This window comes from Hemitrygon akajei, chromosome 7 (genome assembly GCF_048418815.1).
Source record: "Hemitrygon akajei chromosome 7, sHemAka1.3, whole genome shotgun sequence".
NCBI classification, from domain to species: Eukaryota; Metazoa; Chordata; class Chondrichthyes; order Myliobatiformes; family Dasyatidae; genus Hemitrygon; species Hemitrygon akajei.
Genome location: NC_133130.1, coordinates 144,845,167 through 144,917,255, shown reverse-complemented (window position 1 = coordinate 144,917,255; position 72,089 = coordinate 144,845,167).

Sequence of the window (72,089 nt, the reverse complement as noted above, 5' to 3'; positions counted from 1 at the left end):
AGCATACAGTTACGGCTCCTTTAAGTGGACAAAGGTATTTCACCATAGTCAGAAGAAAAGGAGGACTAAAACGAAGGTGTATGAAACTTCCTCTACCCAGTATCTTGCTAGCAAATGTACAGTTGTTAGAGAACAGGATTGTGGACCAAAGGTCAAGATTGCTGTATTGGAGGGAAATGAGGAATTGCTACAGTCTGTGTTTCATGGAGATATGGCTCACCTCAGACAGACTGGACATGTCAGCAAGATCCAAAGGCTTCTCAATACACAGGATGGATAAAACTGCTGATTCAGAGAAGGCAAAAAGATGGGGGAGCGTGTTTCGTGATAAACTCTTCATGGTGCTCGGATGTAGCAGTCTTATCGCACTCTTGTTCTCCTGAGCTGGGACATCTAATAATTAAGTGCTGAACAATCTACTTACCTAGAAAGTTCCCCTCCATGATCCTGACCACAGCTTACATACCTCCAAACCCCGACATTAATCAGGCACTCAGGATATCGAATGCTGCTGTCACCAAACAAGAAACAGCCCACAAGATGCATTTCAAATCATAGTCAGGGACTTCAGTCAGGCTTGTTTGAAAAAAATTCTGCCCAATTATCATCGGCATATAACCTGCAGCACCAGGGGTACCAACCCACTCAACCACTGCTATTCTCCAATTAGAAATGCCTACTGTTCCATCCCTAGACGACATTTCAGTAATTCTGATCACTTGACTGTTCTTCTCCTACCTGCATACCTGCATAGAGGCTAAAGAGCAAGGCTCCAGAACTAAGGACAAAAAGCCAGTGGCCTTGGGAGACAGAGCAGTGGCTACAGGAGCAGTTTCGAGTCAGCGTACTAGGCCACGTTCAAGGACTCATCAGAAGGTTTGAACGCATACACCACAGTTGTCACAGAGTTTTTAAAAAAAAGTCATAGATGAATATGTCCCCATGAAATTATTCAGTCTTCCTGACCTGGATGAACCAAGAGATCCACAATCTGCTGTGGGCCATATCAGTGGCATTCAGGAAAGGCGCAAGAGATCCAGGTATGATCTCTGAAAAGCCATCTCATGTGTGAAGTCACAACTCCTTAGCAAACATGAATCACTGAAGGATGTTTAGTAGTTGTGGCAGGGCCTGAATGCTATTTCCTTTTGCAAAGTGAAACCAAGTGACACCTGACAATAAGGCTTCACTCCCAGATGAGCTCAATGCCTTTGACCATCAGTCTTGGAGGAACCTTCACGAATTCCTACCCTGTGATTCCAGTCTCTAAGGCCAAAGTGAGAGCACCTTTTAGGAATGTGAACCCATTCGGCCCAGGTGGAGTCCGTAGCCAAGCACTAAGCACCTGTGCTGATCAGCTGGCTGGAGTGTTCACCGATATCTTTAAATCCTTGCTTCGGCAATCTCAGGTACCCACTTGCTTCAAACAGGCTTCAATGATACCAGTGCCTAAGAAGAACTTGGTAACCTGCCTCAAAGACAATTGTAATAAAGTGCTCTGAGAGGTTGATGATGAAACATATCAACTTCTGCCTGAGAAGTTCAAAATGTGTATATTTTATACAACCTAGAAATGCGTCTCCTTACAGGCAGCCACAAAACAAAGAAACCCACTAGAACCCATTTTAAAAAAGACCATCATACACCCAATGAGCAGAAAAAGAAACACATTGTGTAAACAATAGAGTAAGCAAACAACCTTCAGAACTAAATTAGTTCATGTGAGTCCACAACTATGAAGCCAGTCATAGCTCTTCCAGGATCCGATTAGTTGTAGGCCACCGTCTCTGATCAGCGCAGAGACGAGTAAACCTTGCGGTGCAGGAAGCTGAGCTGACCCGTCCCTCTCCTTTGGCCCCGAACCTCGACCTTTTCAATCCGGCCTAGCACTTAAATCGGCCAGACAACGGGTCATTCCTCACTCTTGAAGCTGAGCCTTGCCTCTTCAATACACTCTCGGGCCCAGGCAACACCGCCTCGCTTCATTTCGCCTCCAAGTCCGTTCCAACGTTGGATCATTCCCCGCTCTCGGGCCTGGGCCCTGCAGCATCAATTTGGCCCAAATGTCCTATGCCATAACTGTCTTGCACCTTCCAGAGTTCAGTTCACTCTATAAATATGCCGTGTTCAAATGCTCAACTCCGAAAGGGAAGTTACAACTATTGATTGCAGTGATCATTTTCAAGAAAATGTGTTATCAACTCAGTACTGTACTTGGTACTTCTTTCACTGCCAGCAAGTCGTTACTGTGGTTCACCAGTGCCAATTTAAACTGGAACTGACTTGGATCCACATCAATGTGCTTACCGTCACAATAGGTCTACAGTAGATGCCATTTCATTGGCTCTTCACTCAACCCTAGGACATTTGGACAGGAAAGATGCATACATCAGAATTCTCATTATCGACTACAGTCAGCTTTCAATACTGTTATGGGAAAGCAGCAGCATCCATCGCCAGGGACTCCCACCGCCCAGGCCATGCTCTCTTCTCACTGCTGCCATCAGAAAGAAGGCACAGGAACCTCAGGACCCACAGCACCAGGTTCAGGAACATCAGGCTATTGAACCAGTGGGGACAACTTCACTCAATTTCACTTGACTCATCAGTGAAATGCTCCCACAACCTTTAGACTCATTTTCAAGGATTTTTCATCTCACCTTCTTGATATTTATTATTTATTTATTATTTTTATTTCTTTTCCTTATATTTGCACTGTTTGTTGTCTTTGCACATTGGTTGGTGGACCATCCTGTTGGTGCAGTCTTTCACTGACTCTATTGTATTTCTTTTACTTACAGTGCAGGCCACAAGAAAATGAATCTCGGGGTTGGATATGGTGACGTAAACGTACTTTGGTAATAAATTTACTTTGAACTTTTGGACAGAAGCAGGAATAGGCTATTTTGCCACTTATGTCTCTTTCACCATTCAAAATGATGATGACTTATTTTTTACTTCAGTACCCCTTTACTTCACTGGCCCCAGTTACCTTTGATCCAAAATCTACCAATTTCTTTCTTGAACATGTTCAGCAAGTGAGCTTTCTTGGGGTGGAAATTCCTTAAGTTCAAAGAGCTGAGGAAGATGGACAACTTTCTGGTTTGAGAGGGTGGGGGGGGGGGGGTCGTTCAATGATGTTCGGAGGCAATTAGCATCTCAGTGAATAATCAAACAATCCAGAGCTTTTGTCATGACCTTTCTACCTGAAAAATTCCCACAGAATCCCTTGAAGCATCCTGAAGCGGTAATAGTTTGCTGCTATTGAACAAAGATGTTCTCTTCTTTACCAGCTCTGACGTTGGGTCTCCGAGTATGCAATATACATCGAGTACATGTGACTGTATTACCATAAACCGTAAGAGATAGGCATATCAACAAATACACTCATAAACTTCTATAGTTGTACCATGGAGAGCATTCTGACAGGCTGCATCACTGGAGAGGCTACTGCACAGGACCGAAAGAAGCTGCAGAAGGTAGTAAATCTAGTCAGCTCCATCTTGGGCACCAGACTACAAAGTACCCAGGACATCTTCAGGAAGCAGTGTCTCAGAACGGCAGTGTTCATTATTAAAGACCTCCAGCACCCAGGGCATGCCCTCTTCTCATTGTTACCATCAGGTAGGAGGTACAGAAGCCTGAAGGCACACACTCAGCGATTCAGGAACAGCTTCTTCCCCTCTCCCATCTGATTCCTAAATGGACATTGAACCCTTGGACACTGCCTCACTTTTTTAACATACAGTATTTCTGTTATTGCACAGTTTTTAATAATCTGTTCAATATATGTAATTGATTTACTTGTTTATTTATTATTATGTTTTATTTTATTTTTTTCTCTCTAGGCTAGATTGGGTATTGCATTGAACTGCTGCTGCGAAGTTAACAAATTCCACATCGCATGCCGATGATAATAAACTTGATACTGATTCTGATTGGAGAAGAGTTAGGCCACTGGCCCATCGAGTGTGCACTGCCATGGAATCACAGCAGTTTTTTTGAGCCCCATTCTTCCGCCTTCTTCCCAAGGAAATACTCAAATGGCAAAGTAGTACAACTATTGCTGACAAGTGAAGTTAAAGCTAATGTGAAAGCGAAAGGGAGGGCATACAACAAAGCAACATTTAGTGGGAAGGTAGAGGACTGGGAAGCTTTTAAAAACCTCCAGAAAGCAACAAAAAAAAATTAGGAGGGAAAAGATGAAATATGAAAGCAAGCTAGAAAACAATATCAAGGTGGATAGTGAAAGCTGTTTCAAGCATATTAAGAATAAAAGAGAGATGAGAGTGGATATAAGAAAAAGAAGAATAGCCCTTAACTCAGCAGTGGAGTTATCAGGGCACCGTCTTTTGACGGTGTTTCCGTAGCAAGCTATTGTTGTTTTTACGAGGCTGAGTTGCTAGCTCAACGCTCAACCCGGCTTGGATTCGAACTCGGGAACCTTCGCTCCAGAGTCCGGTGCTGATATTATTGCGCCACCAAGAGGGACAGAGGGGATATAAGACCTCTAGAAAACAAGGTCGGGGAAATCATAATGAGGGGCAAGGAGATGGCAAATGAACTAAGTGAGTATTTTGCATCAGTCTTCACTGTGGCAGTGTACCAGATATTGAAGTGTGTGAGGGAAGAGAAGTGGGTGCAGTTACTATTACAAGGGAGAAGGTGCTCAAAAAAGCTGAAAGACCTAAAAGTACATAAGTCACCTGGGCCAGATGAACTGCACCCTAGGGTTCTGAAAGAGTTGGTGGTAGAGATTGTGGAGGCATTAGTAATGATCTTGTGGTGTTCCGCAGGGGTCGGTGTTGAGACCACTTCTTTTTATGCTGTATATCAATGATTTAGATGATGGAATAGATGGCTTTGTTCCCAAGTTTGCAGATGATATGAAGATTGGTAGAGGGGCAGGTAATGCTAAGGAAACAGCAAGGCTACAGAAGGACATATCAATTAGGAGAATGGGCAAGTAAGTGGCAAATGAAATACAAAGTTGGAAAATGCATGGTCATGCACTTTGGTAGAAGAAATAAATGTGCAGACTATTTTCTAAACAGGGAAAAAAATCCAAAAATCTCAGATGCAAAGGGACTTGAGAGTCCTTGTGCAGAACACCCTAAGGGTTAACTTGCAGGTTGAGTTGGGGTAAAGAAGACAAATACAATGTTAGCATTCATTTCAAGGGGTCTAAAATATCAGGGCAGGGATGTGATGCTGAAGCTTTGTAAGACACTGGTGAGGCCGCATCTTGATCATTGTGCACAGTTTTGGGTTCCTCATCTAAGAAGCGGTGTGCTGGCATTGGAGAGGGTTCAGAGAAAATTCTCAAGGATGATTCTGGGAATGAAAGGGTTATCATATAAAGAACATTTGATGACCCTGAGCCTGTACTTGCTGGAATTTAGAAGGACAAGGGGGGATTGCATTGAAACTTTTTGAATGTTGAAAGGCCAAGACAGAGTAGATGTGAAAAGGATGTTTCCCATGGTGGGGGAGTCTAGGACAACAGGGCACAGCCTCACAATAGAGGAGCTTCAATTTAAAACAGATGTAGAGAAATTTCCTTAGCTAAAGGGTGGTAAATTTGTGGAATTTGTTACCACAGGCAGCTGAAGAGGCCAGGTCATTGGGTAGAGACTGCATCAAAGGTTACAAAGAGAAGGCCGGGGTGTGGGGCTGGGCAGGGGAATAAAAGGGATCAGCCATGATTGAATGGCGGAGAAAACTGAATGGGCTGAATGGCCTAATTCTGCTCTTCTATCATATGGTCTTATTGTCTTATAGCACTTAACCCCCCCCTTACTGATCAAAAACTGTTGACCCCTGACTTAAATACACTCAATGGCTTGGCCTCCACAGTTCCTTTAATATGACAGCCAGGTATCTGGATCACAGTGTAACGCAAAGTGACAGGACGACAGATGTGCGATATGCATCCAGCTGTTCCACCTTACAAATATGATGGACAATTTAATATCCATCTCTGTCAACTGCTGAGCATACAATATGTCAGATGTGAAGATACTGTAGAGCACTTGGCAGCAACACCTACCTATCTATCCCAGCACAACATGAAAGTGAATCATTACTGCTTCCTTGATGCCTGTTGTATGAACAAATGACAGTAATTTGTTCTGACAGATCATTTACAGTAGGCACTGAAACCCTGAGGACATAGAGAAGAATATATGATACTTCTCCCAGAGCAATAAATAACTGAGATAAAATTCCATGATGTCTGGGCAATACTAGAACTGACAGTCATTCGACCTGATTACAGTACTCAACAAACACCTCCTCCACTTGATAAAGTATAGAATCTGAACCATTATTTATTAAATATGAGCATCTCCGATCATGTACCAAGGCCGTCCAAGGCAAATGCCAGAAACCCCCATGTCAGAAGGGATTTAGGTAATCTCCTGAAGGAAACAGCTAAAGAATACACCTGAATTGCAGCACATAAGTGCAATTGCAAAGAAAGCACGGCAATGCCTCTACTTCCTTCGGAGCCTGTGGAGATTTTGTATAATATCTCAAACTTTGACAAACTTGTATAGATGTGCAGTGGAGAGTATATTGACCGGCTGCATCACAGCCTGGTATGGAATTACCAATACCCTTGAACAAAAGGTAGTGGATTCAGACCAGTACATCACGGGTAAAGCTCTCCCAAACATTGAGCATGTTTACATGAAATGCTGTTGTAGGAAAGCAGCACCCATCATAGAAACATAGAAAACCTACAGCACAATACAGGCTCTTCGGCCCACAAAGCTGTGCCAAATGTGCCCCTACCTAGGCTTTACCCACAGCCTTCTATTTTTCTAAGCTCCACGTAGCCATCCAGGAGTCTCTTAAAAGACCCTATCATTTCTGCCTCCATCACTGCCACCAGCAGCCTATTCCACACACTCACCGCTCTCTGAAAACTTACCCCTCGCGTCTCCTCTGTACCTATTTACAAGCACCTTAAAACTATGCCCTTTCCTGCTAGCCGATTCAGCCCTGGGGAAAAGCCTCTGACTATCCACATGATCAATGCCTCTCATTATCTTGTACACCTCTATCAGGTCACCTCTCATCCTCCATCGCTCCAAGGAGGAAAGGCCAAGTTCACTCAACCTATTCTCATAAGGCATGCTCCCCAATCCAGGCAACCACCCAGGTGATGCTCTCTTCTCACTGCTACCATCAAGTAAAAGGTATGGGAGTCTATGAACTTGCACCACTAGGTTCAGGAACAGTTACCACCCTCAACCACCAGGCTCTGTAACAAAAGGGGATAACTACACTCACTTGCCCATCCATTGAGATGTTCCCACAGCGAATAATCCTTCTTTAAGGGATGTTTTATCTTGTTATTTCATTTTCTCATAATTTATTGTGATTTATTCATATTTGCATTTGCACAGTTTGTTGTTTTCTGCTCTCTAGTTGATCTTTCGTCGATCCTGCTATGGTTACTATCCTATAGATTTGCTGAGTATGCCCACAGGAAAATGAATCTCAGGGTTGTATATGATAAGTACTCAGATAATAACATTTACTTTGAACTTTTGAACTTTGAATATTGCTCTGCCTGGATTTAGCAAAGACTGAATGGGCCATTTGGCCCTGGGTGCTGTAATGAATCTATAATCCTTCTGTCTAAATGTGCTTCTCCGGCCTCTGGAGAGAGACTGGAGCCAGTAACCTTCCAGCTCAGAGGTAAGACTATAGAGCTCAACTTTCTCTGTTCTTGATGGGAATCAGGCAGTCTCTTGGGCATAATCTTTTCTTAAATGGGAGCTTCCCATCCACAAGTGAGATAAATCAGTGTCTCACTCTTCAAAAACACCGGGAGGAATGGATTTTATGATCGGTAATTTACTGCCTGAAAAGTTGGTTGGACCAACTTGATGGAAACTATCAAAAAGTGAAAAACAGAGTCGGGAGTGATGTGGAAAGGAAATGTGACAGATTGGATTGCTCTTTCAAAGTGTTGGCGCAGCCCCAAAGAGATGAATGACCTCTCAATACTATAGGATTCCAAGGTCCATCAATTCAATTATTTAGACATTTTCAGAAGGTTACGATAAAAAAGGGGCAAGGGTTCTGACAATTTTCATCAGTTAAAATTGCCCTGATGGTGAATAGAAAGAGAATAAAAAGACTTTGAAATGTCACAGTTAATTAGAGATAGTGGCATGGTTTCAGTGGTGATTAAGTTAATGACTGAAACTTCGCACCAGCAGTTCCATTGATGACCTTGATATTGACTGCTGGCTGCTTGTAGAACTTTAACACCTCGGCTGGACTGTGAGTTTTCAAGACAGTATTCAATCAGCAACCTTATGCTCATGTTTCTTCACAACATAGATGGGGATCGTTTGGCCCATCTAGGCTAGCTCTCAGAGCACAGTAATCAATCTCACTTTCCTTTCATATAATGTAATCTATTCCGTCTCACACATCTACAATTTTTCCTCTTGTTGTCCTGGGAGTCAGTAAAGTCAAAGAGACTTAGAGCATAGAAACAGGTCTTTCAGCTCACTGACTCCATGGCAATTGTTATAAACACATTTTATGCCTACCACACAGATCCCATTTTATTCACTCCAGAAATTCCTCCCAGACCCTACCACTCATTTACACATTAGGAACAATATGCAGTGGCCAATTAATCTATCAGTCTGCATATTTTAGGATGTGGAAGGAAACCAGAGGGCCCAGAAGAAACCCATGAGGTTACAGAGAGAATTTGCAAACAGAGTGTGCAGTGATACCACATCAGTGTGTGAAATGGGAGATGGCACAGCCTCTGACCAACCTCCATTCCGGGGAAATCATAGTTTTCGCAACAACCACAAGGGGTAAACAGGATGTTTGATACATTCTAGCTCAGGACCATTTTCTGAAGAAATTGTTAATGAAAACTCTGGGGGGAACTGACAATCCTTCGGTTTTACCTCGTGGCCTCCAAGTATCAGTGCACCATCTTTAGGACATTTTTATGAACTGTCCAAGAAAAAAATTCATTCTAAGCATAAGACAAGAAATTTGTCTTTGGTCATTACCTCCAGATACATGTGAGAGTATTGGGATTCGGTTGTCCACTTCTACTGATCAAAGTTCAATTCCATTAAAGACAGGGGCCTAGTGATAGAGAAATCTGGACCATTCACCCAGAGGCATAGGTGTAATCCCAAACTGAATAAAAAGCTATTACCAACAATAATGGCCATCAAATTATTGGATTATTTTTAAAACTCACCAGCTTCACATCAAACAAATAAAATCCGCCATCTTTCTGTAGTCTGGCCTTTACATGAACATGAATCTAACTCCTGAAGTACCCTTTGAACTGTCCTCTGAAATGGTTTAGCAAAGCTATAATGTTGGGTGCCAAATGGAGCGAAGCAATAACTTCTTAATTGGCACCTGCTTACTGCAAGGGGTTTTGCTGAGGCAGAAACTATTAGGCATATTCAGCAAAGATTCCCGGTCCAAAAAGTGGATAGGCCGGCTCAAGGGGAAGCCATATTGGATCTAGTACTAGGCAATGAACCTGGTCTAGTGACAGATCTCTCGGTGGGTGAAGACATTGACCACAACTTCCTGAAATTTAGCATAGCCTTGGACAAGGGTAGGAGCAGACATTATGGGAGGGGAAGGGCTAATTATGTTGCTATTAGGCAGGAACTTGGGAGCATAAATTGAGAACAGATGTTCTCAGGGAAATATGGAAGTTGTTGCAGGAACACTTACATGTGCTCTTGATAGGTTTGTCTATTGAGGTAAGGAAAAGATGGTAGAGTGAAGAATCCATGGTTGACAAGAGATATGCAATATCTGGTCAAGAGGAAAAAAGAAGTTTACTGAAGATTCAGGAAGTAAATTTCAGAGAAGGTTCTTGAGAATTGCAAGGTAGACAGGAAGAGCTGAAGAACAAACTTAGGAGAGCTAGAAGGGAACATGAGAAGGCCTTGGCATACAGGACTAACGAAAGTTCCAAGGTGTTCTATGCACATGTGAAGAACAGGAGGATAACTAGATTGATGGTAGGACTGATCAGGGATAAAAGAGGAGTTAGGGAAGGTCCTTAATGAATATTTTGCTTCAGCATTCATCGGCGGAGAGGAACCTTGACGAGTGTGCAGTCAGTGTAGAACAGGCCAATACTGTATGCTGAAAGATGTTGTTGTTATGAAAGTGGATATTTTGCAACTTTTGAAAAACATTGCAATAGCTAAGTCCCTGGGTCCAGACGGGATTTGCCCCAGGTTAATACAGGTAATGAGAGAAGAGATTGCTGCACTATTTAAAATGATCTTTGCATCCTCACTGGCCACTGGAGCAGTACCAGGGGATTGGAGATTGGCAAACGTTGGTCCTTTGTTCAAGAAAGGGAGTAGGAATGACCCTGGGAATAGAGACCAGTCAGTGGTGGGCATGTTACAGGAGAGGATTCTTAGAGACAGGATTTATAAGCATTTAGAGAAGCATAGTCTGATTAGAGCAGTCAACATGGCTTGTGAGGGGTAGGTCATGCCTCACGGAGCTGACTGAATTCTTTGTGGAAGTGACAAAACAAATTGATGAAGGTACAATTGTGGATATTGTGTATATGGATTTTAATAAGGTGCTGGACAAGGTTCCCTGTGGGAGCCTCATTTAGAAAGTCAGGAAACCTGTGATCCAGGAAAACTTGGCCACAGAGATTCAAAGTTGGCTTGCCCATGTAAGGCAGAAGGTGGGAGCAGATGGAGCACATTCTGCCTGGAGGTCTGTGATGAATGGTATTCCACAGGGATCTGATTTGTGACCCCTGCTCTTTGTGAATTTTTATAAATGACTTACCTGAGGAAGTGAAAGGGTGGGTTACAGTTGACATGAAGATGGGTGGTGTTGTGACTAGTATGGAAGATTACCATAAGTTACAACAGGGTGTTCAGTTTAGGAGGACGATGGCGCCTATTTCTATCTTTCTTTCTTTCTATTTCTGTCTTTAATATCTCTTATTTTCTTTTTCAGGATTCTTTTGAAGACCCTGACTTGGAGTTACACGCTGACTTCGGTTCTTTGCAGAAATGGTGTCCCGCTCTTGAGGTCTCACGACCGGCAGCTTTTCGATATGCCAAGGAAGCGGCCTGGAAGACTAGCGTGCCTTCAGGGTGTCGGTTTTTCGTGGCTCTGGGGGCAGGCAGTCTCGAGGTCTGTGCCACTGCCTGGTGCATTGTGGGAGACGGAGAATCGAAAGCAGTGAGCTGGCTGCTGGTTGCGTGTGCCCAAAGGCCCGAGTTCTTTGGGCACAGAGCTCAGAAAAGGAGACGCAACAGACTTTTAACACCATAAATCGGAAAGTTGTTATGATATGTCCCCCTCTTGCTGTGAAACGGAGCCACCTCTTTTTTCCTTATTAGGGAGGGAGAGCGAGAGAGAGCCGGTGGTATGTCAAATTACTGGGTGAACGAGTAGTTTTTGAGGTACTGCAAGTCTGTGTATTTATTGATGCTTTGCTGCACACTTGAGAGCTCGGTGAGGGGGGGGCACTGATGCTTTTTTGCTGGTGGGAGGGTCATTGCTTTGCTGCTGCTTACATGTGGGAGGGGGAGTTGGGGCTTTAGGATTCTAACATTTAACTGTCATTCATTCTTTGGGGCACTCCTCTGTTTTTGTGGATGTTTGTGAAGAAAAAGAATCTCAGGATGTATATTGTATACATTTCTCTGACATTAAATATACCTATTGAAACCTATTGATAGGATGAAGAGCTGGGTTGTGAAGTGGCAGATTGAGTTCAATCTGGAGAAGTTCACAGCGATATACTTTGGAAGGACAAACTGGAAGGCAGATTATTAGCAGGATTCTTTGCAGTATGGAGGAACAGAAGGATCTTTGATTCCATGTTTGTAGATCCCTGAAAGTTGCTGTGCAAGTTGATAAGAAGGCATAATGGTGCGTTGGCCTTCATTACTCTGGGGACTCAGTCCAAGACCTGAGAGGTAATGTTACAGCTCTGTAAAAATCTGGTCAGACCATGCTTGGAGTATCGTGTTTAGTTGTGGTTCATTCAATGCAGGAAGGATATGGAAGCTTTAGACAGGAAGCAGAGAAGATTTACTAGAATACTTTCTGGATTAGAGAACATGCCTCATGCGGAAAGGTTGAGCAAGCTAGGGCTCTTCTCTTTGGAGCAAAGAAGGATGAGAGAAAACTTGATAGAAGTGTATAAGATGATAGGAGGGCATTCTGTGCTTTGAAAGTGATTGGAGGGAAATATAAGGGAGGTGTCAGAAGTAGCCTTTTTGCACAGAATGGTAAGGGCATGGAGCTACCTGACTTTGGTTCTTTGTGGAAATGGGACCCACTCTCAGGGCCTCACGACCGGCCGCTTTTTGATATCCCAAGGACGCGGCCTGGAAGACTAGCGCGTCTTCAGAGTGCCAGATTTCCGTTGCTCTGGAGGCAGGCTGATTCAGAGCTGCTCCCCCCGGCGCAGGCATCGCGGGAGAACACGGAACATCGGAAGCAGCGGGCTTGCTGCTGGCTGTGTGTTCAGAGATCCGAGTCCTTTGGGCGCAGAGCTCAGAAAAAGCGACGCAATAGACTTTTAACACCATAATTCAGCGAGTTGTGAAACGGGGACACCTCTTTTTCCTTTATTAAGGAGAGGGAGAGCCTGTGGTGTGTCGAATTACCAGGCGAACGAGTAGTCTTCAGGGTTCTGCAAGTCTGTGTCTTTATTGATGCTTTGCTGCACGCTTAAATGTTCGGAGGGGGGCACCGATGTTTTTTTGCTGGTGGGGGTGGGGGGGGTCATTGCCTTGCTGTTGCTTGTACTTGGGGGGGGACTTTGGAGTTCTAACTGTCATTCAATCTTTGAGGCACTCTTCTATTTTCGTGGATGTTTGTGAAGAAAAAGAATTTCGGGATGTATATTGTATACATTTCTCTGACATTAAATGTACCTATTGAACCCTGGCAGGGGTTGTAGATGCAGAAACATAAGGGCCATCTAAGGGACTCTTAGGTAAACCCATGGCTGAAAGAAAGATAGATGTCTATGTGGGAGGGAAGGGTTAAATTGATCTTGGCGTAGGTTAAAAGGTCAGCACAACTTTGTGGGCTGAAAGGCCTGCACTCTGCTATACATTGCTATGTACTAGTTTGCTGATGGCGTCTACATTCCATAAACAAATTAATGAAAAGAACGCGGTTTTTATGTGACAAAACCACCAGGAGTAAATCCAGCCAGACCTGGCAACTCTGAATAGAATGGAATTGTGACAGCCCACAACTGTAGCCTATGTACAGTTTAGGTTCATAACTCAAGCAGTGAAAGTAACTTCCACTGTGCCACAGATGTTTCTCATGAGCAACTGAACACAACATTTGATAGGGTTACTTCCATAAAATGTGCTATTAAAAAAAGAAATGTAATTAGAATATCTATGTACAAGAGCAGCATATGAATTTCTGAAGGCAAAAATTTGTTGGTTATTCAACTGTAACACAGTAATATATCATTGAAATTGGGGTTTAGAGAGTTAAAACATGCCTTATACCACAGAAACTGGGGTGTTAGTTAAAGCACAGGGTTATACCGCTTGGTCTAGGAGTTAGTTAAAATATAAAATTACTCTGCAGGAAATAGGTTTAAAACTTATGACAGCCTTACGATACTGACATTAGGGATGTAAACAGTTAAAACATGGCATTTTACCACTCGGAATGAGGGCTACATAGTTAAGGTATTGTGCTATGCAAATAGGACAGTTAAAAATGCTGTTATGGATTCTAATGGGGTTAGGGAAGTAAAATGTGTTCTCAGACCACTCTGGATGGGGGTCAGATTTAAATGCTGGTCTCCTTTCACCATCTTATTGTTTCAATACACTGCTTCCTGCTTTCCAAGTTCCACAATCTGCACTCGTCTCAAACCCTGCACCTGAGTTCCTACTTCAATTCTTCCTCATTTACCATCCAAACATGGTCTCGGGGCTCCTAATGCCTCAAATTTGGAATTCCTATCGTTATCCTTAAATCCCTCCATGACACTGTGCCTCCCAATTTACAGCAACCTCCAAACCTAAAGACTATGTTTTGGATGCCGGCCATGAACTTGCCCTTGGACTTCCATAGAGCAGAAACTACAAACCCTGAAAGTCCATACCAGCTGGCTCAACAACAGTCTCTATCCCACAGTGTACTGTATTTAATATTTCAGTGACATTTCAGTAAACTTGTAAGTACATTGTTTCATTAGGCATTTTTTGTTTATTACGGGTTATGTGTAAAAAGTACGAGAATAGCAAACATCATTATGTCACCCTGTCATTTTCGAGCACTAAAAAGAAGAAACTAAGCACAGGCATTCTAGCTCTGTGTTTTTCTTTTGATTAGTGTCTGGAATTACATCAGTGGTGATGAGGAAATTTTAAAATTAACTCAAGATGAAGCACACCATGTATTTCTTTGGAAAGAGAAAGAGATGGTTGAGTTAAAAAAAAGGCAGGAAGCGGATGAAATTAACGAGCAATGAATATGTATACACTGTGAGTAATAATCATATATTTAAAAAAAACTAAATGGCTGTCTACGTCAGAAAGAAGACGTGCTCGATTGCACAACAGATAACTGGATGATTTATAATGAATTGAGCAGAATTTTGAAGCGAATGAAGTAGACAATGTGCCAACAGGTGGAAAAGCATACAGTTTGCACTACGAGCAAATTCAGCAGACAACACTGCACTAACACTGAATCAGAAGTTCTCCAATTTCCTCCTTGCATACCGAAATGCAGCACACATCACAACCAACAATTCACCAGTTATGTTGTTCCTGGGTCATCGCTTGCACTCATGCTCAGATCTCATCAAATCCAACCTCAGAAGGCGCATGTTGGACAAACAGCTGAGACAAATTGAGGGCTCCTCAAACAAGGAGATTCAATGTTTCACTCCTGGACAGTCAGTCCTGGTGAGGGTCTACAGAGATGACCAAAAGTGCGTCCTTGGAAAGATTAAGGACAGAACTGGACCACTCTCCTACACAGTTATATTGCATCTGGAAACAACACATTGACCAGTTGAGGAGGGCAGAGTCAATTGTTAGAGGAGAAAGGTGTCCGGAGCTGTCAGAACCACTTCCTGCAGTCCCAGACTCAACTCCTACAACCACTATGAAGGAGGTCCCAGCAGCTGAGAACTTTTTCACATCCAGAAATCTCATCTGCCAAGCTAAGTGAACCCCCTTGTCAGCAAAGACATTATCCCACAAGAATAAGAAATCCTCCACACCAATTAAATCTTTAGGTCTGAATGGGACAATTTAAAATTTACTATGCTCTGGATGCATATCTAGTAGTTGTATTAAATAGTATTCTGTATATATAAGATGACTAGAAAGCAATTTGTTACATATTTGAGTTGAGAAGCATTCAATATTGAATTGGAGATATAGCTAAGCAGGGAGGAGTGCTGTGTGTTTAATATTTCAGTAATATTGTAAATATGCTGTTTGATTATGAATTCTTTGTTTGTTTCCATAATTTGTTACGAGTTCTGTGTAAGAAGTACGTGAATGGCATACGTCATTTTGCCACTGCGTTTTCTCTGAGTGCCTCACTAAGAAGAAGAAGCTAAGTGCATGCGTCCCAGCTCCCGTGTTTTTCTTTCAATTAGTTGGTGGAGTTACAAATCAAAACACACTGTTATAAGACTATCAAATATTTCCCACGTATAATAAATTGGAATCTTGACCTTACAATCTACATGATCCTGCATCTTATTGTTGCCTTGCATTGCATTTTCACAGCAGCTGTATCTGCATTCTACTATTGTTACAGTTTGTTCTTCCTCAATGTCTGAGTTATGATCTGATCTGTATGAACATTTTGTAAGAAAAGCTTTTCGATGTATATGGGCCGATGAAAATCCATTTTCAATTCCATGCTGAAATGACACAATAAACTGTAGATCAACCCAAATGTATACAGACATTCCTAAAATTTACCAGACAGACTTGAATTCTAACCAACCCAAGAATGATAGATGAAATTCCAATGGTTTATAATCTGGATTTTCTTTTCACTGCTGTTCCAGTAATTGTTTTGCAACATTGAGCATAAGTTTTTGACCATTTCCCGGTCAAAGGATTCAAAGTTGGCCAACATGAGGACTTCTGGAAGATTAGTTTTCCCACTGGTTCTTGAGAAGTGCTATTTTAGAAGGACCCCTTTTGAAAGAGCCGATAGGCATAGTCATTTCCTGGCAGAGCGGAATTATTAAAGGTTGGGAATGAGTTCAGAAACTTGAGTTTGTCAGACGCGTACACAGATGGAATCCAGCACATGAGAATCATTAATGACAGCTATGTAGCCATTCAGACATTAGGGTCCTTCTTAACTCAACCTGCTCTGCCATCCCAAACCTACTGGCTGAGTCCTCCAAATGTGTGACAGGATTTTCAGTACTGGCCACTGGTATTGTGTGGTGGTGTATCTACCTTGACAAGTAACAGAAAAGAACACACATACTGAGTCCAAGATGATGAGTCTCGACGCAAAGCATTTCTCTTCATACCTTCACTACTTAGTTACTTCCAGTTCGTTTGTCTACTGCTGGGTCCAAGGCACATCATCAAATAAAACATAAGAATTAAGAATAGGACTTGGCCATTCAACCCTTTGATTCTGTTTGCTGTCCCTCAGGATCAAAGTTTATTTCCTATCTCAGCAGTATTTTCCTGCACTAAAGTTCAGAAGTTCAAAGTTCAAAGTGCATTTATTATCAAAGTATGTATACATTATACAACCTTGAGATTCGTCTCCTCACAGACAGCCACCAAACAAAGAACTCCCGAAAGAACCTATTAAGAAAAGAGACCGTCAAAAACCCGATGAACAGAAAAAAAACAAATCATGCAAACAATAAAAGTAAGCAAATAGCATTCAGAACTGAAGTTTGACAGAAGGCACGGAGCCAGGCATCACTGCAGTTGGAGCAGGCCACAGTCTCAGTTCAGTGCAGAGCCGAGCAAATGTTGCAGAGCCACGAGCAGAACCGGGCAGAACCAGCCCATCCCTCGCCTCCAGTCCTGACACCCTGACCTTTTCAATCTGGCCTGACATTTAAACCATCCAAACATCAGGTCATCCCTCACTCTCAAACCGCCCTGGGGCCTGGACCACACCACCGTGATTCAGCCTGTTCTCGAGGTTTTCAGTTCAGCCTGGCACTTCAGTTGATCAGACCTCGGGTTGTTCCTAGCTCTTGAGGAAGCCTCGACTCTGCTTCAATCCCACTCCACCTCAACTTGCCTCAACCATGCTTCTCCTCTGCCCCTGCCCACCTCTCCATTGTTAGTGGTGATCATTATTAATAAAGTGTTCAGTATTTTTCTTTGTCTTGTTTGCTGCCAATAAGTAGTCACCAGGCATCACCAGCGCCATCTTAAACCATAACCCTTGATTCCTTTAATGTCAAGGAATGTGAGGATATCTATTAATCTGTGCTCAAACAAACACAATAGCTAAGTCTCCAAGGGAGAAAAATCCAAAGGTCCACTGCTTTTTGAGAGAACAAATTCCTTCCCATTTAAAAGGCACTTGGACAGGTACATGGTTAAGAAAGGTTTAGAGGGATATGGGACAAAATAAGGCAAATGGGACCGGCTTGAATGGTCCTCTTGGTCAGCATGGACCAGATGGGCTGAAGGGCCAACCTCTATGCGTTATGATTCTATGACTCCATGGCTTGTCTCAGTCCTGTATAGCCTAGCCTTTATTCTCCAACTGATCTTTCTCAACCAGGAGGTGCATTTTGCTACACCAAGCCTATCAAGCTCATTATGAACTTCGATGAATGAAAACTTTCATATGTTGCATCTGCACTGAGAGACCTGGGAGTAGTGAGAGTCACTACAAAGTAGAGAGAGTATAGAGGAGATTTACTAGAATGTTACCTGGGTTTCAGCACCTAAGTTACAGAGAAAGGTTGAACAAGTTAGGTCTTTATTCTTTGGAGCGTAGAAGGTTGAGGGGGACTTGATGAGGTATTTAAAATTATTTGGGGGTTAGATAGAGTTGACGTGGATAGGCTTTTTCCATTGAGAGTAGGGGAGATTCAAACAAGAGGACATGAGTTGAGAGTTAAGGGGTAAAAGTTTAGGGGTAACACGAGGGGGAACTTCCTTACTCAGAGAGTGATAGCTGTGTGGAACGAGCTTCCAGTAGAAGTGGTAGAGGCAGGTTCGATTTTGTCATTTAAAAAAAAATTGGATAGGTATATGGACGGGAAAGGAATGGAGGGTTATGGGCTGAGTGCAGGTAGGTGGGACTAGGGAGAGTAAGCGTTCGGCATGGACTAGGAGGGCCGAGATGGCCTGTTTCTGTGCTGTAGTTGTTATATGGTTATATGGTTTATATAAATCTCTTGGTTCTTTGACAGGCAACTAAGTGCTGGGTCAGCCTATAAGGTTCACATCCCCTAATCGAATAAAAAGAACAAGGATCTTACCCTGTTTCTAAGATATATTCATGTCATGAGTGAGACAATAGTGTGGCACTCAGAGATTTGCACAGCTCCAATGGGTCACATTCAGTCCCGACTCCTAGTCCCATCTGTGCAGGTCGGCACGGACCTGTTGACCTCTGGCTGTGCCTGTGAGTGGATAGGGTTCTCCTTGGTGCTCCAGTTTCCTTCTACATCCCAAGGACACCCCGGAGAAAGATCAATTGCCAATCATGCATGTGAGTGATTGAAAGTACAGCAGGATATTGATGGTTATAGGAGAGAGATTCAAAGATTCAAAGCACATTTATTATCAAAGAATGTATGCAGTATACAACTCTGGGATTTGTCTTCCCCACAGACAGCCACGAAACAAAGAACCCTGGAGCCAGCCCGTTCAAAGAAAAGCCCTCTTCCCCCCACTGTGCACAAAAAAATCACACAAACAGCAACAAAAAAAATCAAAAACACAGACTATAAAACGCAAAATCAAAAGGCATCTTTCAGTACAGTTCAGCTCAGTGTTCAACATCTGCAGGCTGCCCGATTCACAAAAAATCGCCCAAAAGTAGCAACAAGAAAGAACGGCCAGAACTAGGACACATTATAAACCTGAATTAGAGTCCAAATCTACAATCCATGTGGATTAAACCTTGCTCCGCAGACACCATCGAGGGAGAGAGCGATCACTTGAACACAAAGGAGCAGTGAGCGAAAGAGACTGAGACACTGCCACATGCAGAGACCTTTTCCGGCAGTGGCACACGAGAGGCTGGTAGATGGCACTGAGCACTCACTCGCTGTCCGCGCGTGCCCCAATGATTTCAATCTTCCCCAGCACTCTGATCAGCGAGATCGGCACGAGATGGAGTCGGCCATGGGCTCACGCCCAGTCTCCTGGCCTCCTGGCCTCCATGTCGCACGCTTTGGTCACGGCCTCGTGGAACACTCTTGAGAACCGCGAAGCGCCAGATTGCCCGATCAGCCTGAAATCACACCGCCAGAAAGCAGATAACAGGCTCTAACAGTAGCAGAATTATAGCTGAGATAAAAAGAAGATGTAAAAGTATTGAAAGGAATAGCTTCATGACCTATCCTGAGCATATCACCTTTGGCACCATTGTTTGCTGCTGGTAAAATAAGCAGGGGCACAGGAAATGCCCAGCAAACTGGCATATACTTGCTAGAATGAATGGCCTCCTTTGTAATAAAAAAACTATCAAAGAAATATGAAAGTTGTTTGCAGTATCACTATCTATATTGAATAAACTATGCTGTTTGACATTGTTTTGTTTTATCTGGAAAAGCTGTACAGTTCAAGGTCACGGAATAATCCTGAATTCCTTCCATTTCAACATATTTTATCTGCTGAATTTCAGACAAAACAAACAATGTTGTTCTCTTTCCCACAATGCCTGCCGAGGCAACAACCTGGAATTCATTGATAAAATACTTTAAAAACTGTAGCAGTGAGGTGGGGTGCGGTCAGGCTATCTACCCAAAGGACATCTCGGTGAAGCCAAGGCCAAATCAACTGTACTTAATGCAAGGAGTCAAATCAGTCCTGACTGTGTAGATTCCAGGACAGTTATAAATAGCATCAAAATAAAAACAAGTTGGCTTGAAATTCTAACCATCCAAAAGGGTGCCAAGCACTGCTTTGCTCTCTATTTTTTGAAGCCAAATTTAACTGGGCCTTGATTGTGTCACATCAGAGCTTGTGTCTGAAGGTGGAGGAGGTGGGTTGAAGGGCAGCATGCTAGCTTTATGGCAGCTGGACCAGCTTCTAATGAATACAGCAAGGAATTTGGGAAGGATGGCCAGGAACAAGAGAGTGGAGCTGGTAGGGTCCGAAGTTGGAACTGGCCGGATTAGGGCCAGGTCGAGGCTCTGGAACAGCATACATGTCAGAGTGGTTGGCCAGAAGAAATAGGGGAACCATTTGTAAAGGGAAAGGAGGACGCAAAGATGAAGGGAGACCATTTACCTACCTGCTGGAGGCCCAAGTAAGCACATGTCCCTGAAGGATTCATGGACAGCCATCTTCAATATTCCTGGTCCAGTATCACTGGTCACATCACTGGGGTGTAGACTACCCAAGCAGAATATGAGTAGAAGAACTCATATAGTCTACAGCTCAGCATTGAACATTGAGTTTCCAACTTCAGGTAGCCATAATTATTTTGCTCTTTTCTCTCTCCTTCTGGTTCCCATGAAGCCTCTATCAGCCTCCTCTACCTGTCAGCCGCACACAACACCTCCATCTGCCTGTCAGCCACACACAACACCTCCTCTACCTGTCAGCCACACACAACACCTCCATCTGCCTGTCAGCCACACACAACACCTCCATCTGCCTGTCAGCCACACACAACACCTCCAGGTTCTCCTGTTCCTTCCCAATCTGGTCCCATCTTCCCCTCGTCCCTCCCTTATCTGAATCCACTTACCATCCAGATTCCATCGGATTCCAGAATCTCCAGGCTTTTGTTTCCGCTTACAACTTTCCAACCTCTGTGTCTACCTCTAACCTCACTACCCTCATTTGGCTATCTGCCCCCAATTTTACCTCTTTCCATATTGTCTCTGCCTATCAGCAACCAGCCACTCTCCTGACTCCAGCTTCCTCCATTGGCTCCGTCTGACCGTCATATTCCTCCTCACCTGGTTCCACTGATCAGCTGCCAGCCCTGGCCTCACCCCTCCCTCTCAACTCTTTCTTCTGGCTCTCTCTCCTCTACATTCTCACAGGGCCTAGACCCACCATTTTCAGCAGGGAAACACAAACAACAAGAACAAAACAAAACAACAACGGCAAAACAACCCCCTGTCCCACCCTCCCACTTTGGGTCTCTGGCCACCAGTCTTTGGCATCACACTTAGACTTGCAAAGGTCAGACATCCAATCTCTAGTCCCTCACCTCCGACTTCTGGACACACCAACCCAGGGGCTTCAACCTTTGCGCCTCAGCCTCCAGACTCACCAATCCCTAGATTTTGACCATTGGCCTTGACCTCCAGACCTTTGCCGACCTCTGGATATCGACCCCAGGACTCGATCGCAGGACTTTGTACTTCAAGCCTCAACTTCCACATTCATATGGGACTTGATCTCTGAACTCACATGGGCCTCAGCCCCGGATTTGCCAACTCTTGAGTCCGCACCAGCCTTCATGTAACCTGCCTGTGTAGACCTCTTCCCCTCTCACCAACCTCGGGGGACTTGTTGACCTAGGGGATCACCATCTTGTCTACAAGGCCCACTTGCCTCTGTTATTTACCACAGAAAACAATGCTCTTCATCCTCTGCAGCTGCCAACCCGACATCCATCCACAGGGATCACCGGTCTTTGACCGTAGAGTACACCAACTATTGGCTCCTGCCCCTGACCACTAACACCCCATCATCACTGCCCCTAAACCTTAACCTGTCCCCAAAAACATCCTTACGAGCCTAACAAAGCAACTGCCTGAGCTACGACCTCGATGGACACCACAGTTAGGCACCATTGTTCAATGGCTGGTTTTTGCTGGCTATTTACAGTCATATCTGTTGCACGAGACCCTGCCAACTCAAAACAAACCACAGCAATATGACATTTTAATTTAACACATAGTTCTTACAGATTTTGTTCTACCATAGAACAGCTTCTGATCCTGTGGGCAGGGCTTAGACAGAAGGCCCACTGACTCAGCCAACCGTCAATGATCCAAAAACTTCATGGCTCCCAGCTCGTATTGGTTTCCAAGCCAACCCCAGCAGAACTGCTACGACTTCATTTTCAAATCAACAGGGATGTAGCCACCTCATAAAGAGCACAGGGCAACTTTGTGTCTGCTTTCAGAATGAGCTGCCAAGTGTCAGGCTCATTTTAAAAGGCTCAGCTCCCGTATTGGACAGAGGTCTCAATACTTACGCATGTCTGGCGATTAGGGGCACGATTACCAACATGGATTTGTGCTGTACAGCAGCAGATGGCAACAAATTGTTTCCTGTTGCCCATTCTGATTGCACATGGGCAAAGTGTCTGTGTGTACACTGCTCAATATTTCCAGCATCCACAGACAGTCTTGTGTCTCTGTTTTGCTGCTCCACTGCGAAGCCTCTTCAAGCTATGCTTACCCTGGACAAGTTTGCCCCTGTTCAACAGAAGTTCTGAGAGGTCCTCTCTCATTGCTTCCCCCCCCACCCCCCGTGTAATCTCTGCTGCTCTCCAGCTCTCTTCAAAGCTTGTGTCAACCCCTCCCGCCTCCTTTTTATTCTGGCTTCTGCCCTCTTCCTTTCCAGTCCTAATGAAGGGTGTGTAATCAATCCTCCTTGGATGCTGCTTGACCTGCTGAGTCTCCGAGCATTTTGTGTGTGTTGAACATAGAACATTACAGGAGAGTACAGGCCCTTTGGACCATGTTTGTGCTAAACTTTTAACCTACTCTGAAATCAATCTAACCTTTCCCTTCCATTTTCTATCATCCAATAGTTTCTTAAATGCCCCTAAAGGCTGGATTTTTAATCATGCACTCTCAGCTGATTTGAGGCAGGTTAGAGTTTGATTCAATCCTTATCTGCTTAAAAGGGCAATTGAACTGAACCAAAATAACCCAATCTTACTGATTACAAATCCATGCGTCAGATACTCAGAAAAATCATAAAATGCTGGAAACACTCAGCAAGCCAGGCAGCATCTGTGGAAAAAAAGCAATCAATATCTCAGGGCTGGTGATCTGCACTTTTTTGACCTGAGATGTTAACTCTGCGCCTCGCTCTCTCTCCACAGGTGCTGCCTGACCAGCTGCTTCCAGCTCGCTATTGCTTTATTGCAGATTTTCAGTGTCTGCAGTTTGGTTTGGATTTTCATTGGAAGAAGGGCAACCTTGTTTCTAGAGTGTATTATTCATACCTGTTCAGAGAGATTATTTGCACCAAGGACCATTGCCGATGGTTTCCTCAGCAGGACAAAATGGGGCTCCAATCTTACACCCAAACAGCATTCTGGTGTCACCACAGGCCCTTATGTCTCCTCCAACCCTGTCATTACTCTTCAAATATTTCAGAAAGATCTTGGTGTCACAGGTAGATAGGATTGTAAAGAAAGCTTTTGGCACTTTGGCCTTCATGAATCAATGTATTGAGTACAGGAGATGGGATATTATGTTGAAGTTGTATAAGACATTGGTGAGGCCTAATTTGGAGGATTCTGCGCAGTTCTGATCACCTACCTACAGGAAAGATAAGGTTGAAACAGTACAGAGAAAATTTGTGGACCTGAGCTATATGGAAAGATCAAATAGGTTAGGACTTTATTCCTTGGAATGAAGAAGATTGAAGGAGATTTGATAGACGGATATGGATAGGATAATTGCAAGCAGGCTTTTTCTGCTGAGGTTGGCTGGGATGACAACCGGAGGTCATGAGTTAAGGCTGAAAGGGGAACATGATGGGAAACTTCTTCACTCAGAGGGCTGGGAGAGCGTGGAATGAGCTGCCAGCATAAGTGGTGTATGCGAGCTCGTTTTCAACATTTAAGACAAGTTTGATCGGTACACGGATAGCAGGGATATGGGGGGGTGGGGAGGCATGGTCCCGCTGAAGGTCAACGGGGTTAGACAGTTGAAATGGTTCGACACAGAGTAGACAGCCTGTTTCTGTGCTGAGTCTATGACTCTGAAGATCCTCATAGTAAAGCCAGGCTTCTCAACCATTATGTTCCACACCATCATTCTCATCTGCCTGCACCATGCAATGACAGCAGATGTACTCACGGATATGCAAAGCAAGTGGCAGGCACTAGAGATGTGCCTTGGTCACAGATGAACAGTTCATGGTCATCGCTACCTTATTTGTGTACTCGGCATTTACTGTACATGAACAGAAATTGCATCACGTTTTAAGCATACAAGTGGTTTAACAGCACGCATACACACCACTACACAAAGCAATGTTTGCATTCTTATGAATTTCCAAGGACATTTAATACTGTAACTGTATAGATAGACTTGACAGGTTACCAATATCCCCGCAGGCAGGTTTGCTAGAGCTGTTGGAGAGGGTTTTGAACTAATTTGGCAGGGGAATGGGAGCCAGAGTGATAGGGCAGAGGATGGGTCAGTTGGTTTACGAGTAGGTGCAGCATGTAGTGAGACTGCGAGGAAGAATAGGGCGAAATTGCAGTCAGTGGGATGGGTTGAAGAGTGTCCTTAAACTAAATAGTCGTTGGCATCACAAGCCTGGGTGGAAGGTATGGAGATCCTGAGATGCTCAGATGTCATGATCCCCCTCTCAGCCTCGCCAGTGTAGTCCAAAGGAAAGCTTATGGAGCGATACATTTGGCACCGGCTTGGCTGCAGGAGCCACTGGACATTCAATGATGTCCAGTCACCTTAGGGGCTCCACTCCGGATTTGCTTTCTGGGTTTCCGCCCAGAGCCTTCGTCTCTCACCTGAGGCTACCCACAAAGCAGCGGGGCTATTCACCCATACCTGGAGATCTGGTTCATAAGCACCAGGGTGTGTCCACACAGCGGTGGACCTGTGTGCTACGTGTGCAAGGGCCAGACCTCCTCCCTGTCATCTTTAGTTCATAGAAACATAGAAAACCTACAGCACAATACAGGCCCTTCGGCCCACAATGCTGTGCTGAACATGTACTTACTTAAGAAATTACCTAGGGTTACACATAGCCCTCTATTTTTCTAAGCTCCATGTACCTTTCCAGGAGTCTCTTAAAAGACACTTCACCACCATCACTGGCAGCCCATTCCATGCACTCACCACTCTCTGCATAAAAAATTTACCCCTGACATCTCCTCTGTATCTACATCCAAGCACCTTCAAACTGTGCCCTCTCGTACTAGCCATTTCAGCCCTGGGAAAAAGTCTCTGACTATCCACACAATCAATGCCTCTCATCATCTTATACATCTCTATCAGGTCACCTCTCATCCTCCGTCACTCCAAGAAGAAAAGGCCAAGTTCACTCAACCTATTCTCATAAGGCATGCTCCCCAATCCAGTCAACATCCTTGTAAATCTCCTCTGCACACTTTCTATAGTTTCCACATCCTTCCTGTAGTGAGGTGACCAGAACTGAGCACAGTACTCCAAGTGGGGTCTGATCAGGGTCCTATATAGCTGTAACATTACCTCTCAGCTCTTAAACTCAATCCTATGGCTGATGAAAGCCAATGCACCGTATGCCTTCTTAACCACAGAGTCATCCCACGCAGCAGTTTTGAGTGTCCTATGCACTTGGACCTCAAGATCACTCTGATCCTCCACACTGCCAAGAGTCTTACCATTAATACTATATTCTGCCATCATATTTGACCTACCAAAATGAACCTCCTCACACTTATCTGGGTTGAACTCCATCTGCCACTTCTCAGCCCAGTTTGCATCCTATCAATGTCCAACTGTAACCTTTGACAGCCCTCCACACTATTCACAACACCCCCAACCTTTGTGTCATCAGCAAACTTACTAACCCATCCCTCCATTTCCTCATCCATGTCATTTATAAAAACCACAAAGAGAAGGGGTCCCAGAACAGATCCCTGAGGCACACCACTGGTCACTGAGCTCCATGCAAAATATAACCCATCTACAACCACTCTTTGCCTTCTGTGGGCAAGCCAGTTCTGGATCCACAAATCAATGTCCCCTTGGATCCCATGCCTGCTTACTTTCTCAATAAGCCTTGCCTGGGGTACCTTATCAAATGCCTTGCTGAAATCCATATACACGATGCAGAGTACTAACCATGGCCAAGATCCATATACACTACATCTACTGCTCTACCTTTATCAATGTGTTTAGTCACATCTTCAAAAAATTCAATCAGGTTTGTAAGGCATGACGTGTCTTTGACAAAGCCATGCTGACAATTCCAAATCATATTATGTCTGTCCAAATGTTCATGAGTCCTGCCTCTCATAATCTTCTCCATCAACTTATCAATCAAGCTGAGTCCGAAAAGAGTTCAGTATCCGTGTGTCGCCAGTGAGGAGGCACTATATGAGGCTTGCTTGCTGTTGGAGAGGCTTTGTACTGACAGGGAGAGACTTACACATTCAGCTCTCATTTTTGCAAGAGTGCTAGCCAGCAGTGGAAGCTGACAGTCAAAGTGACAAGCACTACCTACTACACCACCACGTAACAACCGTTTTGACACCGAACTAAATAGTAGGTTCAACATTTCACCAGCTTGAAAAGGTGAGGATAAAGTAAAAGGGAAGGAGAATGCAGGTGAAATTATGAATGTCTCTGGAATAAATAAAAAAGACAAAAATGTTAGAAAGGAATAAGAATTTAACATGAAAGCATGGGGAAAAATTTTAAAGGGTAATGAATATATTGCTAAAGCTGTTATACTTAAGTGCATGCAGTATGGGGAACAAGGTAGATGAACTCACAGCACAGATAGAAAATGGCAGGTACAATGTTGTGGGCATCACTGAGTTGTGGCTGAAAGGAGATCATAATTGGGAGCTTAACGTCAAAAGGTTAGGCATGTAGGCAGAGGGGTGGGTGGGGTGGCTCTCTTGGTATTAAAAGTTAAATCAAATTCTTAGAAAGAGGTGACCTAGAATCAGAAGATGTAGAATCCTTGTAGACAGAGTTAAGAAACTGCAAGGGTAAAAAGACATTGGTGGAAGTTATATACAGGCCTTTGAACAGTAACCAGGACGTAGGGTCCAAAATACAACAGGAGATAGAAAACGCATGTAAAAAGGGCAAAGTCACAATAGTCATGGGGATTTCAATATGAAGGTAGACTGGGAAGAGTAGGTTGGTGCTGGATCCCAAGAGAAGGAAATTGAAGAGTGCCTACAAGATGGCTTTTTAGAGCAGCTTGTGGTTGAGCCCACTGGGGAGATGAACAATGATGGCATCAATGAGAGACTGCACCAACAGGGCAGACAAAATACAACAAACCATGCAAATACAAAAAGATATAAAAACTAAACAAATACCAATGATAATAAACCATTACACAACAGTCAGATAAAACTTCTAAGGATATATTTGCATCAACGTAAACAGGATTCAGTACTCCATGCAAACATATGCAATTCTGATGATGAACACACCATTAAACTTAAATGAAAGCTCAACCCTGAAAATGAAATAATTATCACTATAGAAGAAAGTTAACCAATGGAAGAGCATGACTCTCCATAGAAGACCTCCATGATCTGAACAGACTAGGTGTCAACAAGGAAGTGTTGAATGCCTTGCTCAGAGTTGGAGACCTCTTCCCAGAAACAGGGGAGTTCCTTTTGGCAATATAGGACCAGGAGGTTAACACAAAAATTTATCAAAAATACGTCATAAAATACCAACAAATTCAACACAATAAATGCAGAAAATGCCAAGAGAAACTGGAAACAATCCAGAACTTTACAAGATCCTGTAGCAATTTAACTCAATCTGATTACTTACACAGGCACAATCAAATGGCAAACATCATTCACCAAAATCTTGCTTTAAAATACCAACTCATAAAAGACACCCCATACCTTACTATACCCTGATCCAGTTTTAGAGTCAGAGTCCTACAAATTACATTATGGCCCATCCATTCTTATAGATAGGACAATCCATAATAACCATCCAGATATAATATTACAGGATAAACAAGCAAAGCAACTTTCTTAATTGATATAGCGATTCCAAACTCTCATAACATACAGAAATCATAAAAGAGGGAAGTAAAAGACTGTAGAACATGAACAGTGTATACATTGTCCTAATACTAATATCTACAACTGGTATTGTCCCAAAATCACTACACAATAGCATTGAACAATTAGGCCTACACAACAATATTTATGTAAATCTCCAAAAAGCCACAATACTAAACACCACTATAATAGTCCAAAGGTTTCTAGCAATTGAGAAATGAGAATGCTTGGCTATGCCCATACCTCAGGTTTTGCCAGCTTGAGCTGAGAAAATAAATAAACAAACAAAAAACAAGCAAACAAATAATTAAACAAGCAATAAATATCGAGAACATGAGATGAAGAGTCCTTGAAAGTATATCACTTCGCACTTCCGGATTGAACTCCATCTGCCACTTCTTGGCCCAGATCTGCATTGTGTCGATGTTCTGTTGTAACCCATGACAACCTTCGACATTATTCACAACACCACCAAACTTTGTGTCATCTGCAAACTTACTAACCCACCATTCCACTTCCTCATCTAAGTCATTTATAAAAAACACAAAGAGCAGGGATCCCAAAACATATCCCTACAGAAAAAACACTAGTCACCAACCCCCAGGCAGAATTTACTCCATCTGCTACCACAATTCCAAATCCATACTGGCAGGTTTCCATGGATCCTGTACCTTTTTACTTTTTAGGTGAGTCTTTCATGTATCAATATCACTTTCTGTGCTTCCATATGAAAGGATGGTGATAAGTTAGCAAACAAACTTTTTAAAAAGATTTGAGCACCATTGTGTCTGCAGAGAGAGCCATTCTAGAACTTCCCCCTGAACACTATTGGTTACAGAGTGCAGTTCATCATAAAGAACAATTCTTTATGGTTAATTGTGGTTTAATAAAAGTCATTAATTGTTTAGAGTTCCTTGAGTGACTCAGTCTTTGTAATGTGGTTTCCTGATGCTTTCTGTTTAAACTTAAGTTTATTTTGAAAGGCTCAGGGATTCCGTGTTACTTGTATTATTTAAGTGGACGCCTTATTAGCGATAATCGTGGGGTCCTAGTTTTAAGAATGCTATGTTTCATGGTATCGCTTGGCTGAGCCACAGAAGTTCTGTTGAAATTATTAGCAAGTCAAGTCAAGTCACTTTTATTGTCATTTCGACCATAACTGCTGGTACAGTACATAGTAAAAATGAGACAACGTTTTTTCAGGACCATGGTGTTACACAATACAAAAACTAGACTGAACTATGTAAAAAAACAACACAGAAAAAAACCACACTAGACTATAGACCTACCCAGGACTGTATAAAATGCACAAAACAGTGCAGGCATTACAATAAATAATAAACAAGACAATAGGGCAGTAAGGTGTCAGTCCAGGCTCTGGATATTGAGGAGTCTGATAGCTTGGGGGAAGAAACTGTTACATAGTATGGTCGTGAGAGCCTGAATGCTTCGGTGCCTTTTCCCAGACAACAGGAGGGAGAAGAGTTTATATGAGGGGTGCATGGGGTCCTTCATAATGCTGTTTGCTTTGTGGATGCAGCGTGTAGTGTAAATGTCCGTAATGGCAGGAAGAGAGACCCCAATGATCTTCTCAGCTGACCTCACTATCCGCTGCAGGGTCTTGCGATCCGAGATGGTGCAATTTCCAAACCAGGCAGTGATGCAGCTGCTCAGGACGCTCTCAATACAACCCCTGTAGAATGTGATGAGGAATGTGAATAAACTTTGGTTGCTATCTGTCTTTCCTCCGCACTTGTGTTCCAACATTACCAGTGCACATTGTGACTGCACAGGTCTAGTACCCCTACAACAGAGAAGGCTATACTAGCAGGGTGTACAGTGAAGGCTCACTACATTGATTACTGGGATGAGGAGAGACCAAACCCAGAATGGGCCCCCCATGAAAGGTGATTTCATTAAACATACAGAATGCTGAGAAGGACTGACAGGGTAAATGCAAAGATGACGTTTCCCAAGCTGGACACATCGGGAACCAAGGTCAAGTCTCAACTCAAGGGGTGGGTCATTCAGGAGAGAGAAAAGACAGAAGTTCTTAACCGTGAGCCTCATGAATGTTTGGAATTCCCTACTCAAAGTGGATGTGGGGACATCAGTCGCTGAGGTTCCAGGTCAGGGTTTTAAAGGGAATTGAAGTATGTAGAGTGAGTGGAGGGGAATGCTGCCAAGGTTAAAGATCAGCCATGGTCTTATTGAATGTGGAGGGAGCACGAGGGGTCACACTTTGATTCCTGTTCGCACCCCTCTAGCCAGGCATGGCCTCCACTTCTATCAGGAGCAGTGACGGGCACACGGAATCAGAATATGCAACAGTGAGATCCGAGACACAGGGACACAATGCAGTGCTGGTGGGGAGTGGGGAATGCACTGTGTTGAGTTACTCAGTCTTGGTGGAAGGGTGACAGACATGGAAAATCAATGAGGAAACATTTGGGGGGGAGGGGCGAGCTGCTTAAGGCTTACTCTACCATGGGAAGTATTAATGGTACACTGCAGAAGACTTGTACAGTAATGGGCTGGAGTGAACAGTCTCCTATTTTTAACATGCTATGCCCTTTACATACGCAGGGCGAGACACCGGAGCTACACAGCAGACAGGAATCAGCTGTTCTCCTTTACCCTGTAAGTACCTCCTGTACCCCATAAAGTGGCCACTGGGTGTATGTTCATGGTACGAGAGTTCAGATTGCGACACTGACCACTCCCTTGAGTGCAGCAAGGTAAAACTTCAGTTGAGAAAACTTCATCATTCCAGAAGGGAGGGGAGGCCGCGCATTGACACCAGCAATACCTGTGACGCTGAAAAGATAGCCGAGATCGTGCAAGCCTTCGAGGAAGCTCTGCCTGGCTCTCCCGACACCAATGTCAGCAAGAGACGGGAGAACCTGCGGGACACCATCTACAACACTGCGATATCCACCTTCGGGAAAAAGGCAGTCACGCCTGCTGACTGGTTTGATGCCCACTCTGATTGAGGAGAAGAGAAAAGCACTGATGGCGTGCAAGTCCTCTCCTGGCGAGAAGAACCTGCAAGTGCTCTGGTCTGCCCGGAACAAAGTTCAACAGGCTGCCAGGCGGTGTGCCAATGACTACAGGCTCCAGCTCTGCTCCAGGATCTAGGAGGCTGGCAACATCAGAGGAATACATGATGAAAACAAGCAAGCCATTGGTCCATTACAGAGCAAGACTGCCCTGCTCAAGTCATGAATGGGAGAGGTCATCAAGGACGGAACACAAGAGATGGAACACGGGGAAGAATATTACTCGGAGCTGTATGCCAGAAAGACTGTCGTTACAGAAAAAGCTCTGATCACCATTGAACCTCTGCCCACCATGATCAAACTTGATGTAGACCCCACGCCAGAGGAACGCAGCGAGGCACTGGAAGAACTTTTTTCTGGTAAAGTACCAGGAAAAGATAGCATCCCGAGGTTCCCAAACGTGCCAAGGGCACCGTCATCCCAGAGCGGCACCAAATCCTCTGCCAGTGTTGGAGAGAAGGCAGCATACCCCAAGACATGAGGGGCGCAAACATCGTCACTCTCTACAAGAACAAGGGCAACAGGAGCGACTGTAACGACTATCATGGCATCTCTCTTCTCAGCGTTGTGGGGAAGCTTCTTGCTCGAGTTGCCCTGAAGAAGGATAGACCCTGCCACTCGCAGAAAGGGTTTATCCCGAGTCTCAGTGCGGGGTCAGAGCTGAGCGGTCCACCATCAACATGATCTTCTCCCTCAGGCAACTGCAAGAGAAGTGCAGAGAACAGCAGAAACCACTCTACATCGCCTCCATCAACCTTACTGAGGCGTTCAACCCTGTGAGCAGAAAGGAGATACTTGCCAAGATTGGCTGCTCCCTAATCCTACTCATATCATCAGGTCGTTTCATGATGACATGAAGGGGACCATAGTGTTCGGCTCCACATCAGAATCCTTTAACATTCTCAGTGAGGTAAAACTGTGTCCACGCTCCAATGCTGTTCGGCATCATCTTTGCAGTCCTGCTCTAGTCCGTCTTTGGGGAAGCCACTGAGGGCATTTGTCTCCGTTCAAGATCAGACTGAAACCTCTTCAGACTGTCAAGACTCTCAGAGCGAGGACCAAAGTACAGACAACGCTCCTCAGAGACTGCCGGTGATGCAGCTGTCGCAACTCAGTCGCAGCAGAAGAGGAAGACACAAGTGATGGGGCAAGATGTTGATGACAAGTCATCTATTAATATTGTCAACTATGAGCTGGAAGTTGTCCGCAAATTCACATACCTGGGCTCCATGATCTCGGATAACCAGTCACTCGAAAGCTAGATCAACAAGCACATTGGAAAAGCAGCCGAAACCTTCTCAAGGTTGACTAAGAGAGTCTGGGCCAACAATAGACCCACCATGAACACCAAAGTCCAGGTGCACACAGCCTGTGTGCTGAGGATTTTTCTCTACGACAGTGAAACTTGGCTCCTGCGCACAAAACAAGAGCAGCGACTCAACGCTTTCCATATGCACTGCCTCAGACGCAGACTTGGTATCACCTGGGAAGACAAGGTTACCAACAACACAGTGCTCAAGAGAGCAGGCACCACCTCCATGCTCATCTTCCTCAAACAGAGGCATATGCGCTAGCTGGGCCACGTCTTGCATACGGCAGATGGGCGCATACCGAAGGACCTTCTCTTTGGGGAGCTTGAGTCGGGAAAGTGACCAACAGGTAGACCCCAGCTGCACTGCAAGGACCTGCAAGTGTGACCTCAAGGCCTTTGGTATTAGCACCAGCACGTGGCAGTCACTCACCTCAGACAGGTGTGCCTGGAAGCAGGTGAAAAAAAGGCCTCTCGAGGTATAAAACTACTCTGATGCAGCGAGCAGAGGGAAAGAGAGCCCACCAAAAGCTCCGTACCCAAGCTGCACAAGACATCAGAGCTTCCTCAGCATTCTGCTGTACACAGTGTGGCAAGGACTATGACTTCTGTATTGGACTCCACATTCACAGCAGACGCTGCTTAACCCAGTCCGTCGGAGGCACAAACCCATGATCACCTGGGATCGACAGCTGCCTATAATGGGTACACGTTCATGGTCTTCTACTGCTTCAAGGTTCGAAGTGTTGTACTTTCAGAGATGCTCTTCTGAACATCACTGTTGCAACGTGCAGTTTTTTGAGTTACTGTCACCTTCCTGTCAGCTTGAACCAGTCTGGCCATTCTCCTCTGATCTCTCTCATTGACAAGGTGTTTTTGCCCACTAAGCTCACACTCACTAGATTTTTTTTGTCTGTTTTTCACATCATTATCTGTAAACTCTAGAGACTATTGTGTGTGAAAACCCCAGGAGACCAGCAGTTTCTGAGATACTCAAACCACTTCATCTCGCACCAACAATCATTCCACGGTCAAAGTCACTCGTATCACATTTCTTCCCCGTTCAGATGTTCAGTCTGAATGAAAACTGACTCACTTGATTATATCTGCATGCTTTAATGTATTGAGTTGCTGGCACATGATTGGCTGATTAGATATTTGCATTAACGAGCAGGTGTACAGGTATACCTAACAAAGCGGCCACTGAATGTATGTACAGGAAGTAACAATGAGACTTAACTGAAACGTACAATATGAGATAGAATTAATCATTCCCTTTTCCCCTGTCTGAGAGCACATGGAAGAACTGACATCGATATACATTAACCTTCCTGACCTGGACTCAAAGAGAGAGCCGAAACTGCCTCACGTTCAGGGCTAATTTCTAACATTTCCCTGCCCTGGGTATGTTTCAGAGGGTGACAGGGAAATGATCTTTTATTGGAACAGGATGTGATGCCATGTTTGATTAGTGGAAGGCATGAACAAAACTAACATCGCTCAACCAGGGGTTCAGAGTTCAGAATGCAAAGGAAGGAATGATCCTTCTGTTGCTTTAGGTGACGTCTTAGTTTAATAAACACATCAAGATTAATGATCCAATTAATAAAGCACAGATGGCAGTTCAGCAAGTGTGCCAACAGATTTAAATTACTAAACTCCACAATGATGGATCCAGCAATGCTGCTGTCGGAATGTCTAGACCTGCACGACAAAATACCCCACAAATGTAACACCTTTGGGCTCAACTGCAGCATGTTAATGGTTTTATTTTAAAGCTCTTTGTGCCCAGTTAGTTTTTGTCTCTAAAATGAGTATCATATTTGCCTTCTCAGTAGGCTTTCTTCATCAGGAGCCATCACTGCCCTCCAAATAACTGAGCAGCTAACATCAGTGAGCAGAGGGGATTGTGACTGCCATCTGTGTGAATGGAAAAGACTTTCCTTTACCCGACATGCAGGAGTGGGGCGATTGGGAAGGAATGCAAGCTGTAAATTCTGACTCTCGGCCTGGATAAAACAAAATACAGATGGAGGCAACATATGTGTTGTAGAAAGCATTGTTCAATGTTCAAAGTAAATTTATCGTCAAAGTGTGCATCCATCACCAAATACTACACAGAGATTTGCTTTCTTGCAAGCACTCACAGTAGAACAAAAAAAATACAATAGGATCATTGAAAAACTGCACAGAAAGACTGACAAACAACCAACGTGCAACAGAAGATGAACTGTGCAAATAAAATAATAAATAAAAAATAAATAATAGTGAGAACATGAATTGTAGATTCTGAAAGTGAGTCTATACATGAGTTTAGTGTTGGGGTGAGTGAAGTTATCTGATTGCATATTTCATACATGTGAGTCGTTATTTGATATAATCTTATCATGGCTTGTATGGGTTATTTACTTTCTTTGGAAGAGAAGGCACTGTTGTATATATGACCGAAAGGGTTCTATGTGGTATAAACATGATACATTGCTGCATCAGACACTGCTGTCGAGTCAGTGTGACACTACTTTTAAGCAACAGTTTGGGGTTTTAAGCTAAGTTACACGAGGAAGAGTATGGTTGACTCTGCCTTTCTGGAGCTGGGTGTGTCAGCCAGGAAAGTACCTGCAATGCCCAGGGCCCATAGCTAGTGGGAAAGAGCAAGTCTAAGTGCCCACTAACGTAAGAAATAAGAGCAGACTTCCGGTAAGATGGCGATTGTTTAGCTGCTCCGAATTTTTGTTCCGTTACTGTCGCTATCTTTGCACTAAATGTCTCCATTTTTTAAACCTTAGTTAGGAATTATTTCGGTATCTCTTACTTGCCTATGAATATATCTAACTTACAATGTCTAGCAAGAGTTCTAAATCCGGGAGAAAAGAAGCTATGACCCTGTCGGACGAGACGATGGTTGCGCTTGGAAGGCTCCAAGATGAAATCTTAAAGGAATTTAAAACCGCTTTCAAACAGTTAGAAGACAAACTGGATCGGATCAACGATAAAGTGGACAAACATGCTGAACACTTATCTCGCATCGATTCGACTTCTGAAGATTTAGAAAGTCGTGTTCGATACTTGGAGACTCTCTGTTCCAGCTTAGAGGAAAAATCTAACAAACTTCTTTCCAAAATGGTGGATCTCGAAAATCGCAGCAGACGCTGTAATATCAGAATTCTGGGATTGCCAGAGGCGACCAAAAAGGGATCAACCGTGAAGTTTTTCACCGAGTTTCTCTGTGAGTTATTCGGGAAAGATTTGCTTCCGAAGCCGCCCGAGCTCGAACGAGCACACAGAGTTTACGTTCCCCCCGGAATTCTGGGCTCCCGTCCGCAAGTAATCTTGTGTTTCCATCAATACCAGGTAAAACACAGTCTGATTGTGGAGGCGCGTCGCAGGGGGTCTTTTCCTTTCCAGGATACAACCATTCGCTTTGTGGAAGATTTTGCACCCCAGACCTTAAAGATGCGCGCTGAGTTTAAAGGCGCAATGAAAGTGCTTTTTGATCGTGGTTTCAAACCTTCCCTTCGTAACCCTGCCGATCTACGAATCAAGCTTAATACCGGGAAATACATGTGGTTCAAATCAGCGAAGGAAGCTGAAGCGTTTGTGGCAAGTCTTCCGGCTATCCAGTCATCTTCAGAATCTGATCGGACCTCCTAAAATGGTGGATAAGTACTCCTCGTAGTAAAATTACTTTTTCTGGACTCGGAATTCACTTGAATCACTCAGACATTATTCATTGAAACTTTAAGGGCTGTTGACAATCTCTCCCGGGATTTGGTGTGTGTGTAATCTATTTTTATTCTTGTATAGCTTTACCTACAGAGTTCTACAACTAACTCTAACTTGTTTTGGAGGTTCGAAGTCTTTAGTGAAGGCCTCCCTGTTTTTCGGTTCACAGTTCAATTGCTGATTTATTTTTCCTTTGTTTTAAATATTTATTTATTTTATCTTTTTCTTTTTTCACCCCTTTTTTCTAATCTCTGAATTTTTTTCTCCCTTCTCTGTAAATGGTTGATAAATACTCGTCTTGAATTTATAATTTTCCCCTTCCTCTTCTTTTTTCTTTTTCTTTCTTACCTTTTTTTTCCCTTTCTCTTACTTTATTCTTCTATAATTTTTCGCGGGTAGGTTAGTTTTGGTTTTCTTCCGATTTTCTCTGTATTAAGTTTTATATTTCTGCAGAAGGTGTTCTAATCTGTAGTTATGTTTTCTAGTGCATAAACTAGTTACTATTTGCTATAGTATTTATACGGAACTGTTGTTAATGACACAGATCTGGAAGTTGTATTTGGGTTAATTTTTTTGGTAGAGCTAGCTACTTGTTTTGGTAGCCGTCTAGTTTTGGGTTGTGCGGATGGGGTGGATTTTCCAGTTCCAACATCTCTTTATTGCTTAGGACATGTTTATATTTTGACCTTACGAGTCTATGTTTACATCTCTGCTCCCAGACTGCTATTGTACTGCTTGACTTCTTATATGCCTGCTGCCTTTTATGCATTAGTATTTGATAATAGCTAGTGCACTTAAATTCGTGAGCTGGAATGTAAAGGGATTGAACCACCCTGTTAAAAGGAGGAAGGTATTCTCACATATCAAACAACTCAAAGCTGACATTGCTTTCCTCCAAGAAACTCATATTCATTGTTTTGATAACTCCCGGCTTCTGTCAAAGTGGGCGGGTCAGCATTTTCATTCATCCTTTGCCGCTAAAGCTAGGGGAGTTTCCATTCTTATTAACTCAAATATTCCTTTTGAACTCCATAATAAAATATCTGATACAAATGGCCGTTTTATTATTGTTTCTGGTAAACTATATAACACTAAAGTTGCACTAGCAAACCTGTATGCCCCCAACTTCGATGATGTTAACTTTTATGAACGGTTTTTTTCCTCACTACCAGACTTAAACTCATACTCTCTTATACTGGGTGGTGACTTCAACTGTTGGTTGGATCCTAAACTGGACCGATCGTCCTCTGTTACCAGATCACCTACTAAATCTGCCTTAGCTATTCAACCGTTTCTCTCTAATTTTGGTATCTCTGATATATGGCGTTTCCTCCATCCTACGGAGAGAGATTATTCTTTTTTCTCACATGTTCACCATACCTTCACTAGAATTGACTATTTCTTACTCGATAACCAACTTATCCCATTTGCCCACTCTTGTGACTATCAGAGTATACTGATTTCTGACCATGCCCCAATTACCCTCTCTCTGAACTTTCCTGGTCTCCCTCAGAGGAATAAACACTGGCGGTTCGATTCAACTTTATTATCAGATGATGATTTCGTAAAATTTATTAAGGACCAGATAACCTTTTATTTTAACACTAATACATCACCTGAAGTGCCATCCCAGATTGTCTGGGATGCCATGAAAGCATATCTGAGGGGTCAAATAATCTCTTACACAGCAAATCTCAATAGAAGATCCCGTGCAGATCAAGCAGACCTCATTAACCAGATTAAAGATTTGGATCAAATATATGCCCAAACTAAGAACCCTGAATTATACAAGAAGCGCGTTGAACTCCAAACTAAATTTAACCTTCTGTCCACTCAACCTGTCGAACGCCAACTTCTCGAAAGCAAGAGCCACTTTTACATTCATGGGGATAAGTCTGGTAAATTCCTAGCCAATCAGCTGAGGCGTTCCAAAGCCAAACAACATATTACAAAGATCCGGAAGGAGAACGGAGACTTTACATCGAATCATTTAGAAATTAATGACGCATTTAAAAATTTTTACTCTCGGCTTTATTCCTCTGAATCTCTGAATGACAATATCTCTGTGGATCAATTTTTACAGAATCTGAATATCCCCTCACTTTCATCTGATTTCAAAGCCAAACTCAATGTGCCTATATCAGCAGAAGAAATATCTTTTGCAATTTCTGCACTGTCCTCAGGGAAATCTGGACCTGATGGGTTCCCTGTGGAATTTTATAAATCATTCTCTTCACTTCTTTCTCCTCAGTTACTTTCAGTATTATCTGACTCGTTTAATTACGGCAAATTGCCACCCTCTTTCAATGAGGCATCTATTATTCTTCTTTTAAAAAAGGGCAAAGACCCAACAGAGTGTTCCTCGTACAGGCCGATCTCTCTGCTCAATCTTGATGTAAAGATCTTAGCTAAAGTGTTGGCTCATAGATTAGAAACCGTTATTCCCTCTATTATCTCTGATGACCAAACAGGCTTTATTAAAAACCGTCTCCCTTTTTTTAACATTCGGCGTCTATTTAATATTTTATACTCAGTTCCAACTGGGACTCCTGAATGTGTTATTTCCCTCGATGCGGAGAAAGCATTTGATCGTATAGAGTGGAACTACCTTTTTGCAGTCTTAGAAAAATTTGACCTCGGCCAAAGTTTCATCTCTTGGATCCAACTGCTGTACCTGTGTCCTACTGCTTCTGTTCTAACTAATTTTCAGAAATCCCAAGTATTTAATCTCAAACGTGGCACCCGTCAGGGATGCCCCTTAAGTCCCTTTCTCTTTGATTTGGCTATAGAACCTCTGGCGATAGCATTTCGAAATTGTCCTGAATTGACCGGGATTTGGAGAGGGGGTGTTGAGCATAAAGTTTCTCTCTATGCTGATGACTTATTACTCTTTCTCTCAAATCCGTCTACATCCTTACCTCTAATGTTTTCACTTCTTGACCAGTTTAGCCAGATCTCTGGCTATAAACTCAACTTACATAAGAGTGAACTTTTCCCAATTAATAAAGAAGCACAAGAACTAATATTTCGTGATCTCCCTTTTAAAGTAGTCCATAATCAATTTACTTATCTTGGAATTACAGTCACAAGGAAGTTTAAAGATCTCTTTCGTGAAAACTTTGTCAATCTTTCATATGCTATAAAACAGAGTCTGGTACAATGGTCACCTCTATCTATGTCCTTGGTAGGTCGTATTAATGTTGTTAAAATGTATGTTCTCCCCAAATTTTTATACTTATTTCAATCTATCCCAATTTTTATTCCTAAATCTTTTTTTGATTCCTTAGACTCTATTATTTTGTCATATCTGTGGCAGAATAAGCGCTCTAGAATTAATAAAATCCACCTCCAAAAATCTAAAAAAGAGGGTGGCATGGCTTTACCTAACTTTCGCTTATATTACTGGGCAGCTAATATACGTTGTGCTGCCTTCTGGTCTTTCTTCCACGGTCAACCCGAGTGCCCTAACTGGGTGGCAATGGAGTTGAGCTCCACTAAAGAATTATCTATATCTGCACTTCTTGGCTCTGCACTCCCTAGCAGTCTGCCCAGATCAATAGCTAATCCTCTGGTTAGACACACTTTGCGTATATGGGCTCAGTTCAGGAAATGCTATGGTTTCCAGGGGTTTTCCGTTTCTAGCCCTGTCGCACATAATCACCTTTTTTTACCTACTACGTACGATTCAGCATTCCATGTTTGGTACAGGAAGGGCATTAGACATTTTGAAGATCTCTTCATTGATAATCGCTTCGCTTCTTTTCAGCAGCTCTCCGTTAAGTTCAACCTGCCTAACGCTCACTTTTTCAGATATCTCCAAATCCGACACTTTACTGCTCCTTTAATTCCTAACTTTCCTGAAATGCCTGCGAAAAATGCTATGGACCTATTTCTTTCCATTAATCCACTAGGTAAAGGTTTAATATCAATTATCTGAGATAAACTAGCAGCCTTACGACGAGCCCCTGTGGATAAAATTAAAATGGCCTGGGAGCAGGATTTAAATATCTCCTTATCCGAGGAGAGCTGGGACTCAGTTCTCAAATCGGTTAACTCGACCTCCCTTTGTGCTCGCCATTGCCTTTTACAGTTTAAGATTGTTCATAGAGCCCATATGTCTAAATCTAAACTATCTCGATTCTACCCTGGCATTAGTCCGCTCTGTGATAAATGCAAGAGGGGCGTGGCCTCTCTCATCCACATGTACTGGTTCTGTCCTAGCTTGGAGAAATTCTGGAAAGATGTCTTCACTACATTATTGGGTATTCTGAATCAGCACCTAGAACCTAACCCCTTAATTGCTCTGTTCGGTTTTTGGGGCGAGACAGATTTATGTCTGGGTCCGACCAAATGCCGAATACTATCCTTTGCCTCTCTCCTGGCGAGACGCTTGATCCTCCTTAGATGGAGAGATGTTGCCCCGCCCACTCATGCTCAATGGCTTAACGACATTATGGCCTGCTTGGACCTCGAAAAAATTCATTATTCAGTTCTTAATTCGGATCTAAAGTTCCATAAGGTCTGGGGACCTTTTATCGAGTACTTTCATAACCTTCCTCTTGACTAGGTTTTTTTTTTCTTTTTTTTTCTCTTCTTTTCGGTCCCTTGCTTTCAGCTCCCTTTTTTTTCTGGTAGTAGGCATTATTATCCTCTGTTGCTAAGTGTATTCACAGTCTGGGAGTTTGACTGTCCGGATTTATACTCTTTATATTGTGTGGTGGTTGGTCTGGAGTTGTTGTTGTTTTTTTCTTGTGTTGTGGGGCTTGGGGAGGACACTAAGCTCACTTGTCTTTAATTTAGGTGCTTTTTTGTTAAATTCTCTTCCTTTGTAGCATATTGTTATTGTATGCTTAATCTTGCACTGTATTAATGCTCCTCATTGGGATTTGGGGTTTTTAATTTTGTAAAATGTTTTGAAAAACTAATAAAAAAAATTTAAAAAAAAAATAAGAGCAGAAGTTGGCCATCTGGCCCAGCAAGCCTATTCAATGATGGACTCATCTCCACCTACCTGCCTTTTCCCCAGAACACTTAATTCCCCTACTATGCAAAACTCTGTTTCTTAATGAGGTAACCTCTACTGCTTCCATGGGCAGAGAATTCCATAGGTTTGCTGCTCTCTAGGAAAAGCAGTTTCTCCTCATCTCCATCCTAAATCTATTCACCTGAATCCTAAGACCCTGTTCCCTAGTTCTAGTTTCACTCAGCAGTGGAAACAATTTTCCTGCCTCTATCTTATCTATCTATCCATTTCATAATTTTATATGTTTCTATATGATCCTCTTTCATTCTTCTGAATTCCAGTTTCGTTCCAGGTGACTCATAGGCTAACTCCCTCATCTCTGGAATCAACCAGTGACAAATAAATTAAAGAAAATTGTGCTGAATCATTCAAACACGACAAATCACTTTCAACTCATTTCCATTCATATCCCAATGGTTTGGGAAGCTTCTTCACAGAAAACCTAGGAAAAGCTTGGGAAATCCCAGTCCCTTGATTTTTTTCTGATAATATTAGAATAAAGTTGTAACTCAGGCAGAAGATTCCTCCATATGCTTCATGAATACTTTCAGGCCTGTTGTCTACTCTCAGGTATAGCTCCTTGTGAAGAGGGGTAAAGGCACAAGGTGAATGCAGATATGAGACCGTGGAGGCAGGAGTAGGACATTCTGTCTCTTCAACTGGTTCAGTCACTCTAAGTGGTTAGGCTCAAGCTCAATTGCAAGTTTATGTCATCTGACTGTACAAAAATACAACCAAACAAAATGTCCACTGGACCATGGTGCACCCACAGTACATATGTCACACACGGGACATAAAAAATATTACCACTGAAAAATATAATTCAAAATGCTTGTGAAGTGCGCAGTGAACTGTCCGCTGTCCTAACGACAAGACTTTGGTGGTGGCAGGGTATTCGTTAGTCTCTCAGCCTGGGGGAAGAAGCAGTTACCCAGTCTGACGGTCCTAATCCTGATACTCCTGTTCTCCGTCCTGACGGTAGTGGGTCAAAGAGACTGTGGGATGGGTGGTAGGGATCTTCAGCAATGCTTCAGGCCCTTCGTAAACAATGCTTCCAGGAAATGTCATAAATAAGAGGGAGTAAGAGACACTGGTGATACTCTCAGTGGTTTTTACAAGGCTTAATTCATAGCTTACTTGCATCTTCTTCACATCGTTCTAGTATTATTTATTTATTCATTTATGTGATGTGGGCATCACCAGCTAAGCTAGCATTTATTGCCCATCCCTAGTTGCCCTTGTGACATAGAAACATAGAAAACCTACAGCCCAATACAGGCCCTTCAGCCCACAAAGTTGTGCTGAACATGTCCCTACCTTAGAAATTACTAGACTTCCCCATAGCCCTCTATTTTTCTAAGCTCCATGTACCTATCTAAATGATGATGATGACGATGTCGACTCAGGCCTGAGAGGCCAGCGTTGGGCATTTTCATGCCTTACAAGGCGCGGAACGAAAGACTGTGTGGCACGCCACTCCTCACACAGACATTTCGCAGTATTTTTCTTGATTTTACGAGGTCGAGTTGCGAGCTCAGAACTCAACCCGGCACGGACGGAAAGCGTACTTGGGAACGGCCCGACTGGATTCGAACCCAGGAACCTCCGCTCCGGAGTCCGGCGCTGATGTCACTGCGCCACCAGCCAACCAATCTAAAAGGTCAATCTGCCTATCTAAAAGTCTCTTAAAAGACCCTATCATATCCGCCAGGCAGTGATGATGAGCTGCCTTCTTGAACCGCTGCAGTCCCTGGGGTGTAGGTATACCCACAGTGCTGTTAGGGAAGGAATTCCATGATTTTGACCCAGCGACAATGAAGGAACGGCGATACGTTTCCGAGTCAGGATGCTGAGTGACTTGGAGAGGGATTTCCAAGTGCCGGTGTCCCCAGGTATCTGCTGTTCTTGTCCTTCTAGATGGTAGTGGTCATGGGTCTGGAAGGTGCTGCTTTAGGAACTTTGGTGTGCTGTTGCAGTGCATCTTGTAGATAATACACACTGCTGCAAATGTTCGTCGATGGTGGAGGGATTGGATGCTTGTGGAAGGGGTACCAATCAAGTGGGCTGCCTCGTACTGGATGGTGTCAAGCTTCTTGAGTGTTGATGGAGCTGCACTCATCCAGGCGAGTGGCGAGTATTCCATTACACTCCTGACCCGAGCCTTGTAGATGGTGGACAGGCTTTGGGGAGTTGGACATGAGTTACACACCACAGGATTCCTAGCTTTTGACCTGCTCTGGAAGCCACGATCTCTGTATGGCTAGACCAGTTCAGTTTCCTGTCAATGGTATTCCCCAGGATGTTGATAGCAAGTGATTCAGTGATGGGGATGCCACAGAATGTCAAGAGATGATGGTGAGAGCCTCTTTTGTTGGAGATGGTCATTACCTGGCACTTGTGTGGCTCAAATGTTACTTGCTGCTTGTCAGCCCGAGGCTGGATATTGTCCAGGTCCTGCTGCACTTGGGTATGAACTACTTCAGTATCTGAGGAGTCACAAGTGATGCAAAACATTGTGTAGTCATCTGCAAACATCCCCAATCATCCACCTTATGATGGAAGGAAGGTCACTGATGAAGCAGCTGAAGATGGTTGGTCCAAGGACACTTCCCTGAGAAACTCCTGCAGTGTTGGCCTGACGATGAGATGATTGACCTCCAACCACCACAACCATCTTCTTTTGTGTCAGATATGATTCCAGCCATCGGAGGGCTTCCCCCCTAATTCCCATTGACTCCATTTTAGCTAGGGCACCTTGATGCCATACTCAGTCAAATGCTGCCTTAATGTTGAGGGCTATCATTCTCACCTCACCCCTGGTATTTAGCTCTTTGGTCCATGTTTGGACCAAGGAGGTGATGAGGTCAAGAGCTGAACGGCCTTGACAAAGCCCAAACTGGGCAGGTTATTGCCAAGTAGGTGCTGCATGATGGCATGGTTGATGACCCCGTCCATTACTTTGCTGATGATTGAGAGTAGGTTGATAGGGCAGTAGTAGGCTGGGTTGGACTTGTCCTGTTTCTTGTGTACAGGACATACCTGGGCAATTTTCCACACTGCTGGTAGATTACAGTACTGTAGCTGTACTGTAACAGCTTGGCTAGTAGCACAGCAAATTCTGGAGCACAGATCTTCAGGACTATTGCCAGGAGCTTGTCTGGGCCCATAGACTTTCCAGTATCCAGTTCTGTAACGTTTCATTTCTTTTCCCAGAGATTTCAGTTTAGAAATATTATTTTGAGTGTATCCATGCTGCATTTCTCTGTGACTCCATCGAGTGTCTCTGGCTGTGGTGGTCTATGAGTATGGAGTGTATGCTTGATGTCTTGCTCTTTGACTCTGTGCAGTGTGTCCTTCCTGTACTGCTCTGTGACTCTATGGAGTATATACTTGCTGTATTGGTCTACGAGTATGGAGTGTATCCTTGCTGTCTTGATCTGTGACTCTATGAAGTGTATCCTTAATGTAGTCCACTGTGACAATGGGGTGTATCCTTGCTGATTTGCTCTGTTATTGTATATAGAGTACCCTTCCTGTACTACTCTGTGACTCAATGGAGTGCATCCTTGCTGTGTTGGTCTATGACTATGGAGTGTATCCTTGCTGTATTACTCTATGATCCTATGGAGTGTAACCCTGCTGTTGTGTGCTGTTACTGTATGGAGTGTATCCTTGCTGATTTGCTCTGTTATTGAATATAGAGTATCCTTCCTGTACTGCTCCCTGACTCTACTGAGTGTAATCTTGCTGCATTGCTCTATGATCCTATGGAATGTATCCTTGCTGTTTTGCTCTAGGACTCTATGGAGTGTATCCTTTCTCTATTGTTCTATGACTCCATGGAATGTATTCTTGCTGTTTAGTTTGTGACTCTATGGTGTGTATCCTTGCTGTATTGGACTATGAGTCTATGGAGTGTATCTTTGCTTTGTTGGTCCATGACTATGAAGTGTATCCCTTTGCCCTTTGATTCTGTGTAGTGTGTTCTTCCTGCATTGGTTTGTGACTCTGGAGGTATCCTTGCTGTGTTGCACTGTGACTCTATGGTGAAATCCTGGCTGGATTGGTCTATGACTGTGGAATGTATCCTTGTATTGGTCTATGACTATGGAGTGTATCTTCGCAATGTTGCTCTGTGACTCTACTAAGTGTATCATTGCTGTATTGGTCTGTCACTCTATGGAGTTTATCCTTGCTGTGTTGGTCTATGACCCTAAGGAGTATATCCCTGCCGTGGTGAACTGTTGCTCTACTGAGTATATCCTTGCAGTGTTGATCTCTGACTCTATGGAGTTTACACTTGCTGTATTGTCTATGACTATGGAGTGTATCCTTTTTCTCTTTGACTATGACAATATGGAGTCTATGCTTGCTGTATTTCTCAATGACTCTATGGAATGTATTCCTGCTGTATTCCTCTATGACTCTAAAGAGTGTATCCTTGCTGTACTTTTCTGTGACTATGGAGTGTAGAGTCTCTATGGGTTGAGTTAAGAAATGGCAAGGGTAAAAGGACCCTAATGGTATTTCTATACAGACCTCCAAACAGCAGCTGGGATGTGGATTACAAGTTACAGCAGGAGGTAGAAAAGGCGTGTCAGAAGGGCAATGTCTTGATAATCATTGGGGATTTTAATACAAAAGTGGATTGGGAAAACTAGCCAGTACTAGACCTCAAGAGAGAGAATTTGTAGAATGTCGAAAGAATGGCTTTTAGGACAACTTGTTGAGCCCACTAGGGAATCAGCTGTGCTGGACTGCGTGTTGTGCAATGATCCAGAGGTGATAAGTGAGCTTAAGGTTCAGGAACTGTTAGGGAACAGTGACCACAATATGATCAAGCTCACTTTGAAATTTGAAAAGGAGAAACTAAATTCCAATGTGTCGGTACTTCAGTGGAATAAAGGAAATTACAATGGCACGAGAGGAGAACTGGCCAAAGTTGACTGGAAGGACAGCAGAGCAGCAATGGCTGGAATTTCTGTGAAAAATGAGGGAAGTGCAAGACAGATATAATCCAAATAAGAAGAAATTTTCGAATGGAAGAAATACGCTACTGTAGTTGACAAGTGAAGTCAGAGCTAAAGCAAAAGCAAAAGAGAGGGTGTACGAGGAAGCCAGAGCTAGTGGGAAGTTAGAGGATTGGGGAGCTTTTAAAAACTTGCAGACAGAAACATAGAAGGTCATTAGGAAGGAAAAGATGAGTTATGAAAGGAAGCTAGCGACTAATATCAAAGAAGATACTAAAAGCTTTTTTTAAGTATATAAAGGGTAAAGGAGAGTTGAGGGTAAATATAAAACAAATAGGATATGACGCTGGAGATATTGTGATGAGAGATGCAGAGATGGCAGAGGAATTGAACGCATATTTTGCATCAGTCTTCACAATGGACGACATCTGCAGTATACTGAACATTCAAGAGTGTCAGGGAAGTGAAGTATGTGCAGTGAAAAAAACAACTGAGATGGTGCTCAGGAAGCTTAAGGCCTGAGTGTGGATAAATCTCCTGGACCTGATGGAATGCACCCTCGGGTTCTGAAGGAAGCAGCTGGAGAGATTGCAGAGGCATTAACGATGATCTTTCAAGAATCAATAGACTCTGGCATTGTACCGAATGACTGAAAAACTGCAAATGTTACTCTGCTATTTAAGAAGGAAACTATAGATCTGTTAGCCTGACATCAGTGGTTGGGAAGTTGTTGGAATCGAATATTAGGGATGGGATTACGGAGTACCTGGAGGCACATGACAAGATAGGCCAAAGCCAGCATGGTTTCCTGAAAGGAAAATCCTGCCTGACTAACCTACTCAAATTTTTTGAGGAAATAAAAAACAGGGTAGACAAAGGAGGCGCAGTAGACGTGGTGTCCTTGGATTTTCAGAAGGCCTTTGACAAGGTGCTGTACATGAGGCTGCTCAGCAAGGTAGGAGCCCGTGGAATTACAGGGGAGTTACTGGCGTGGGTGGAGCATTGGCTGGTCGGCAGAAAACAGAGAGTGGGAATAAAGGGATCCTATTCTGGCTGGCTGCCGGTTATCAGTGGAGTTCCACAGAGGTTGGTATTGGGACCACTGCTTTTTACGATGTATGTCGATGATTTGTCAAGTCAAGTCAAGTCACTTATATTGTCATTTCGACCATAACTGCTGGTACAATACATAGTAAAAATGAGACAACATTTTTTCAGGACCATGGTGTTACATGACACAGTATAAAAACTAGACTGAACTACGTAAAAAAACAACACAGAAAAAACTACACTAGACTACAGACCTACCCAGGACTGTGGGATTAATGGATTTGTGGCTAGTTTTGCTGATGATACAAAGATAGGTGGAGAAGCAGGTAGTGTTGAGGAAACAGAGAGCCAGCAGAGCGACTTAGATATTTTTGGGGAATGGGCAAAGAAGTGGCAAATGAAATACAATGTTGGAAAGTGTATGGTCATGCACTTTGGTGGAAGAAATAAACAGGCAGACTATTATTTAGATGGGAAGAGAATTCAAAATGCAGAGATGCAAAGGGACTTGGGAGTCCTTGTGCAGGATACCCTACAGGTTAACCTCCAGATTGAGTCAGTGGTGAAGAAGGTGAATGTAATGTTGGCATTCATTTCTAGAGGTATAGAATATAAGAGCAGGGATGTGATGTTGAGGCTCTATAAGGCATTCGTGAGACCACACACGGAGTATTGTGTGCAGTTTTGGGCTCCTTATCTTAGAAAGGATATACTGACATTGGAGAGGGTTCAGAGAAGATTCACGAGAATGATTCCCTGAATGAAATGGTTACCGTATGAGGAATGTCTGGCAGCTCCTGGACTGTATTCCCTGGAGTTCAGGAGAATGAAGGGATCTCATAGAAACATTCCAAATGTTAAAAGGCCTGAACAGATTAGATATGGCAAAGTTATTTCCCATGGTAGGGGATTCTAGGACAAGAGGGCAGGACTTCAGGATTGAAGGACATCATTTTAGAACAGAGATGCGGAGAGATTACTTTAGTCAGAGGGTGGTAAATCTGTGAAATTTGTTGCCGTGAGCGGCTGTGGAGGCCAAGTCGTTGGGTGCATTTAAGGCAGAGATAGATAGGCTCTTGATTAGCCAGGGCATCAAAGGGTATGAGGAGAAGGCAGGGGAGTGGGGATGACTGGAAGAATTGGATCAGCCTATGATTGAATGGCGGAGCAGACTCAATGGGCCGAATGGCCCACTTCTGCTCCTATATCTTATGGTCTTATGTATCCTTGCTGTATTACTCTATCACTCTATGAAGTGTATCCTTGCCGTGTTGGTCTAAGACTATGGGGTGTATCTGTGCTGATTTGCTCTCTGACCCTGTGGAGTGTATTCCTGCTGTGTGCCCTGTTACTCTGTGGAGTGTATCCTTGCCGTATGAATCTATGGAGTGTATCTGGCTGATTTGCTCGGTGACTATGGTCTCTATCCTTGCTGCATTGGTCTGTCGCTCTATGCAGTGTATCCTTGCTGTATTTCTCTGTGACTATGGAGTGTACCCTTGCTGTATTGGTCTGTCGCTCTATGCAATGTATCTATGGTGTGTTGCTCTATGACTATAGAGTGTATCCTTGCTGTATTGCTGTCTGATTGTGGAGCTCAACACCAATTTTTGGAGGGCATTCCTGATTTCCAAAATCCTTTCCCTGGGAAGGAGCTTCCTTCTATAAGGCACAGTTGTACCTTTCCTCTGGAATGATCTAACAGATTTCATTGCAATAAATACTTCATTGCTGATCTCTCCAATTTTTTAAATGAATTTAACCATCTGAATCAGATCACACTTTAACCATCGGAAATCTACCCTGTGTAGTTTTTGCCAACTGGCTGGAAACATTGATGCTGTTCCTCTCGACACAGATGCTGCCTGACCCGCTGAATAATTCCAGCATTTTCAGCTTTTTTAATCCTGTAATCTAACGCCAGCTTTGTTGATTTGGCAATGCAACCCTTTCTGTGTCAATAATTATTTTCTAAACTGTGTATCCTAAAAGTGAACATGTTCTTCAGGCTCAGAGTAGCCACAGATTCACAGCAGTTTAGTAAAGCATTTACCACACTTCATTTTGCGTAAGGTTTGCTGTGTGCACCCACTAACCTCAGTACCTATCCCCCTAAATTTCCCAGCTTCCCCACGAATCACAGCTTCCCAAAAATTTTCATCTATATTTTGATGATAGATAGTTCTCCCTACCCCATTTGAATTCTACCTGCCTCGGCTTAATGTCCCTTTGCAAATGTCTCCTCCGGGCTTCACTACTGACTCTGCTCCAAAAGCAAAATACTGCACAGTTCAAAGTACATTTATTATCAAACTATGCTAACATTAAACAACCTTGAGATTGATCTCCTAACAGGCAACCACGAAACAAGGAACACGAAAGAACCCTTTAAAAAACCGTCAAACACCGAAGGTGCAGAGAGAAAAAAAACAAATCATGCAAACAATAAACACAAGCAAATGGCGTCCTGAACTAAAGTCCATGAAGAATGTCCATAAACCCATGGTTCGGCACAGAGCCCAGCAGCGAAGTGAACCAGCTGGTCCCTCACCTCTGGCCCTAACATGCTGGAAATCTGATATCAAGGCAGAATTCCAGAAATATTCTGCAGGACACGAGCATCTGAGGAGAGAGAAATAGAGATAATAGTTAAGGTCAACCCTGAACCCTATACAAAGCAAATAAACAATACATAGCTATCTTTTAAAGAAGGGGAAATTCACACATCATTTTAACTACAAGGCATTGATCATGTGGATAGTCAGAGGATTTTTCCCAGGGCTGAAATGGCTAGCACGAGAGGGCACAGTTTTAAGGTGCTTGGAAGCAGGTACAGAGGAGACGTCAGGGGTAAGTTTTTTACGCAGACAGTGGTGAGTGGGAATGGGCTGCCGGCAGCGGTGGGGTGGGTGGCAACAATAGGGTATTTTAAGAGACTCCGGGATAGGTACATGGAGCTTAGAAAAATAGAGAGCTATGGGTAAGCCTAGGTAGTTCTAAGGTAGGGACATTGATGCACTATCAATAACTCCAAAAGACTGAAAGTAGAGTAAATACTGAAAGGCTTTTATTAGCAGTAAAACGGAGCATGTTCATGCTGGATGACTGTGGGAGGAGCAGAGACACAATCATCTTTATCCAGGGGAGGAGCCACAGGAGCAGTCAGCAGAGGGGCGTGTACAGGCAGATATACATGGTTTACCACAGACATGTTTGGCACAGCTTTGTGGGCCGAAGGGCCTGTATTGCGCTGTAGGGTTTCTCTGCTTCAATGTTTCTTCTTCAAAGATGGAATATATTGTGAAAGGCTTCCCTCTCGGGAACACAGGGATAACATTCGCACAGCAGCACAAAACACCACAATCCGCTCCAAACCGTGAAAACTAATATACTGCTACTGCTGTTACCATGATAAAAATGACATTTGTAAACTTAGATAAGTGTCTGATTCTTCACTGCAATAGAGAGAAAACATGGAAAAGTCAGGGCAGGCAGCAATCATTTGGCCTTTGAAACTTCAGTTGTTGAGTTAAGAAGTGAGTGGTATGTGGACCTTGATCACAAGATTATGAGAAGCAGGATGGGGAGTAGGCCACCTGTCCCCCTCCAGCGTGTCCCACCATTCAATCTGCAGATTTATTCCAGCCTGGCCTCCTCTTCCGTACCACTGAGTCTTTGGAGCTTGTAGGGAGGAGTCCAGGGTTGAGGGTGGTGAGAGGAGGCAGGGTGCTCCGTGTTCACCCTCTGTCTCTCCTCTGTCGTACAGTGGAAACTAACGTGGCCGTTTGCCGTTCGTGCTAGAGCCATCCTCGCCAGCCTCAAACTCAGGTCAGTTTGCTGCACTCCAAACCCCTGTTTGATAATACAGTAGGGTGGTGGAGACTCCCACAGGTGGGAGCTGTGAAACCACCAAACGGAATAGTTCCAACCTGCTTCCAGAGGAGGTGCTGGCAAGCAGTGAAGGAAAGCCAGCGGAAGTACTATCGATGTCACCAATACTCCAGATGTAATTCCCTTTGTGTACGTTCTGTTTTTCCATGTACTTTCCACACTAGTCAACGCTCTCTGATCCCTGCTCCCATTGTCCGGTTTTTGCTCACCAAACCCCAGCTTCTGCGCAACCCTCCGGCCCCGTACTTCCCGGGAAGGGGGAAGGCATGACAGCATTTCTACCTTTTAGGAAGTTGGCGCAGATTCAGCATGTCATCTAAAACGTTGACAAACTCGTATAGTATCCTGGGCAGAGTATCCTGACCGGTTGCATCTTGTCCTGGTATGCAAAAGACAACAGAAAGTGGTGGATACGGCCCAGTCCATCACAGAGAACATCTATAAGCCGCACTACCACAGGGAAGCAGCATCGGTCATTGAGAACCCCCACCACCCGGGCCGTGCTCTCTACTTACTACTGCTATCATTACCCTTCAACCTTCAGGCTCAGGGACCAGCATGATTAACTTTCAAGAATACTACAATTCGCCTTGTCAATATTATTTATTACCTTTTTATTTTGAGTTTTTTCCCAGCTCAAGCTGGTGATATCTGAAGTATGAGCATGGCCAAGCACACACATTGCTCAATTGCTAGAAACTTTTGGAACTATTCTAGCGGCATTTAATATTGTGGCTTTCTGGAGAATTACATAAATATTTTGTGTAGGCCTAATTGTTTAATGCTATTGTGTAGTGACTTTGGGTCGATACCAGTTGTAGATATTACTATTGGGACAATGTATACCCTGTTCATGTTCTATAGTCTTACAATTTCCTCTTTTAATTCAGCACACTTCTGATGCTTTTCACATGTTCATCTCTGTCTGTTGTGTGTGTTTGGAATTACTATATCTATTAGGTAAGCAGTTCTTGCTTTTTTCTCTGTAATATCCAAGGTTACAACAAACTTTGCTTACTGGTGCCAATTCCTAAAACAAGGGAATTAAATTATCTTGAAAAGTGGGTGAAGGCACCTGCCATCTACCAGTAACAGCATGAGATGAGGTCTGTGACTGAGAGTAAAAGATACCTAAGAACGAAAGGCTGACTTTCATTAATTCAAGACTGCTTATTGTTTTTCCACAGCACACGAGCACAGAAGAGAAAGAAGTGACAATTACACCAGATCCCATTCACCAGTAAAAAACATAAGAACACAATAAAAAAACAAAAAAAAAATGCAATAAATATAAAAGCAATCTACAAGTGTACAAGTAACTGTTTGGCAGTGGCCATATATACCGTGCATAAGATTAGCTTATTTACATAGGCTGTCTGCATGCTCACAAAGTGACTCTCGGTGCAGGAGTTTCTGAACGAAAGGTAACTCTGACAGGAAATGATAAAGTGACCAAGTGACTCTGGCAAGAGGAATGCCTCTCGGTAGCAGCGGGGCTTATGGAAACAAGAGTCGGACAGTGGTTGTGGCAGTGTGGGTAGGAGGTGTGGAGTGTAAGTGTAACGTGGGTGGTGCATGGGTGTTGAGGGTGCTGAGGGGCTGATGTGTACATAATGATGGTGGGGATATAGCACACCTCACACTTTATACACAAGAAAGTATCAATATAATAATAGCCAGGAAATCAAAATTAGTGAAGATGACAATGGATAAACGTTGAGCCATGCATCCAAGGGAATTATCCTGCTGTTCTTCCAATGTTGCCAGGAGCCTTTGATGCCCACTGGATGTAAAAGGCCAGAAATTCCTTCACATAACCAAATAAAACAGTGAACACTGTGCTGCTGGATTAAGCTAACCTGTTTGTATCAGTCCAAGTGTCTATCAGAAAATTTGTTTACTCAGTTTTCCACAGGGTTTATGTTCAGTGGCTTTTTTTTCAGGCTGAAGTGACTCTCAGAGTACAAGATGCAAAATTCACTTGGGGTGAGATTTTCAGTCTCACTGGCTGGTCTAGAAAATGATCGCTCTTCCGTTTACAGAACAACCTTGAGTTAATTAACCCTGACGTCTTCAAAACCAAGAATTCTGCAGGGATAACATTCAGACTCGACATTCCCCTTAAATTGTTCCTTTCTGTACCTTGTCGGTGCATTGGGCAGCAACCTTGCCACCTATTTAGCATTTTTGTCTGTTTTTTTGGCGAGATCGAGCTGCTAGCTTGACGTTCAACCCAGCACGGATGGAGCCGGCCGGATTCGAACAGTCGCCTTGAAGTCTGTTGCAGATGCCACTACACCACGGGCTGGCTTACTCTCTTACGGCTTACACCAGGAGTATGTTATCCTGGTTTGGAATCACTTCAGCTGAATCCTGGAACATCACTTCAATACACATGAGAAAATCTGCGGATGCTGGAAATCCAGGGGAACACAGGCAAAACGCTGGAGGAACTCAGCAGTCCAGGCAGCATCTATGGAAAAGGGTACAGTCAGCATTTTGGGTCGAGACCCTTCATCAGGACAGTCCTGATGAAGGGTCTCAGCCCAGAACATCGATTGTTAGCTCTTTTCCACCTTTCTGCGATAACAGTTTCACTTGACAGACCATAATGGCACAAAGCCTCTATTACCTTCCCAAGGACATGAAGGTTACAATAATGCAGGCCTTGCCCACGCCACCCAAACCACCTCAATGAAGGTTAAACATCTGCAAAAAATGTACTTTGTCAGCTGTAAATCACCTTGAGATGTGCTAAGGTTGTAAAGCGTGCAATATGCATGCAAGCTTTATTTTCTTTTAATGAACAGGACTCAATTAAACAAATGATTGCCCAGTACAGGGAATGAGACTCCATTAAGCAGACTGTCACGCAGCCGAGCAAATGTCTGGGTTTAGCAGTCTGGCACCACGCACAGCAAATGTGAGCTCAATTGAATAAGCCCAGTTAGCATGCTGAATGAGGAAGCCGTTAACCAGGCTCCTATTTAGCACTGTGAATGAACGAGAACTCAGCTCTATAGGGGTGCAACAGAAAGAAGGTTTGGTTGAAAAAGCTGCCACCTAACACAGTGAAGTCAGCTGAAACAGTCAAATAAATAAATGGACAGATTCTTGATTCAACATAGAGCAGAGGGGGCAGAATCTTGGTGCCAGCACTGAAGGAGATGAGATGATTTACACGAGTCTTATAAATGGACCTTTGCTTCGGGATGGTTGAATGATTTCTTCTCATTCTTGGATTCGAATGAAACCAAAATGTAGTGCACCATTAGCACTGAAATGGCTTTGGGGGTTGATAGCCGTTCTTCCTTTCTCTGTGCCGCTTTGTCCTGTCCAGGAATCCACGACCGAGCCTGCATGCAGATTTTCCAGCGAGTTATTTTACAGAGGTACTGCACAGTGGGGATGAAAGTGGTCCCAGGTGATAAAGCCTTTACACCAGAAGACCCCGGTTTACCTTCGAGTCATTGGAATGACCCACATCTTGATCTCCTGCTGCAGGGTGGAACAGAGCTCCTCAAAGTATTTTTCCTCCTCGTTCGGGTTTGTGATCGTTTCCCACTGAAAGGAGGTGACTCAATCCTTTTGGGATAAGGGATTAGCAAAACTAACAGGAACACAGATCGGGAGGGTTCAGACTCTCTCTGAAAGAAGGCCAAGAGCGAACCTTTCATCTGTTGTCATGTGAGTCAATAGTCTGGAGTGAAGCCTACCCTATTATGTAATGTTCCAGTGATGTGTAGAACAAATCAGACACACGCGGGGCCCATATACACAGAGCCAAAGGGCTATAAAGGAGTTTTGTTTAATATAGTGTGTCATAAGATGTATTTAATGTAAATTAGAATTTGTTTTCCTTGTGGTTGTGAAATTATCATCGTGGTTTTAATAAATGCCCATCATTCCAGCATTGTGGTTTAATCTAAATATCGTAACTAAATTAACCCATTCATCTCCGCACCAACTTTCATTTTACATAATACTAATGTACATCTTTCATGTCAGAATTCCTTTATATTTTAAAAATTAATCTGAGATGCCTCTGGCTGGATGAGTGAATGAACAACAGTGTGAGAACGGGGCAACGTACCTCTGGATGACACATTTGGCATCGCAATACAAACTACTTTAAAATAACAAGCTCTGTAATCAGGTAGTCAATGAGGCAGTTACTTTCCAACTGCTGAGTCTCACAAACTGCAAATGAAATGAATGGTCAGTTTATTTTCTCATAGAACTATGTGAATTAAGTATAATTTGGGATTCCGCCTCCTTTTTTTTTGTTTTAAGTCGTCGACAGGTTGGGTTTCACCCATGTGAACACAGCCTCCAATTCACCGTCCGTGTCTGGAATGTGGCTCCGCTACCGACGCAGAATTCCCTCTTCACTGCATTAGTGGCTGGAATTTCATCCGCCTCCTCCCTGTCCCCATTCCCACCGCCATAGCCACAGTGACGTGCCATTGTACTCTGCTTCAGACAAATACTCCGCTGGAGGCAGTGAATTAATTCTTTTGGATAGAGCACAGCATGTTAATGTGACTATAGTGGCCTTATCAGGAGGAGATCAACTCAAGAGACTGAAGAGGGCTTGAACCCACAAGGTGCTGATTCTGGGCCAAAATTACTTTCACTGAGCCAAAGTCAATAATTGTTTTTAATTCCATCTAAGGATATGAGAGTAACTAGTAAAACTGCATATATTACCCAGTAATTCTTGAGAAGCTGATGACGGGTAGTCTCCTCAAACTGCTGGGGTCTGTACGTTAAACATAGTTTAAATGATCTCAGCTGAACTAGAGCGGGACGGGTGTCAATATCCTCTGGTTAGAGAAGGAAGCAACATCACCCGAGGCTTTGCTTCTGGTTACTGTCCAATAACAGCAATAGGTCGCTTTTTATATAATTAACATATCAAAGCATTTCCCAGAGCAGGGCCAGATGCTAGGCAGGAATGGAAGAGGTTTCAATGACAGGTAAACTTTTGAAGGTGGGGAAGAGGTGGTACTGCAGTGGAATTTAGTGGGCAGATTAAACGCAGGGTAGCTCCCCTTGAAGTAGCGAGGCCAGGGCAATGTACAGTTGAAAGTTCAGGGATGTAAGGTCCGAGTCTCAGGAATGATAAGGTCATAAAACTTAAGAGCAGAATTAGACCATTCAGCCCATCGAGTCTGCTCTGCCATTCAATCACAGCTGATTTATTCTCCTTTTCAACCTGATTCTCCTGGCTTCCCCCTTAAGGCTGATTTATACTTGTGCGTACAGGTTATGCCGCAGCCTACGCCATAACCCTGATTTTCACTTCTGCGTTGCGTTGGTGTGTGCCAAAACACTAGTTGGCAGTGGGGTTTCTATGCCACTGTGTTGAGTTTCTTCGTGAGAGGCATGGATGAGGAAATGCATTTCAAACATCTTCGCACGTCGGCAGGTAGATTTGACGATTTGGTTCATCTATTTCAGATCGGTCTACAGACGTGGCGGAGAAGAAGCAACTGGAATTGCGTAGGAGGAAATGCGATGCTACCAAGCGGACCAATCACAGTTGTTGAGGTCTGCATCGCCGCAACACGTGAGTAACTTTTCTGGGGAGGTGCACATCTCCCTACGGCGTAGGGAACGTTGTACCTACAGCGTAGATGCGACGCACAAGTACAAATCAGCCTTTATCCTTTGACAGCCTTACTAATCAAGAACTTATCAACCTGCACTCTGAATATATCTAATGACGGCCCCTGTGGCAATGAATTCCACAGATTCACCTCCCTCTGGCCAAAGAAATTCCTCCTCATCTCTGTTCTAAAGAGATGTCCTGCTACCGTTAGGCTGTGCCCTCTGGTCCTAGACTCTTCCACCATTGTAAACATCCTCTCCACGTCAACTCCATCTAGGCTTTTCCATATTCGATAGGTTTCAATGAGGTGTCCCTTCATTCTTCTGTAATGAAGGGATGAAGGCAAGTTTATAAAAAAGTTTACTGATGGGATTGGGTGGCATAGTGGTGCGACTGATCGAGCTGCTGCTTCACAGCTCCAAAGTCCCGGGTTCAATCCTGACCTCTGGTGCTGTCTGTGTGGAGTTTGCATGATCTCCCTGTGACATGTGGATTTCCTCCAGATGCTTTAATTTCCATCTACTTTCCAAACATATGCATTTTGGAGGTTGATCATCCACTGTAAATTGCCCCTAGTGTACTGGCAAGTATTAGAATCTGGATATGGTATATGGATATGGTATTTGTGTAGTACAATTGTACATGGGTTAGCATGGGTTCAGTGGGCTGAGCAGCTTATTTATAGAACATAAAGCACTGGAATAAAGGAAGACAGTGAAGTTTATCAAGGGCAGAGACAAGGTTTAATCCAATTAGAAATGTATTAACAGAGAAACCAAAACACTTTGAAGAGCAGAAGCAGATGCAGAACAGTAACTGAAGAACCAGAGAGGTGACGATTGACACAAGGGACAGAGGGATGCCAGTAGCAAGATGAGTCACCAACCAGAGAGCTGACACAATAGTGAACATTATAGACTTTCATACCTGTTCTATCAATGGAAAGTCAAGCTGGCGCTGAGCTGCAGTTTCCATCAAGGTCACAGCTCATTTTTTAGGGTTTGTTGGGGTTCGCACGGATGGTCTTGAGCAGGGGTGTCAAACTCATTTTAGGTCACGGGCCGGATTGAGCAAAATGCAGCTTCATGCGGGCCAGATCAGTCGGACACGTGCGAACGCAGCTTTCGTTGCCTCCGTTTTTTCAGCCTGCTCTCATGTGTCTCAGTCTCTGCTATAACTACAAAGCGTTTCACTTTACAAATTCCGTTTCTTATGAAGAAGACTGCCGAATAAACACTAAAAACCCTGAAAACCTGGTACCTGAATAAACTCAGCATTAGCCATATCATACGCCATAGGTGCTTCGATTACTGGGGCCAGCTTTAATAGTAATTAGATATTATCTCGCGGGCCAAAGATAATTCCACCGCGGGCCGGATTTGGCCCGTGGGCCTTGAGTTTGACATATATGGTCTTGAGGATAGAAAGGGGAGTTAGGGGTCAGGTTAGGGTTTAGAGGCAGGAGTGTGGGGGAATTAGAGGACAGGCTGGGGTTTAAGCCTCCAGTCCACATTCGAAGCCCGGCAATGTTTACGTGGTCAGATGTTGCGACCGCAGACCAGCAAGGGACAAGGGCTGGTGATGAGACCAGAATTAGAGGCCTTGAGTTGGGGGTGCCATCATTGGTGAGTCTGGGGTTGAAGGCCAGGAGATCAGGCCATCATCTAATGTCCTTCAGCATCATCGCCAAGTCCTGGGTTAATAACGAAGCTCAAAGCCTGAGGGTCAATCAGAAGTCCAGGTCGAAGCGCGACGGACAGAGCTTCGAGTCTGCACATCTCTCCCACCCCTATATGCCCTTGAGAGGCTACAGGTGAGCTACCCTCTAGAAACCTGCCATCAAAACATCCTTCAGTACTGCTGAGGAGTGAATTTCAGGATTTAGCCCCGGCAAAGATAAAGAAACAGCGACATATTTCCAAGTAAGGATGGGACGCAACTCTGAGGGCAACTTGCAGGCAGTGATGTTCTCCTAGAACAGCAGGCTGTCATACGGGGGTGTTGTATCAGGACCCGAATGCAGGACGCAGACACTGTAGTGCGAGGAACAGGGCAGGATGAGGAACTGGGAACAAGGGGTCTGGGGTGGACTCCGAGCCCGAGACTGGACAAGGACCCAGAACCTGGGTCTTGCCTTGGGCTCGGACCCCCAAAATCAGGCGAGGACGTGACGAGGCTTGGCTAGAGACTTGGGCTCTTGAGGCTTGGCTGGAGGCTTGAGGCTGGGGTCAAGGCCTGGCTGGAGGCTTGGAGGCAGACTAGGAACTGGACATCAACATAGAGCCGGGACTTCTCCTTCAACAAGCCGGGACTCATCTTTAACAAGACACTAACATGAGACTGGACAGAACATAGACATAGAGCTGGGACTTCTCCTTCGACAAGCTGGGACTCAACTTTCACTCCACACTAAGGTGGGGCAGGACCGTCCGTCGGGTAACAGCAGAATGGCCGGACTTACCCGACAGAGGCAAAGACAAGACAAGAAAGATTCCCCCCGCAGGGCAACGGCAGAGCAGACTGACTTACCCCACGGGGCGAGGACAGGAAGAGACAAACACCGAAGAATGACAGACAGTTTCATCTTTGCATCAGGGCTGCTCCGAGTGGCAGTTACGGACAGCAACCTTGGCTGGCTACGGAAACAACCGATCCCTACCTAGCTCGGAGTGACTGACGGCCACCCAGCTGGCCCAGGAAACAGCCGAATCATAGAAACATAGAAAATAGGTGCAGGAGTAGGCTGTTCAGCCCTTCGAGCCTGCACCGCCATTCAGTATGAATGGCTGATCATCCAACTCAGAACTCTGTACCTGCTTTCTCTCCATACCCCCGATCCCTTTAGCCACAAGGGCCATATCTAACTTCCTCTTAAATATAGCCAATGAACTGGCCTCAACTGTTTCCTGTGGCAGAGAATTCCACAGATTCACCACTCTCTGTGTGAAGAAGTTTCTCCTCATCTCGGTCCTAAAAGGCTTCCCCATTATCCTTAAACTGTGACCCCTCGTTCTGGACTTCCCCAACATCGGAAACTATCTTCCTGCATCTAGCCTGTGCAATCCCTTTAGAATTTTATACATTTCAATGATCCCCCCTCAATCTTCTAAATTCCAGTGAGTATAAGCCTAGTCGATCCAGTCTTTCTTCATATGAAAGTCCTGCCATCCCAGGAATCAATCTGGTGAACCTTCTCTGTACTCCCTCTATGGCAAGAATCCATAACGCACTGACAGCTCCGACTACAGACAGTAAGGCTCCAAGAAGCAATGGTACTCCAACGCAGCCTAAAGATGGCAAGTGGCCGTACCAGCCTTCCCCCAGCCATTTGCTCCATGAGAAACTCACCAGGGAAGCTTGACAAGACAACCCACCCCCACCTCAACCACACTCAATCCCAGGGTCACTTATATTCCCGGCCAACAAGATGAGCATCAGGTGTTTATGGTTTAGTCCAACCGAAACAAGGGACAGCCGGAGGACCCGGAGTCCAGAGCCCACGGACCGCCAACCGGAACGCGGACCCCGGACCGGACCACGACACAGGCTTTGTCCATGTCAATAGTAGAGTTGCAAGTTGAAGTGCTTTCAAAGTAGCATAGGTGAGTTAACTACAATGTGCTTTGTTGATGGTACACGCCACAACTACTGGGGGCTGGTGATGGGGGGAATGAATGCTTAGAGTGGGTGATGAGGGGACAATCAATTTGCTTTGCCCAGAAGAGCATCAACTTTGCTGAGAATTGTTGGACGTAGCCAGGCAAGGATCGAGATATCCGTCACATCCCCTTTTATGTCTTGTAGAAAAAAGAATGGCTTTCGCAATTCAGGAGATGAGGCACTCAGTGCAGGATAATTCATTCCCTGATCTGCTCTTGTAGCTATTTGAGCTTCTGGACAATGGCAGCCCCTCCCCCAATTCCTCAGGGAAATTAGTGACATGGCTCTCTAATGATTGTCAAGGATGGAGATTGGATGCTATTGAATGTCAAGGCTGGGTAGTCAGATTCCTGCCTTCAAAAACCATGTGCCACTAATATCACTTGCCACTTACCTCCTCTACCCCTGAACTTCGTCTTTGTCTTGTCACTCTGGCATGGACCAGTTTTACAAGCTGAGGAGTTGCTATTGCAAATAAACAGTGCAAAAGTCACTAGGAAGGCCTAGGACACTGTCCTGTGGAACTCCTTCTGTGAAGTAATGGGGCTAGGATGATTATCCTCCAACACCAGAACCACTTCCCTTCAGCAAGAGACCACTGGAATTTCAATGGAATACTTTCTGCTTTTCCCGTGATTTCTGTTTTACCAGGGCTCCCCGGATGCACACTCAGCCAAAGACTGAGAGTTGGTATAAGTGGGTGTTTCTCCGGTTGGTGAGTGGGGTGCCGCAGGGGTCGGTGCTGGGCCCGCAGCTGTTTACCATTTACAGTGATGATTTGAAAGAGGGGCTGAGTATAGCATAGCAAAATTTGTTGATGACAGTAAACCAAGTGGAAAAGCAAATTGTACAGAGGATGTGGAGAGTCTGCAGAGGGATATAGATAGGTTAAATGAGTGGGCCAAGGTCTGGCAGATGGAATACAATGTTAGTGAATGCAAGATCATCCACTTTGGAAGGAATAATAGAAGAGCAGATTATTATTCAAATGGTGAACGATTACAGCATGCTGTTGTGCAGAGGGACTTGGGAGTGCTTTGCATGAATCCCAAAAAGTTGGCTTGCAGGTACAACAGGTTATTAAGAAGTCAAATGGAATGTTGGCCTTCATTGCTAGAGGGACTGAATTCAAGAGCAGGGAGGTCATGCTGCAACTGTACAGGGTACTGGTGAGACTGCACCTGGAGTACTGTGTGCAGTTCTGGTCTCTGTACTTGAGGAAGGAGATACTGGCTTTGGAGGTTCACCAGGTTGATTCCAGAGATGAAGGAGTTAACTTGTAAGGAGAGATTGAGTCGACTGGGACTATACTCTCTGGAATTCAGAATAATGAGAAGGGGATCTTATAGAAACACACAAAATTTTGAAAGGGATAGATAAGATAGAAGTAGGAAAGTTGTTTCCATTGGTAGCTGAGACTAGAGCTAGGGGACATAGCCTTAAGATTCAGGGGAGAAGATTTAGGATGGAGATGAGGAGAAACTGTTTTTCCCAGAGAGTGGTGAATCTGTGGAATTCTCTGCCCAGGGAAGCAGTTGAGGCTTCTTCACTGAATATATTTAAGATACAGTTAGATAGGTTTTTACATAGTAGGGGAATTAAAGGTTATGGGGAAAAGGCAGGTAGATGGAGCTGAGTTTACGGACAGATCAGCTATGATCTTATTGAATGGCAGGGCAGGCTCAATGGTCTGGATGGCCTACTCCTGCTCTTATTTCTTATGTTCTTATGACTGCCTGAGTCAGAACTATCAGAACTATTTGGGGGCATATCTTTAAAATGGTTGTAGGAAAGTATAAGGGGTTGTCAGAGGTAAGGTTTTTACATGGAGAGTGGAGGGTGTGTGGAATGCTCAGTCAGGGGTGTGACAGAGACAGATACATTAGGGACATTTAGGGAACTCTTAGATAGGCACCTAGATGGTAGAAAAATGAAGAGAGATGTGGGAGGGAAGAGTCAGATTGATCTTAGAGTAGGTTAGAAGGTCAGCACAACATTGTGGGCTGAAGGGCCTGTGCTGTAAAGTTCTACGTTGTGTGTTTTGTCATGCTCGTACTTCCTCAGCTGCATTGTCTATGTTTGAATGAAGGCTGTGAGAAGGTATGGAGCTGAACGCTTCTGGCAAAACGCAAACTCAGAATCAGTGAGCAAGTTATTGGAGAGTAACTGCAGACTGGTAATGTGTTTTAGGGAATTTCCCACATCACTGGCTGGAAACCAGTGTACTGGAGCTGTAAAATTGCCCCACCATCTCAGATGAGTATGTCCTGCAAGATTCAAATTCAGTCAGCCAGGTCTAATGTTCTGGCAACACTTGTTGAAATGCTACCATGGTTCCAATTTAACATTTTGTTCCTTCAAAGCCAGGACCACACAGTGGTGCAGACTCTGCCGACTTGCAGCTCCAGGGATCCGCTGCTGTCTCCTGGACAGTGAGTCACTTTCCCTCTCTATGCACAGGGCTGGGAGCCTGGGAGAGCAGGGAAAGCAGCTGTGGCCCCTGTAACCAAACAGACAAATCCTCACTGAGCCACTCAGAGCTTAAAGCAGGCGTTGTGAGTCACACAGTTTAATTAATTACCAATGCCAGTTCTGGTGAATCACTAGCATGACTGATGCTCCAAAAGCCATATTAGCTTATCATCAGTAATGAATTAGAGTAGATCTGCTGTGTATTAATGATGGACTCCTGACTTCAGAATCTAATTCTGGGATTCCCAACCTGGGGTCCAAGGACCCCTCAGTTAATGGTAAGGGCCCATGGCATAGAAAGGGCTGGGAACCCCTGGGGCTATCATTGTCTTTGCACCGTACTGTCTACCTGCATTGAGCTCTCTCTGCACTGTCTCACTACTATATTCTTTTATTGCTTTTCCTTTGTACTACCACCATGTACATATGCTTTGAAATGGTCTGTATCAACATCCTGTAAAGCTAAACTTTTCACTCTATCTCTGTCAATGTGACAATGACCATAAAACCAGAAGGCAACAGAACAGAATTAGGCCATTTGGCCCATTGGGCCTGCTCCACCATTTCATCAATTTTCCCCTGAGGCCCAATCTCCTGCCTTCTCTCTGTATCCCTTCATGCCCTGACCAGTCAGGGATCTACCAACTTCTGCCTTAACTATGCATAAAGACTTGTCCTCCACAGCTTCCAATACCAATTCCAATCTGCCTGTCGCAAATTTATCACTAGGTTCAGAGAATATATGGAATGCACTCTGGATAATCACAGAGTGCAATAGTGATATCAGAAACTCAACACAACAGCCCGGATATAGATATAGTTCATCCTGCAGAGCTATCGAACACTATGGACATGAGTCTGATATCGACACAAGGCACTCTCTGTTCTACTGTCAGTCTGTCAGCTCACATTTGGTTCTCATTTCCAAATATTGCTCCTCATTTTGCTGGTGTTTATCTTCCGGTTTACCATTGGTAACCCCCTTCCAGTGGGCACTTTATTCATTTTCTATTACTTCTGCTCCTGACACCAATGGAATTTACCTTTAACTTCAACAAATCTGTTTCTCTTTCTGTTGACATGTATCGAGGGGTCCCCTCTCCCTCTCTCTCTCTACTACCATCAGAGGGGGAGGTACAGGAGGCTGAAGACACAGACTCAACATTCTACAGACATCTTCTTCCCCTCCACCAAAGATTTCTGAACGGACAATGAACTCTTAACCATTACCTCACCATTTTTGCTCTCTTCTTGAACGACATTGCACTGAATTGCTTCCAAAACAAAACTAGTTTCATGACATACGTCACTGATAATAAACCGGATTCTGATTCAGCTAGGGTTTCTTGTTAATGGTGTCTTACTGTCGGTGCAACCTCTCTTATTGTTGGTGCGTGACCTCTTCGTTCTTGTTTCTGGCAATTCTTGTTATAGGCACCTCTTATTCCTACGGTTTGGCATTCTACTGGTAATTGTGCCTATGTTTGAACCTTTAATGTATGTCAGTGCAGACATAGCCTTAACACCATCATGTGCTGTAAATGTGTTACATAGTTGTACCAAGCACCACTGCTGAGAGCTGTGGCCTCCTTTAACGGAAGTTCAGTTGATAAATCTACGCCTGCTACTAACTTATACGAGCAGCAACCCAGAAGACTCAACAGATGCTGCAGTCTCTCATTCTGCTGCAGAGTGTGTGAAAAAGCTTCTGAAGGCAGGCGTTTCTTTTACCCGCTTACCATTTGCCGTCCCCGCTTTCTGCTGGGGCATCGGAGTCCCTTCAGCTGATCTTCAGCTCTTCCCTACTGTCTCTCGGGCTACTGGTGCTTCAGGCCTCCATTCTCCCGATGTCCATTTTCCTGTCACTTCATTTTCTTTTTCTCTTCCGGTATTTTGCCGTCCTGCTTGGACCTTCACCCAACTGAAAGATATTGTAACGTGCACATGCATGGTGAGCTGCAGTAGAATAGAAACGTGCCTGCAGCAGCTCCATAGGAATGTAGGTATAGACAACAACACAGAATAGAAATAATAGATAAAAAGTAAACCATACAGTAAAAACAGACTGTATAAGTACAGGACATTCATGCAAATGAAAAAGCAGGTACTGCTGCTGCAAAACAGCAAATTTCACCACATATGCAAATGATATTAAAACTGATTCTGATTTTGATTCTAAATTCCTCAGTGTTATCATTTCAAATGATCTAACCTGGGTCCAACACAACAGCACCTCTGGTTTCTTAGAACTTTGCAAAGATTTGACATGTTGCTAGACGCACACAGTGGAGAGTATATTGACCGGTTGCATCACAGCCTGGCTTGGACCACCAATGCCCCCAGATGGAAAAGATACAAAAAGACGTGGATGCGGCCCTCCCCATCGCCAGAAAAGCCCTCCCCACATTTGAGCACATCTACACGGAGTGCTGTCACAGGAAAGCAGCATCCATCATCAAGGACCCCCACCACCCAGGCCATGCTCTCTTCTGCGGCCATCAGGAAGAAGGTACAGGCAATTAGATCCGACACTACCAGATTCAGTAACAAGTTATTACCCTTCAACCATCAGACTCCTGAACCAGAGTGGATAACTTCACTCATCTCAACAATAAACTGATTCCACAACCTATGGACGGTTTTCAAGGATTCTGCATGTCATGTTTTCAGTATTATTTATTAATTTATTTTTGTATTTGCATAATATCCTTTCTACATTGATCGTTTGTCCATTTGTGTGTGGTCTTTCATTGATCCTGATGTGATTCCTGTATTTACTGTGAAGACCCACAAGATAATGAGACTCCGGGTAATATATGGTGACATATGTGTTCTTTGACAATAAATTTACTTTGATTTTGACTTTAACGTCAAATGATGATCTTCTTCCTAATTAGCACACTCAAGATCTTCCATCCCCTGAGTTCTGAGGTGGCTGATGAGGCCAGTGTGAAGCCCACAGACACTGGAACAGGAGGCCGTTGCCGACAGGATGAGGAGTTGGTGTGATGGTGTGATGGTGTGATGTTCTGCTGGCACGTGCGCGTCCCCGACACTTCCTTCTCCGGTTCCCGTCCCCTACGATCCTTCCCCACCGTGACTCAAGGGCAAAGGACACCCATGTGTTCCAGGCATGCAACACTTTCTCAAGGATGCTTTCACAACAGATTGGGCTCAACTCCTCTGTCTCCACATAACCCCTCTGATGAGAGGACTCGATGTAGAGTGCCTGTGTGTGAGTCTGATGTTGGACCTCCAAACAATTTTACTCACAATTGGAGATGTCTGAATGTAATTGAAGCCTCCGTGCCTTTGATTAGGAGTGGGGAGGGCCATGACATAGATTTTACTTGGACTGGAAGGCCGAGGTTATAAGGAGAGAATGGAGGAGATAGTCTGGACTCTTTTCTCCGGAGTGTGGAAGGCTGAAAGATGACCTTACAGAGGAATATAAATTCATGAAGAGAGTAGATAAGGTGGATCATCACAGTCTTTACCCCCTAGAAGGCATAGGTTTAAGGTAAGGGGGCAAGATTTAGAAGGGACCTGACAGGAAAGTTTTCCAGCTGATGATAGGTGTATGGAATGTGTTGCCAGAGGAAGCTGGTTCCATATACACTTGGGCTGTTTGCTCTGAAGTGTTGGAGGCTGAGGGGAGACCTGATAGGAGTTTATAAGATTATGAGAGGCATAGATATGACAGGCAGCTTGAATGTTTTCCTCAGGGTAGAAATGTTGAATACTAGAAGTCATAGCTTCAAGGTGAGAGGTGGAGATTTAAGGGAGATGAGTGGGACAAGACCTTTACTCAGAGTGGTGGGTGCCTGAAACCAGTTACCAGGAACTGGCGCTGGAAGCAATGTTATTGTGGAGATGGGAAGGCTTTTAGGTAGACACACAAATAAGAAGGTAGTAAAGGCATATGGAATATATAGGGTGGTGGGGTGGAAATGCCAAAGGAGGAATAAAGCGCTCATTCCCTCTACTAGCCAGCAGGTCACACTAGGGGAAGGTGTAGCACCTACATAGCCTCTCACCCCCCCAGTCAGGGTCACATGAAGCCATGGGACCAGGTGGTGGATGATCGTATGAGCAGCTGGTGCATACCACAAGTCCTGGTTTGCAACCACTGACGCCAGGCAGACAGTCTCTGAAAAGTATTGATAATGGCTATGGTCACCCGTCTTGTAAAGACACTGCCTAGAAGAAGACAATGGAAAGCCACTTCTGAGGAAAAAATTGCCAGGAACCATCATGTCCATGGAAAGACCATGATCGCCCATGTCATATGACATGGCACATAATGAATGAGCAGGTCGAATAGGATTGATTTAATTTGGCATCATGCTTGGCACAGACCTCATGGACCAAAGGACATGTTCCTTCACTGGAGCTCTAGAGGCAGGTGAAGCTCCAATGTTTAACACTTCAGACAGGTTCATGGATAGAAAAGGTTTAGGGGGATGTAGACCAGGAAACAAGATTAGCTTGGATAGGCACCATAATTGGCAAGGATGAGTTGGGACAAAGGGCCGGTTTCCACATTGTGTAACTTCACAACTTTGTGACTGATGTCGGTCACTTTTTCTGTCATTGAAATTAGGGTAAATTTGTGGAGGCAGCATTGACGGTGTCTCGCCAGGGCTCGGAGCAACCCATATCTCAGACGCATTCAAGACTGCATAGTCCTCTGATGCCCAATAGACTATGCCAGATCTGAGGTCCCAATTTCAAAGCTCCCCTTTCTCAAAACAGACAAAGCTTGAGCTTGCAAACAAAAGGCAGTGTTGAATCTTAATGCTTGGTTGATGTCATCTGTGATATTAGAGGAGAACTGCGCAACTCCCAAATGACAATGGCTATGCATATGGGAACAGGTCTTTCTATAAACAGCACCACAGCAGATTGATTAGTTGAAGGAATGAGAGTGACTTTTTCCAGACACTTTAACATTGCTCACACACTCTATTTATTCTGGCACCGATTATGCTAAACTGGAAGGTGTTTCATATAAGCAATTTGGTCACTGTTATTAGCCACACGCCAGTGAGACAAGTAAAAAGAGAAAAGGGAAGACTTTGCCAGAGAGGAAAACGCAAGGTGAAAGTGACAAGTTCCAGGGAAACTAATCGAACACCAAAAAAAAATGAGAGCTGAATTTGAGCTAAGGTGCAGCCAAATTCTAGTGGTATGACAGAGGAGGTATGGAGGCCTAAAGTCCCACACCACAAGGTCCAGGGACAACTATATTCCTGCACATATTAGGCTCTTGAGTCAAACTGCATAACCCTAACCCTACCTCAGCAATGAAGTGCATCTTGTACTACCATGTAATACATAATATTAAAAACTATACTTTACAATAAGCATTTATAAAAAGGAAAGTTAAATTAAGTAGGGCAAAAGAGAGGAAGGACGTGGAAACCTAGTGGTGGCCTCACTACAGGAAGGATGTGGAAATCATAGAAAGGGTGCAGAGGAGATTTACAAAGATGTCGCCTGGATTGGGGAGCATGCCTTGTGAGAATCGGTTGAGTGAACTTGGCCTTTTCTCCTTGGAGCAACGAAGGATGAGAGGTGACCTGATAGAGGTGTACAAGATAATGAGAGGCATTGACCGTGTGGATAGTCAGAGGCTTTTCCCCAGGGCTGAAGTGGCTAGCATGAGAGGGCACAGTTTTAAGGTGCTTGGAAGTAGGTACAGAGGGGATGTCAGGGGTAAGTTTTTTATGCAGATAGTGGTGAGTGCGTGGAATAGGCTGCCGGCGGCAGTGGTGGAGGCGGAAACAATAGGGTCTTTTAAGAGACTCCTGGATGGCTACATGGAGCTTAGAAAAATAGAGGGCTGTGGGTAAAGCCTAGGTAGTTCTAAGGTAGGGACATGTTTGGCATAGCTTTGTGGGCCAAAGGGCCTGTATTGTACTGTATTTTTTCTATGTTTCAATGTTTCTATGAAATACTGAGGTTTTGTACATGGGTTCATTGTCCATTCTGAAATCTGATGGTGGAGGAGAAGACGCTGATCCTGAAATTTTGAGTGTGTGTCTTCAGGGTCCTGTACCTCCTCCTTGATTCTGATTAGAACTGGCAGAAGTCGAAGAGTGGGAATAAAGGGGGCCTTTTCTGTTAGCTGTCAGTGACTAGTTCCACAGGGGTTGGTGTTGCGCCCACTTTCATGTTAAATGTTAATCATCAGAATGACGGAATTGATGGCTTTCTAGCTAATGACCAATGTGACCAGTCAGAATGCTCTCCACTGTACTTCTGTGGAAACTTGTCAGAATCTTTGGTGACAGACCTGTACAGGTCTCCAGCCCAGAATATAAAATATAGGAGAAAATGGTCAGCATGGTTTCCCTAGGGGAAATCTTGCCGGACAAATCTGTTGGAATTCTTTGAGGAAATAACAAGTGGGATAGACAAAGGAGTCGGTGAACGTTGTTAATTTGGATTTTCAGAAGGCTTTTGACAAGGTGCCGTACATGAGGCTGCTAAACAAGATAAGAGCCCGTGGCAGTTCAGGAAAAATACTAGCATGGATAGAAGATTGGCTGACTGTAGATGGCAAAGAGTGGAATTAAAGAGGTTCTTTTCTGTTTGGCTGTCAGTGACTAGTTGCATACTGCAGGGGTTTGTGTTAGGGCCATGTCTTTTTATGTTAGAGATCAATGACTTTGATGACAGAAATGATGGATGCATGGTGAAGTTTGCAGACAATACAAAGAAGGGTGGAGGGGCAGGTAGTGTTGGGGAAGCAGGGAATCTGCACAAGGACTTAGACAGATTAGCAGAATGGCCAAGGAAGTAGCAGATGGGAGACAGTATACAAAAGTGTGATCATGCACTGTGCTCGAAGGAATAAAGGCTTACACTATTTTCTAAACGGGGAGAAAAATTAGAGGTGAAAAGGGTCTTGGGAGTCCTTGAGCAGGATTTCCTAAAAGTTAACTTACAAGTTGACTCGGTGTAAAGGAAGGCAAATGCAACGTTAGCAATCACTTTGAGAGGACTAGAATATGGAAGTCAGAATATAATGCTGAGGCTTTATAAGGTGTTGGTCAGACCACATTTGGAGTATTATGAGCAGTTTTGGGCCCCGTATCAAAAGAATTATAGATATTGGAGAGGCATTGGAGAAAGTCCAGAGTAGACTTACCAGAATGTTTCAGGGAATGAAGGGGTTAACGAGTGAGGAATATTGAACTCTCTGGCCTGCACTCGCTGAAGTTTAGAATAATAAGCGAGGATCTCGTTGAAAGCTATCAAATATTGAAAGGTCCTGACAGAGTGGAAGTGGAGAGGCTATTTCCATGAGTGGGAACAAAGGACACAGCCTCAGAATAGAACAACGTCCCTTTAGAACAGAAGCGTGGAGGAATTTCACCAATATAAGGTGCCGAGTCTTTGGAATTCATTACCACAGATGTACGTGGAGGCAAAGTCATTGGGTATACTTAAAGCAGAGGTTGATAAGTTCTCGATTAGGAAGGACATCAAAGATTACAGGGAAAAGGCAGGAGAAAAGGGTTGAGAGGGAAAATAAATCAGACCAAATCAAATGGCTGAGCAGACTTGATGGACCAAATGACCTAATTCTGCTCCTAATTCTTATGGTCTTATTGTACCACATGACAGCAATCCATTTCCACGTTGCCTCCTAAAAAACAATCCTCAGGCCTCTTTCTCGCCCATTTTCCCATCAACGTTTCAAGTGCTTGAAGTCTGGAACAATGACAAATGGCAAAAGAGAAGCAGAAAGACAAACAGCACAAATTCCTTAAGCACAGCAGTGACACCTCTGCCAGAATATGTCTGCCAGCTATGATTCATCCGGAGGCTGTGGGATCACCATGTTGGACCTTAATTTATATTAAGCTGGCAGTGGAGGATGCTTAGACACCTTCAGAAGCTGCAAGTTAAAAGGTGCCTGACGCGAGATGCAAACCTTCCTAGCTGCCCCAGCCGCGTTCCTTCTGGAGCGGCACAGCGGTGTAGCGGTAAGTGCAATGGCTTTACAGCGCCAGCAATCACCAGTCAGATTTGATTCCCCTCTCACTTTAAACCCGCACCCTTTTGGCTTCCCCTACCCTGGGGGAAAAGACTGTGAACATTCACCTGTCTCTACCCTTCATGATCTTCATATGCAAGATCTGTAAGTTCACTCCTCAATCTCCAATTCTTCAGGGGAAAATGCCCTAGTTTACCCAGCCTCTCCGGTAACATCCTCATTGAGTTTTTTTTGCACCGTAATCTCCAGTTTACATCTCTGCCTCGGTGTGCTTTCCTCAGGGTGGTACGCCTACCTCCGATCAGGTTGTGTTTCCAAGCCTGGCTCCGGAAACCTCGGCGCAAAGTGCAAACTGAGATTGTATGGCGGTGCTGCGGAAGGCACCTCAGCTGGAGAGACAGGCAGCCTCCTGGATGAGGGTTTAAACCACCTGTCCTCTCAGGTAGACAGAAACCACACTGCAGCACCATTGGCTAAAGCACAAAATATCTCCCTGGCATCCTAGCTGACAGTACAACCATGGCCTAAAGCAAGAGATTATCGGGCTTGATCGCATGGTGGTTAATGGGATTTTGCTTTGCGGAGACTGGCTGTCTGTCACTAAAAGAGTAACTGTACTTTAAAGGCAATTCTTTGAATAGGAAGTTCCCAGAACGTCCGGAAGTTAGGCACTGCACCAAGGCAAACTTTAGTTCCATGTTCATCTCTGTCTGTGATTGTGTGTAGGAACACAATGTGTTCCTGTGTGTGAATGTGAGAGTGTAGGTGTGTATAGCAACATGAGCATATTTGAGGCTACTCATACACACGTACTCCGGATCTGCCCGTGCCCAGGGTGGGGGGGTGGGGGGAAAAGTTACAGATCTGCGGGAGGAGTTCTTACCCCTGAGGCCTTTAGGTGGATGGCTGGTGTCTAAAGCTGAGGTGCAGGGGTGGAGGTGGAGGTGGCACAGGGTCAGATTTGGCAGAACAAACAGCACATCGCAGCCAAAGGTTGTCTGGTCCAGAAGAACATGTTGAGAAATTGACATAATCACGAAGGAGGCAACAGGGCCTGGAGGGTGATGTCATCATATGATGTCACCCAGCTAGGGCACCTCTCTGGAGGTAGAAGGGGTAAGACCAGCAGCCAAA